This window comes from Ictalurus punctatus, chromosome 2, assembly GCF_001660625.3.
Source record: "Ictalurus punctatus breed USDA103 chromosome 2, Coco_2.0, whole genome shotgun sequence".
In the NCBI taxonomy this organism is placed as follows: Eukaryota; Metazoa; Chordata; class Actinopteri; order Siluriformes; family Ictaluridae; genus Ictalurus; species Ictalurus punctatus.
Window position 1 is genome coordinate 25,116,537 of NC_030417.2, and position 72,089 is coordinate 25,188,625.

Below are 72,089 nucleotides of genomic sequence, written 5' to 3' on the forward strand. Positions count from 1 at the left end.
TCCGAAAGTATTGGAATGGCAAAGCTAATTTTATTGTTTTTGCTATACATTATAGAAGTCTGAGATCAAAAGATAGGACACGATAGATCAGAATTTCAGCTTTCATTTCCTCATATTTACATCGGGATCTGTTGAACAACTTATAACATTGCACATGTTGTATGAACTCACTTATTTCTTCAAGTGATCAAAAATATAGGAACATGTGACTGATTGCATGTAAACATGGCATTTCTTTGCTGCCCAGGTATGTCCTAATAAACCAGTTTAATAGCTCTAAATGACTACTCTTGGTTTGAGCCCTAGGTTTTGCCTGTGAACATGGTATTGGTTGTTAAACAGTATAAACTAACAAAGACCAGAGAGCTGTCTATGGGCGAAAAGCAATCTATTCTGAAACTGAGAAAGAGGAAAACACAAATGTCTTCAATGTATAACAAAAACAACAGAACTGGCTTTTCTGTTTCAATACTTTCAGAGGGGACTGTATATTCATTTGAGTAAAGACAAGAAAATCCACAGAGGACATATATGCAATATTAGACGGTGGATGCATAGGTTCAGTCAAACTGTATTCATCATCCCGAACATGACCAGTTAGTACACCGAGTTTTCCACAGAGAATTTTGATGCCTTACATGAGTCAGAAATGTTGCAGCTTTCTCAACCTTGTGAATGGACAGCATTTTTATGAGCATACAGAACATAACTGATACATAGACAGACAGACAGACAGACAGACAGGCAGGCAGACAAATGCTTGGCTCCATTTCAGCTGTAGTGTGCTCTGGATCCTCCTTTCTAGTCAAATTTATAAATTAATATATTTAAAAAATCAGTACAGAACAATACAATGTGTAGAGGGACTAAAGTTAAAGGTGAACAGTTTCTGCATTTTATATTAGAACACACTTTCATATTAGGACATTGTTAGACACCCTTTTAAAACAAAAGACAAGAGTTTCCAATTAGTGTGAATAAAAGAAGAAGAAAAAATAAAATCAGAAGCTATGCCTACTTTTGAATTTCCTACTTTCATACTTCCTGATCATCTACAAAAACAAAAGTTGTCAAAACAACTCAAAGAAAAGAAGCACATCCCCTGGTCTACATGTGCAATGTGTCTTTTGGCATATATACAAATTTTATTTAAACAAAAATGATAAAGAAGTATTGCACGTTTTATCTCAGGAACTGGGACCGCAATACAGACTGTTATTGAATAACTTAACGGCACTGCTCCTAAATGAATCCTGCTTCCTAAGTATAAAACATGTGCGGCAATTAGGTCCAGAGAACAATATCCATTATAGTAACTTTATCCCTCAAATTATAACTATTAAACCTAAAGTGTTCGTGGAAGCTCACAGTCATTAAACCCTGTTCTTGAATCTTTCGTTCCTTTAAAAATCAAGATTTAAATAAAATAACGGCAATCGTTGCTACATTGTTCAGTGCAGAATGAAAATTGATTATTAGGCCTTGATACAAGATCATGAGGATAGATAGTTTTGCAGTGACTGAAGGAGCAGCAATAATCACCAAAACACACCACTGATATATTCAAAAATCAATAAAATTAGAAAAAGCCCCATGCATTTTTAAAAGTACCTCCTACTTGCCATTTTGTTCAAGTGCACTGGGGATTATCTGGCAAACACACATACGCAGAACATGAAAAACACCCCTCCGTTTTAGTTTCTGAAGCTGCTGTATTTTAGTACATCAAACTACAATGGCTTTCCCAAGTGGAGCTAAAAAAAAGCTAACACACTTTAAAGAGGATGTTAGCAATCAAGCAAATTTGCTGTGTGCTTTGCCAGTGCAAATTAAAATAGCCTGTGTTGGGAAAAGAGTGCATATATGTTAATGACCATAACTGACAATAAGAAGTGCTGGTACCGGTCACAACTGTCCCTGTGAGCTGTGCTCAAAACCACACAGTGGCCTCATAGCAAACACAGCAGCGAGGCAGATCTGAAAACTTCACATAGGCCAGCAGCATGAGAGGTGACAGATTTGGATACACGACCCAAAGGCGAGTGAGAAAATTTTGTATACTGAAAAACAGTGGCTCCTAAAACATGATGTCATGACCAGGAAAGACGTTTTAAACCCAAAGATGTGTGACAAAACGAATAAGGATTACAGTGGAGGAGGAGAAGGAGGAGGAAGAAGAGGATGAGGGCCTCGCATCGTTCTTCAGATGGCTGTTCAGACCATGCACGGGCAAACTATAGGCTGGGGAGAAAAAGGCATATGGCTAACATTGTATACAGACTGAGGAGGAAAATGGAAGAATGGCATCTGATCTGTAGAATGGCCAAAAAAACAAACAAAAAAAACATAACATAACATAACATAACATAGGTATGAATTAGGCATTTTGAACTACAGTCCCAGATGGGGCAGCGAGTCAGTCCACCTTGTGCTGGGTCTGGAGGCAGGAGCTAGTAGGTGAGCCTCGAGGCCTTCATGTTATAGCAGGGCCTGTCGTTCAGTGCTCCTGGGCCAGAGAACATAGACAAACTCTCTGCCTTCTCCAACACCACCTCCAGTTCCTGGAAGTCCTGAAGTCGAGCCACGTCTTTGTCCTGACTCATCAAGACAAGCATAATAATAATAATAATAATAATAATAATAATAATAATAATAATAATAATAATAATAACAATAATAATAATAACAACAACAACAACATCAAACAGCACTAATGTTTGGACTGTAAATTCCAACAATACCACATTAGAAGAGAAGATGAAAAGTGCTGAAGCCTGTATTAAACAAACTCTAAAATGTGCAGTGCTTTGCTGCATCCCAATTCCTCGACTATCCGCCCTAAATAGTATCTGAGATTAGAATGAGTGTATCCCAAATCATAGTATTTTGAAATGAGTATCCCAAAGGTACCCAGGTGGTCTACTATTTCCGGTAGATTTTCTAAGTGCGGATCCGTGGACACTTTTTCAACAAATATTGCCCACAGCTCCTTGCACACGGTGGAGGAGGAATTTTGTGACCGTTTGCTTCACCGAATTCAAGGACACATTTTAAAAGAGGTGTAAATGAAATGTGGAAATATAAATCAAGGGAAAGGTGAATTCAATTATATAGTATAAATTATATAATGAATAATGAATGAAGAATAGCTGAAACGCAATGAGGAATTTACATGACGCTCACGTAGATAATATTACTAGGACAGCCTCCTTTCATCTCAGAAATATTGTTAAGATAATTAATATAATGTCACTACATGATGCAGAAATATTAGATCATGCTTTCGTCACCTCTAGTCTAGATTATTGTAATGCCTTATTGTCTGGATGTTCCAGTAGGAACATAAACAAGCTCCAGTTAGTCTAGAAGGCAGCTGCTAGATTCCTTACTAGAACCAGAAGATATGAGCACATCACCCCGATCTTATCAACACTGCATTGACTCCCAGTGAAATCTCACATTGAATATAAAATACTATTATTAATCTATAAAGTATTCAATGGTTTCGCGCCACAGTATATAAGCGAACTTTTGATCTTTTATGATCCGCCACACCTACTTAGATCAAAAGGTGCAGGCTATTTGTTGGTACCTCAAATAACGAAGGCTACAGCAGGGGGAGGAGTTTTCTCTTACAACGCCCCACAGTTATAGAACAGCCTTCCAGTTAGTGTTCAGGACTCAGTCCAGGCTGAAAACATATTTGTTTACTCAAGCCTACCATGAATAGACTTTCTTTCACGCAAAGCACAGTCTTACCTAACAATCTCTCCCTCTCTCCTTCTGTCAAGCAACACATGATTTTATGGAGATAATAGTGATCCTGGCCCTTTCTTCTCTCCGGACCTGCCTGATCTGTTCGGATGCCCTATCTCTGGATGGAGCTCTCATCAACTTGAATTCCCACATGGACATTCTCTCTGTGGTTGCTGGGACTACGGTTGCTACTATGGCCTTGGGACTGCAATTACCACATGCAGTTTTGCACTCAGGTCTCCTTTGAACAGTGGATTAGTTCAACAAAAAGACTTTTAAAAAAAAAAAAAAAAAAAAAAAACTTTTATATAAAAACCATAATTAACTTTCCTTTACTTTTACACTATCCGCTGTTACCCAGATGAAGATGGGTTCCCTTCTGAGTCTGGCTCCTCTGAAGGTTTCTTCCTCATATCATCTTAGGGAGTTTTTACTTGCCACACTGTTCAATTGGGATTAATCCACACACTTAAAATCTGTATCCTCTGTTTATACATTTCTGTAAAGCTGCTTTGAGACAATGCCCATTGTAAAAAGCGTTATACAAATAAAATTGAATTGAATTTGTTTACAATGACAGTGTGCGTAACTAGGCAACAACGTTCTCTTCCTTTTCATGACGTGTTAGTACGTCCCAGTACTTGCATACTCTTACTACACACTCAAATGTATGTAGTCACAAAGAGTACATACTTGTAGTGCATAGTATAAGTAGGCGAATTGAGACTCAGCACTTCTCCCTTTGTTTCTTTTGTATAATCAGTTAATTCATTCACTAATCATTGCGTGAGCAGAAGTAAATGTCAAGCACTGAGATCCTGTTCAGTCAAATCGTAATCTGACAAAAGCAACGGATATATTAAAACTTGGAATTGGGATCACACAATCAACTACACATTCAGACGTGTAAACAGAAGCCGTTAATGCAAGCAACTGGGTTTTAAAAGCCTTAAATGAAGTTAAAAAGGAAAGCGCACGCACCTTTCTGAGCATAGTGTTAGGGAGCTTGCGTATTTTCTCCACATGCTCAGCACTAATGTCCAGCTCACGGCAGCAGACCCGCAGCAATGCACGGTACGTCAGCTCCTGTCTATCCAGCTCCACCTCGATGAAATCATTTTCTCGGGCATGTGGGTTCTGGATTCGCACCTTCAGAACGAGCTCTGGGAGACAGAAAGAAAGGAAGAGCAAGAAAGAGAAAGAAGAAAAAAAAAAGCGATTGTTTCAAAACACTATGCCACAACAGCTACTGAGCTACCGGATTTGCACATTTCTGTGCTACATACCCCGCACGTTTACAGGGAAGGTGCTGGTGAAGAAGAAGGGCTGGAAGGCAGGCATAGAGCCCCCAGGCTGAGAGCCGTTCAGCTGATGGGTGAGAGACTGTTGCCGGGTAATGGTGGGATTAGAGCCTGCGCTTGCTGAAGGGAGCGGGGGACAAACAGGGCTGTTCTGGGCAATGCTGTGATTGTGAGTGTACTCATTATGGTTGCTGTGATGCACCTCCTGGGAGACCTCCATGGACAGAGTCCCATTAGTCACCTGGTTTTGCACAATGCTGCTCGACTCTACCATGGAGACGTAGGACAATGCCGGTTGGCTTTGGCTGTCCGAGTAGACGCGCTGCTGCTGCTGTTGCTGCTCCTTTATGGGGGATAAAGTGGCCGGCTCGGAGACTACAGAATCCAAATGGTCACTGGTGCCATTTTGGGAAATGTGTCGTGCTATACTCAGATCGCTCTTATCCATCTTACAATACAAGAAGGGCGGGTTAGATAGGTAGTTTGCAATAATCGGCAGCTCTGTTTGCTTTCCTTCAGGCTCATCCTCCTCTTCCTCCACTACAAGAAAAAATTAACACAGATATGCAGCTCAATTAAAAACGTGAATAGATCGTCTGAATAACACAAAATAGTTGGTTAGATAATACTATGCAAGCCTCGTTTCGCACATCTGTGATTTAGCAAAGGAAAGGAATATAAAATACGATTTTGTCAAACACAAGAGCTCCCTCTGTAACAGCAATCCTGCATCACTGCAATGGAAGAACTAAATCAAGTAAAAACTTGCCCTGAGCCATGTATTTATTGGAGTGGAATGCCTGTTGCATAACACCGACACGTGTTACGTGTCAACTCCAGCTATATGTAGTAATTTGGGCAAATTACAGACACATGGTATGAGTGTCCCAAATGAATAACCAGTCAAATCCCTTAAATATTACATTACTAAACCTCCTCATGTAAAACTATTCCAGCACAAATGTAGGCATTTAGATTTGACAACATACCTCCAAGCAGTCTTCTGATCTCGGGTTTGGAGGTCAACTGAACCGCTAACTCATCTTTTGCAGTGAGAATTTCTTTGTCAGCCCCAGAGTTCAGAAGATATGCCACTACGTGTTTTTGGTTTCTCTTGCATGCCCAGTGTAAACATGTCCTGGTTAGAAAAACATACAAAAGTTTACCACAAGTTTTGGCGCACTTTAAATTCAGCATGCAGCAGATGTTTAAAGCGCACCTATTATGATTTTGAAAAGTTAAATGATCCATCCTAAAGGATTCATTATAAACTCCTCATTTCATACTCTGCTCTGATTGGTCAGATGTGCCAGTCTGTTTTGATTGGTCTACTGTGATCAGCGAGCAGCCAATGAAGGAAGTAAGTCTGGAATTACTAACGACTCGTTTCAGCTGTTCAGAACCGGTTCAATATCTCCATTTGTCATGCACTTTGATTTTTTAAACTTTGCAGACTTTTTACATTCACAAACAGCCACAGAACACAATACATGAAAGGTAACATTTGAAAAACCATAATAGGTGCACTTTAAGGTCCAGTGTTGTCAATCTAGAGATCTTGTTACTAGATTTAGTGACATTATATACCTTTTCAGTGGCTTCATTTTAAATAAAAGAGCCTAGCGACAAAGAGCGACTTTTTGAGCAGATGTTAGCGACTGTCCTGCACTCGACATGGCTCTCCAGGTTGCACAACAGCTGTTGGTTACATGAACTGAGAGAGCAAGTTGGGTCAACTCACCATCAGTGTGTAAAATCTGACTAATCATACATCTCAATTCACCTACTTATACTATGCACTAAATGTATGTACTCTTTTTCTGAACTAAAAGTACATACTTTTGAGGGTGTAGCAAAAAAGCTGAGTACTGAGACATACTAAGCCGTCATGTAACAGAAGACAACGTTGGTGCCTGGTTACACACAGTTACTGTAAACACACTCACCGGTGAATTTCAGCTTTTCTTCATTCATTATTCCTTATACGATTTATACTATATAATTTCATTTACCATTCCCTTGATTTATTTTTCCACATTTCATTTACACCTCTCTAAAATGCCTCCTTGAATTTAGAAAAGCAAACCGTCACAAAGCTCCTCCTCCTTCATGCAAGGAGTTGTGGGCAATATTGGCTGAAAAAAGTGAACACGGATCCCCACTTTGAAAATCTACCGGAAACTGTAGACAATCCGGGTATCTTCGGGATACTAATTTCAATATAATACGATTTGGGACACACTAATTCTAATCTCAGACACTGCTTAAGACGGATAGTAGGTGAATTGAGACGCAGGGTCGGTTGTGCTTGTGTGAGCTGACATTCCCAACGCCCAAGCCCTGATCGCCATTATTTGACCTACATGTGCACCACGCCTTCATTTTAAACTCTCGTTTTGCCTACATTTACAAGTAAAAAACAAAACAAAACTAGTTATTCCTTCACATCTCTTTTCCACAACTACTCACTACTTCATTCTGCCTGCACCTCTTGAAGATAACTAATTTAGTGAGAAAACTTATTGGTATTCCCACCCCTAATTTATCAGACTGCGTGATTTCATATACACTCCGGAAGGCACATAAAATTTTAAATGATCCAGACCACCCACTTTATCAATATTTCAACTCCCTTCCTTCTAGCCACAGGTATAGACTACCCATGTGCAGAAAGACAAGCTATGGTACGAGTTTTGTTCCTATGGCCTATACGAGCAATAAACACATAGGTAATCAGCCATTGTGAGGCCATCTTATGCTCTGGCATTTGTTGTATGATCCTGATGTTTTCTTTTTGTTCCCTTCTCCCCTCTATGCCTGTGATTGTTTATGATGGTTTATATGTATGGTGTTGTTTTGTTTATGTTTTTCTACCCACCCACGGTGGAAACAAATTTCCTCTTTGAGGACAAATAAAATGATCTATCTTTGCTTGTTAGAAATGAGTATACATGTAAATAAGTTTGACTAATTTGGAAATACATCAACACTTAATACTAAACACACACATGCTATTATAATCTATTCTTTTTATATTCTGATGAAACTCTAATAATGCCACGTGAATTGTCCAGAAAATCTTCCTTCTTTACATAACAAGTCAGATATGCAAATAATCACGAGGAAACTATGAATATGTAAATTAGTCGGTGACGTCATCTAGCGACTTTTTTTTTCCTGGCTTGCAGGCTTGCATTAGCTACCAATTCTGGCAGCAGTATTAAGATCTTTATCTGTAGTTATGGAAGCAAAAGAAGTGTACTATAAGTAAACACAACACGTACACCACAAACTCTACCCAATATATCACAACGTCAGTGGCAAAAAAGCACTGTTTTGTTCCATAAATTAGCCAAGTATGAAGTGGAATCCAGGTTAACTGGATAAACACAGAACCTGGTTAGTTAGCCGGTAAGCTAGCTTGCTAGTCCTAGGGTGTAGCTCGTATTGATTGTATTTCCAGCGCAACAAGCTTTAAGCTAACGGAAGGAGGTGGCAAATCTGTTTGTTGAATCGCATGAACAATATCAGCACACAAATTCCCCACATGGATGTTAACCACAGAACCTACCATCCATTGATTTCATTTTGGGAGTTGATGTTCACTCCGCTCTCGACTAGAGTCCGCACTTCGTCAAGGTCTCCAATAGCACTCGCTTCTCTCAAGCGCTCTTGCAGTTCTTTATCCAAAGACAACGTGGACATAATTCAAATTAGCACTTGACTTTCATACGTTAAAGTCCTTCTGTGCAGAAGGTGTTATTCCCAAACAGCAGCGAAACACGATGCTCGCCGTCATCCGATTACAGCGCGTTGTTGTTGTTGTTGTTTACGGCTAGCAATAATGCTAAAAAAAAAAAAAATCCCAAATGTGTTCTATGAAATGCTTCAGACAGGCTAATCTCTAGACCGCAGTAAAGCAATAACTAGATACATTTACTTGTGACAGTTGAAGATTAAAACGTACTGCTTCGCCGACTAAAGAAGTCCTCTATCGGTAGTAAGCACTTGTTTCATTATGGGGGTCACTTTTAACTGTAACAACAGAGGACAAGACATTAGGTTCCTACATGGACAACGTTGTTTCCTTTTGCTTATAAAACGTTTAAGCTGATTTTTTACATTTACAGCTGGGGCGGAATAGTAAGGAAAATGCACACGGTATTCAAACAAGCAAATATCACGCCTTACAATACTATTTATTTTTGAATAGTATCAATGACATGCAGCAACTGTGCTTGTAGAGATGTTCAAAATGCACGCGCCTAATTCACATCTGGAACAGGTGGAAATGGCATCTCAGACGTGTTGAATAATTCATGGAATAATTATTTTATTTTGAAAGGATTTTTTTTGTTTGTTTAAATTTAGCATCTTTCAGGGGTGTATGCATCAAAGTGCCTATTAAGCTCATGGTCATGGTCATTACATATTACATGAGAACACAGTCCAACCCTGGTCTTGGAATACCCCTGTAAAATGTCCTGTCCGTTTTAGTGTTTTCCCTGCTCTAACACACCCAGGTAATTAGCTAATTAGTTAGATCAGGTGTGTTGGGAGAAGAAAAAAAAAACCCTCACTAAAATATGCAGGACCTGGCCCAGGACCAGAGAAACCGTGTTTTAGAGAGGTGGGATGCTGTGTGTATGAACAAAACAAATTGTGGTGTAGCAGGTGGTTTTTACTTTCTTGTGGGTGGGAGCAGGCGGTCAGATATGAAGCTTGTAGGAGAAAAATGTAAAGTCCAATAACATGGAGTTGTATTGGGTCCTTGCGCGTTCATTCATTCAATATTAATAACTTTTTTTTTTATCACTATTTCTACAAAAACAGGAGGCTTCACAGAGGCTCTGCTTACTCTGATTATCAGCTCAAAAAAATATGTGGATATAAAAGATACACAATTTATATTAATGTAACCTATCAACAGTGATTTAAGTGTCTACAAACACCTGTTAAACTGGCAGGTTTTTGTGAAGTAAAAAAGAAAACCAAGATCGGCTCTTTACCCTACTTTAATGTGTTATAGCAACCAACAAAATTCAAGTGAAAACCAATAGAAATGTTTTGTGTGGGGGGAAAAAAATGTAGCACTCAGTCATTTTGGGTAAGAGTCTACCAACTTAGCACCTCTTGATTTGGCAATCTTATTCCACTCTTCATTCAAAAATGCTCCAGATCTATTCAGTTGTGAGGGGAACTCCTGTGTACTGCCCTCTTCAAGTCATTCTACAGGTTTTGAACACAGGATCTGACTGGGCCATTCCAAAATCATCTTCTTCTGAATCTACCCTTTGTTGACATGGATTTGCAAATTGTGTTGCTATCTTGTTGGAATGTGAAAATTCTCTTCATCTTCAGCTGTCTAACAGAGGCCTGCAGGTTTTCTGTCAAAATAGATTGGTATTTGGATCCGTCCATTGTTCCCTCTGTCTTGACTAGAGCCCCAATCCCAGCTGAAGATAAGCCACATAGCATGATGCTACCACCACCATGCTTCACTATGGGTATGGTGTTCTTTGGATGATAAGCTGTCTTTTCCATCAAGCATATGTTTCAGAACAGTGGTCATAAACCCTGTTCCTGGAGATCTACCTTCTTGAAGATTTTATCTACAACCATAATCATGCCCACCTACCATCTATTCATCGCCTTAAAAAGTTCTTGATCAAGTAAAACAGGTGTTAGATTTTGGTTGGAGATGAAACCACCCTACCCAATAAGCCCAGACATCTTGTCCTTCAATCAATTATGGAGGGACGTCCTATTCTTGGTAATGTAATGGTGGTGCCCCATTTTACCCACATGTTGTTTATGGCCTTCATGGTGTTCCATGCTACATCTAATGTTTTGGGAATTCTTTTGCACTACTCTGCTGATTGACACCTTTCGATAGTGAGATCTCATACATGCTTTGTCAGCTCTTTGCTGACTATGGCTTCAGCAGTTAGGTGAAGCCAAAATGTCAAGAATATTCAACAGAAACAGCTGGTCTTTATTTGGGATCACTTCATTAATGACAGGTGTATGATAAATACTTTTGAACGAGTTTGAACATGATTGATTTATTCTCATGGCCCATTTTAAAGGTTTTGCACACTTATGCAATCATGTTATTGGAAGTCTTTTTCTTAATTTTTTTTTAAATGAATTAATTTATTTTCTCCTAAAATGTTTCTATTTGTTTTTTACTTGAATTCTGTTAGTTAGTAAGTAAGTAAGTAAAATTTATTTGTATAGCACGTTTCACACAGCAACGCTGACCAAAGTGCTGAACAGAGTACAGAAAGTAAAATAGAAACAGAATTAGACCAAATAAAAGCAGACAATAGAAAAAAAAATCAATAAAAAATTTGTTTAAACAATTAAAAATTTGATCAAAAAGCCTGGTAGAAAAGATATGTTTTAAGCCTATTTTTAAAAGTAGTAATAGAAGGTGCAAGGCGGATGTCCAGTGGCAGTTGATCCCATAGACGGGGGGCAGCAACAGCAAAAGCTCTATCCCCCTTTGTTTTTAACCAGGAACGAGGGACATGCAAAAGAAACCTATCAGACGATCTTAGACATCTATTTGATGAATGTGGATTAAGAAGATCCACAAGATACGAAGGAGCTTGCTCTATTAAGAGTTTTAAAAACAAACATCAGAACCTTAAACTGAATCCTAAAATGGACTGGGACCCAGTGAAGCGATGCTAAAATTGGGGTGACACGATCAAACTTCTTTGCCCTGGTCAACAGCCTTTCAGCTGCATTCTGAACCATCTGAAGACGAGCCAGAGATAACGAGGAAGACCCAAGTATAATGAATTACAGTAATCTAAGCAAAAAGTAATAAAAAGCATGAATAAACTTCTCCAAATCCCGGAAAGACAAAAATGTTTTGAGTTTTGAAATAATCCGTAGTTGATAAAAACTAGTCTTAGTCTTAACGACCAAATTTATTTGCTTGGTTAAGCATAATTCTGAGTCCAGAATGAAGCCAAGGTTCCGAACCTGGGAAGAAATTGAGGGAAAGTGTTCATGGAGCTTGTTAATGAGATCATCTCTCAATCTCAGAGGGCCAAAAACAATTATTTCAGTTTTGTCTTCATTAAGTCGGACTAAATTATTTGTCAACCATTTTTTAATGTCATCCAGACAGTCCAACAATGGCTGAATGGAGTCACCAGCTTTCAAAGGAATGTACAACTGGGTATCATCAGTATATAAATGAAAAGAGACATTGTGAGCCCTAATAATATTCCCCAACGGCTGCATATATAAATTAAAAAGAAGAGGGCCCAAAATGGAGCCTTGAGGAACACCACTAATAATAGGACTAGAAGAAGAGCAGAAATTATCCAATGCTACCAAGAAAGATCTGTCCTTAAGATATGAGCTGAGCTATTGTAGGGCAGTGCCCTTGATACCAAACAGATGCTCTAAGCACCAGAGAAGTATGTAATGGTCTACAGTATCAAAGGCAGCTGTAAGATCTAGTAGCATCAACACAGTATTTTTACCAGCATCCACTGTTAGTAAAATGTCATTGGACACTTTTAATAAAGCAGACTCCATGCTATGAAAAGCAGTGAAACCAGATTGTAAAGGTTGAAATAACATAGCCGAGTTTAAAAACTGGAGCAATTGAGATTGTACTACTTTCTCTAGCAGCTTTGACAGAAACGGTAGCTTAGAGACAGGCCGATAATTATTAAGGCAACCTTCATCCAAACCCTGTTTCTTAAGCAAAGGTTGAACAATAGCATGCTTAAAACAATTTGGGAGCACCCCTGCTTCCAAAGAAGAATTTATCAACACTTGGATACTGGGGCCAATTTCAGAAAAAGGTTGCTTTCATAAGCACAGCGGGAACATCATCAAGTGGCTTGGATGATATTTTCACCTGGTTAACCAGATCACACAGTTCCTTTAGAGAAATGTGTTCAAATTGATCAAATGAAACCGTTAAAGCCAGTGAATTTGGGGACAAGTCTGATAAGTGCAAAGTGAAGGAAGAACGAATAGTAATTACTTTATCAGCAAAAAAGTTTAAAAACTTCTCTCAAAGTTCAGCCGAGGGTTCCCCATGGAATTGGCAACTCGGATTAATAATTGAATTTATCGTGGTGAATAAGATCTTTGGTCTATGACAGTGTGTAGCAATTAAGTCAGAGAAATACCTAGACCTAGCTGACTTTGCTGCACTCTGAAACTTAAACAATCTTTAAAAAATCTGGAAGGACACAGTTAACTGATCATGCTTCCATCTCCGCTCAGCTCTACGACAAGCCTGTCTGAGAGAACGAGTGTTATCATCCAGCCAGTAATAAGATTTACGATTTGGTTGCTTCAGCTTAAAAGGGGCAATGGAGTCTAAAATATTGGAGCAAAATGTATAAAATAAGGCAATCAAATCATCAGGGCCAGAAGAAGACTCTGCAGCACTCAAGATAGATGTTTCAACAGCATTAGCTAGAAAACTTTCACTAAACTGAGAGGCAGTGAGTGAATTAATACAACGAGAATAATATCCTGAAGGCCTAGTCATAATGGCAGAGCTGGCAGCAGGGACATTAAAAACAATGGGCTTGTGATCAGAGAAGGAAGCATCTTCAATATTAACATCAACAGCGGTTCCATATGACAATATAAGGTCTAGAGTATGACCAAGGATGTGTGTTGCCTAATTTATATGTTGAACAAGACCAAAGGAATCCAAGATATTACAAAATTCAGTAACCAAGGGTCAACCAGGGCAGCAGACATGCACATTAAAATCACCCAATAATAAACGCTCATACAACGGAACAATAGAGGATAAAAAAATAAATTTTTTTTAAAAATCACAAAAATCACTTAAAAAGGCATTGTCCGGGTTAGGTGGCCTACAGATCAAAGCACAGAATAGCATGGAAGAGGTCGACTCTAACACAACACACTACCTCAAACGGCGAGTAACTTCCAACAGAAACTCTCCGAATGTTCAGTGACTGTTTAAAAACCATAGCAACCCCACCGCCCTTACCAGAAGGCCTTGGAGTATTAATAAAACAACAGTTCAGTGGACAGAGTTCCTCGAAGATGGTTGAATCACCAGGACTAACCCAGGTCTCCGTCAGGAATAAAATATCCGGGTTATGTCTGGTAGAAAAGTCATTTAAAATGAAAGTTTTGTTGCACACGGACCTAGCGTTAACCAGGGCCATCTTCATAGGAGACTGAGGTAGCGAGGTCCGATCTGATGAAATGAGTTCCAGAGGTTTTTCATAGTTGTTATATCGCAATAAAAGGCGGAAAATGATTTGACATGATTTATCTTGGTTACGTTTTTTTTTTTTACATCACAAAAACCTGCAAGTGTGCATGAACACGTTTTATATCCACTGTAGCTAAATTGCTTGATCTTTTGGCTAGTTGTCACCCAGATAGGCAGGTTGTTGCATGTAACATTTTTAATGTATCTTGCTACAAACTTGAATTGAGGGTCTTCTTTCTACTCAGTTATAATTGAAAAGACCTGTTTATGGTATATATTTGAAATCCAGTGATGCAGAGACAGCTACATTACTGGATCATCACTAGGGGAAGAAAATAAATATTTGAAACATTAAGGCCTCAAAGTGGACATAATCCTCAAAAACAGGCAATATCTACTGTAAGGTATGGGTGGGATTATTAAACTTTTTCTTGTGGATTTTGATAGTATTTTGTGAATGTTGCCTGATTAATTGTTCAATCACTTAGAAAGGGAATATGTGAATAAAAATAATTCACTCCTTTATTTACCATTGTATTGAAGGTAATTCTATAATTGTTAGTGTTATATGAACAACATACCTCCTGTCTTCTCCCATCTATTCATCGCTAGGGAACCTCTTTTGCATTCAGAGAAATTTGTGCAGAGTAATATGTCTTTTGGAAGTGTTCATATTCACATACCCGAGTTCTACATACTATTGTTGGGTTTAGTACGAGTGGTGTGCAAGAGCAGAGCCCTAATCCTAATCAATATGTACAGATACAAAACACACATTCCAAGAGACCTAGTCTATTAAAACATCCATGTACCTGGGCTCATGGCTCAGATATTTTCTGATTGTGTGTTTTTATAACAAATATCTTGATCAGGGTAATCAGGTTTTCTCTCATAAAAACACTGTTCTAAATTGCTTGACAATTTGTTGAACATTTTCCTCTGGGGGGCCAGGTTTTGTATAAAATATGTTGTCAATGCCACCTGGTGGACAGTACTGTCAAGAAGCACTATGATACATATTTGGGAACATGTTTTACTTAAATCAGGATACTGACCAGCTAGTTACCCTAGAAATTCAAAGGTGAGAGTTCAAGCTCAAGTGGTGCTATTCAGTATTCAGACAGTTGTAGAGATACCAGCAGTCAATGGGAAACGTGGTAAAAACTTAATAACAATAATAATCAATAACCACACAACTGGGCACAGATAAATATTGCAATTTAACAAGGGTATTTTACTCTCTAGTTTGTATAAGAGGACAGACATCAGAAAAAAAAACTGAGCTTTTAATATAATAATATACTAACTCAGAAAAATAGTGTAGGGATTTTCAGATATTTTATTAATGTAATAGACAACATTTTATAACATTGTACAAATCCAAACCATCGAAACTATAAACCATTCCCTACAACAACAACAACAACAAAAAAAAAAAATCCACTCACCACAGTTGACCTCTTCATCTCCACTTTGCTTGACTAAATTTCACAAATATGGAGTCCTGGTCCATAATTACCCATTAGTTAAAAGTTTTAAAACTACCTTAACTTCAATAACACTTGAAAGTGCAAGACTGAAGGACTGCAGTGTTGGGGAGATTACTGGGAAAATGTGTTACTGGTTACAAGTGATTTTTTAGGAAGTGTAGTATAATCTAAGAAATGTTGGATTTATTTTGGACAGCCTTGAAGCGAACATAACTCTGTGTAATGAGGAGTACATGCCTATTACGTGTCTACATGCTTGTATTAAAACCTGCTCATTAACTTTTTTAGGTAATGTAACATTAAGTACTGAGAATGTCAAATAACACTCCTTTCATTAGAAGAAAATAAAATAAAATAAATGACAGGTTTCATCGAAAAATCACTGTGACACAACTGACTGCTTACTGACATCCCACTTTTTGGTTTGCTTTTTTAACTATAACCACAAATTCTAAAAAGTAACATGGTACATGATATACATGGTATATTAACATTGTATAATGTTCTAGATCTCACAATATCATCATAATAACGGGAGACACCAGGACATACTCATTATTTCTTAGCTGAAACTAACATTAAAGGACTCATGAACATGTACTTTTAAACCATTAAAATAACCTATAGTTTGAAAAATAATTTACTTAATATGGCTTTAATGTAAAATACATAAAATAAGTCCAGGGTCTATTAATAAATATGTAATATGCAAACCAGCTAGTTGGCTAGTTAAGTGTTAGTAAACTGTCGAAGATTTGTCACAGGTGGACACAAGTGGGACTTCAATATCAGAATCTTGAGATCTAAAGTTTATCTTATCTGTAACACTCCCTGAATTTTTATTTTGTAAATCTTTTTTTTTTTTTAAACATTTTTACAGAAAAGCGAACACAGTGTACATTTTTAAACTGAAGAATGTACACTTTGCACTTTAACAGATTTGACCTAAACAACAATCGACATAATAGGCATCAGCTTAAAATGTTACAGTCTGGTATTCAGGGGTACAAACTCTCTGATGCAACATGTCTGGTGTTTAACAACTAGCACACATTATAACCTAAGCTAACTAAATTCATTGCCTTCTGCTATCAACAGTTAGCTGAGATTACTAGATGTATTGCGCAAAAAAAAAAAAAAAAAAATAAAATAAAATAAAAGGAGTACAGTGAAATCAAAAAGGCTCACAAAGTCATTTAGACACTAGCCTGGTACAAAAAAAAAGAAAAAAAAAAAAAGTATATAACAGTTCATAGGGAGTCAAAATAAATAGCAAAGCAATATGTGACAATAAATTAACATTGCAGTAGATAGCTACTGTAGAAGCTATCTAGGGAACCCTTTCTCTGATTTTAGCTCAGTTGTAGTAAGAGCTATTATGCAGTTTATGGGCACTCAATAAATTACAGATTAACAGACATTCACTTTTTTATAAATATAACCAAAAAGTAACTAGTTTGATCATGTGTATTCGATAATATAATCCAGACTGCATGTAGTCTGTTACACAACACTCCTTGGCAGATATGGCCACCTCCACTGAGCCTGGATGTGCTTTAGAGCACCACTTGCAGATGCCAATGACTATAGTTGGCAGCCATTCTCATAGACATGTTCATTCATCCATCCATCCATCCATCCATCCATTCATTTATTGATTCATCCATTTATCTTCAGTAATAGTTTTATCCGGACTCTATCCCAGGAATACTGGACACGAGGCAGGAACGCACCCTGAATGGGTCACCAGTACATTGCAGGGCACCACATACACACCCGAGGCAATTTAGCATAGCCAATCTAGTATTTTTCCGGGTCGTGGGAGAAAATCTGAGAACCAGGAGGAAACTCACCAACAGTAACCCGAGCTTAAGTTTGAACCGAGGACCCTGGAGCTCTGAGGTGGCAATGCTATTTATGCTTGTCCTGCCTTAATCAGTGCTACAAACCTGAAACCACAGTCAGTGAAAAATTTCACATTCATGTTACACACTACACAGTTCCCCTGTGGGGGGGAGAACCCCAGTATAAACTAGATTACAACAATGATATAACCCCATCGTTTAAAAATGTGCAAGAAGTACAGATGATACAGCACCATATAAATGAAATATAAATCCCCTTCCATAAAGCATAATGGCACAAACCAATCCACCTTATGCTACAGATTCGTCAATGGTAGATATTAGCTGTGGATGGTTGTGCTCCTGTTAAGAACTATGGTTGTGAGGGCGTGTGGTCATTACGTGAAGGTTTCACGGAGGGAAGACGCTCGGCTGCTTTTGCTCTTCCAGCCAAAAACCTATCAAACTCTGCAGGAAAGACAAGGAGAGAAACAGGGCTCTATTCTGTGAAGAACCGTTTTTGTATAATTGCAGCTGTGGTAATGGAAAATGAGAATATTGCCACTACTGGTTATGGAAAAATGACACTCTTTTGACTCTTGTCTACTACACATGTACTACAGTCACTCTGTGAACCCTATTTTATTGCCAGATAACACTGCTCCGCTGACTTTTTACTGTTTTTGTATGAAATTGTAAAGCAAAATCTAAAAAGTTAATACTTTGGAGAAAATCATACCTTCGCTAGTGACACCCTCATCTATCAAGTCATCATCCTGCATTATAGAAACAAGCAGCAGTTTTACACACTCCAAATACCAAAGACATTATTACATTCTGAAAACACATACTGTATAAGGTCTAGTACAACATCAGAAAGAGAATGCTCGCTCTCAATTCCTGTTGGCAAATATGAAAGATTCTGTGATAAAAAAATAAAAAGGTCAAATGGATGGAATGGATTTCCAACGCTTACATGTCTAGATTTGTGTCGATCTGATACTATAAGAACATAATAGTACTACATAATAAAAACTCATAATAAAGATCAATTAAAAATTTCCTTAGAAATTCCACACAACACAGTTTAGGTTTTTACTATAGGATTAGATCTTTCCCAAATAACTTTAATCACAGATGCATGTACAAGCATGTCTATTAGCAAGGTTTATGGTCATTAATATGAACCCTAAAACCCACTTACTGTACAGGCAGAATAACTAATGCTGTCCTTCAGTATACTGAGAAACAATCAGTACGTTTACATGGATAACAATAATCCGATATTAACCCGATTAAGACAATACCATGATTAAGAAACTACCATGTAAACAGCAAGTTTTAATTACCTTAATCCGACTAAAGTCATACTCGAAGTAAACACAAATTGAATTAAGACATGTGGAGTATTCCTGTTTTAGTCGCATTATCGACGTGCATTACAGACATGTAAACACCTCAATCACACTATTAACATTGTGTGGGAGTTTTCAGCGCATTTTGTGAGAGGACACGTACACGCACGGCAGTACTCAACTGTTTCACGGCAAACTAGAGAGCACGGCTGCGTCCCAAACTGCGTACTTGCCTACTATATAGTAGGCAAAATACATGTATCTGAGCTACTATACAGTAGGTAAGTACGCGGTTTGGGACGCAGCCCACGGCTTCAAGAAGTCGTCCATTTGCACGTATAACAACAAATAATTAACTGCACTTGAAGCATTCGTAAATTAAAAATAAAAAACACCCAAATCTGTATACGGTACAATAACGAAGACGAACTGTATGTTGATACGTGAAATTCTGGAGGAACGTCGGATGGCGTGGCGTGGGGACGTAATGATGTGTGCTGTTAATCGATCTATGTTCTATAACATGTAAAACAGGAACATGAAAGGAATATCCTAAAAGTAACTCATGTAAACACCTTAATCACAATACTGTCTTATTCAGAATAAGTTCAATAATTAGATTATCACTGTCCATGTAAACATAATCGTTGTAATCAACCAAACAATTATTCTGCATGTGCAAGGTCAGTCCATGCAAGAGCAAGGTATAACTAAAAAAGCGGTGAGGTACTAGATTAACGGAGTATAAATTTTAGTTTAATAAACTTTTGAACAGGGTGATCGACGTAAACTGTTAATATTTTGTTTATGCACTTGTGTCCTGCCTCTCACTACTACACGTTACATATACATCTTAAAGCATACTATTCACTAATATGGAATACGATCTCTCAAAACAATCCGAGTATATATAGTGATATGTGGTATAGTGAACAGATAGAAATCTAACACTCACATCATCCACATCAAGCCACTGCTCAATATTGTCCATCACGTCACTCTGATTGACAGGAATCTATAGAAAAAGCACAAACAAATTAGCTGTTACCGCTAGATGGTGAAAAATAATGGGAGGTTTACAAAGAAAAGAGAAGAAAAAGACACCCATCATGCACAGAAGTTAAGTGCCACTACGCAAGGAATACAACACATTGTCTTGCATTGCCTTTAAAAAAACAAAAAAAAACAAAGGCAATTATGTGATCTGTTCAGCGAATGCAATAGTTATTAAAGGAGAGAACTGCCACCTGCCACCTTAGAAAAGCACTCACAGCACATCATGGAATGATCTGTACAGCTCCACTTTGCATATTAGAATGAAACAGATTCAGCCACTCCTAAAAGAAACCACACACTAAATACCCCTTTTGCAAAAAGCATGCAGGCTCAGCAATTCCAAAAGCACTCTGCATGCTAAAGACCCACCATTCCCTTTTCCACCATCCAATACAATTGTGGTGAGGAGCCGAGGAGGGCGGAGTCTGAGCTGTCATCCTTCACATAGACATACAGGTTTTTCAGTTTTTCACAGATAATACGAGACTCGGCTAGACAGTCAAATGATAGTTATACTAAAGAATGCTGCATTCCTGCAACAAATAGGTTTGAATTCAGTTGTGTTGCAAATGCAATTATGCAAAAGCACTTACACTACAAAACTTACTACTAAAGCACATACACTAAAAATCAGGATATCTCAGGTTACTAAGCATTTCATAATACATGTATTAATAAATTTAGAAATACACAAATAAGTGTTACTCACCCCTCTAGCATTTTGTACCTGACTGCTTGCTGCTGCGAGTTCGTCTAATACAGAGCTTTCCTGACTGGCCCTGACACATAAACACATACGCATACCACTTTTACAGATTGCATTTAATTATATTATTTCACATTAATGTGTCATTAATTGAATATTTTACCCATCCTGAAGGCTCCCTGAAGAGTAGTTATTTCTCTGAATAACATCCTTCTCCTTTGTGCCTGCAGAAAACCATAATTATGTGCTATTACCATGTGCAGTAAGTTATAGGTTAGATAAACAATGGCAGGGTGGTGTGATGGGGAGGGCCATTATCACCCCAATGTTGATCAATATTCTTATAACAGCATATAAGAGTGAGTTTATAAGTGTATTCTCATTATATCACAGCAATCTTTCAACATTTAACAAAAAACTTTTACAGAATGATAATAACTACATTTAAAGTTTTGAAGCTATAATATCAATAGCTATAGCTATTGATTCCCTTACTAGCCTTTCATTTTTCCACTCTCTCAAAGTTAATTACACAAAATGATTCAGACTGCCATGTCACTAAGAAACCACAAAACCCTTAGTCCTGAAGGCTTTCCTGTGTTGGAAAACAAAGTTACTGCTTTACCTGTTTGACTGTTAGGACATGCTAAGACTGGAGACTCCTTCCTTCCATGCTAAATAAATCTCCTCATGGACGGCTACACCAGATCAACACATATTACATATGGGTCATGTCAAGTTGTCCAATGCAGGTTGCTTGACAGGTTTTAAATTTCCAAAATTTTTAAGTGAGCATTGTCATTGCAAAACCACCAGTTTAATATAATATAATATAATATAATATAATATAATATAATATAATATAATAATATAATATAATTATTATTTTACTTGGTTTAACTGCGACAGGTATCTTTGTGTCATGGCACACAACAAATTTAGGTTATAAAGCTGTTTGCGGAAGCCTCCATATGTCAACTCAGGATGGTCCTAGCTCCTTGGAACAAAAACTGATCTGTAGAGCACGTTACCAGATACAGGTACACATATAAACATTGCACCTTCTTGTTCCTAAGACTTAGAACTCAAGTCCAATTGTAATGTTCAAGACTGCTCACAGTTACACATTTAGGGCCAATTTATAATGGAAAGGGTTTGAGTCTCAGTCTTAATTTTTTAGGGGGTACCTAGGTAAGCATATAGTGTGCATGCAGAACATTTTCAGGTTTGAGAGTTCTCTTATTATCATGTTTTTTTTTTTTTTTTTTTTTTTTAAATCGGGGAAAGAAAGTGCAATTATAAAAAACTTTTCGGGTTGAATATCTCTGGTGGAGGACCAAATACAATCCTGAAATTTTAACAGAAATAAGCCCTCTGGTGTTATTTCTCCTGTGATAAAAGCAGTAACTTCTGAGCTGTAGTCACTTACTGCTTTTCTCAAAAGACTAACAACACTACTAAAATATATATTATATATTATAATATATATATATATAAATAATATATATATATATATATATATATATATTAGTAGTGTAATATACACACACACACACACACACACACACACACACACACACACACACAATCTCACAAAAGTGAGTACACCCCTCACATTTTTGTAAATATTTGATTATATCTTTTCATGTGACAATACTGAAGAAATGACACTTTGCTACAATGTAAAGTAGTGAGTGTACAGCTTGTATAACAGTGTAAATTTCCTGTCCCCTCAAAATAATTCAACACAGCCATTAATGTCTAAACTGCTGGCAACAAAAGTGAGTACACCCCTAAGTGAAAATGTAAAATTGGGCCCAAAGTGTCAATATTTTGTGTGGCCACCATTATTTTCCAGCACTGCCTTAACCCTCTTGGGGTTGGAGTTCACCAGAGCTTCACAGGTTGCCACTGGAGTCCTCTTCCACTCCTACATTATGACATCACGGAGATGGTGGATGTTGGAGACCTTGTGCTCCTCCACCATCTGTTTGAGGATGCTCCACAGATGCTCAATAGGGTTTAGACCATCACCTTCACCCTCAGCTTCTTTAGCAAGGCAGTGGTCATCTTGGAGGTGTGTTTGGGGTTATCATGCTGGAATACTGGCCTGCGGCCAAGTCGCCGAAGGGAGGGGATCATGCTCTGCTTCATTATGTCACAGTACATGTTGGCATTCATGGTTCCCTCAATGAACTGTAGCTCCCCAGTGCCGGCAACACTCATGCAACCCCAGACCATGACACTCCCACCAGCATGCTTGACTGTAGGCAAGACACACTTGTCTTTGTACTCCTCACCTGGTTGCCGCCAAACACGCTTGACACCATCTGAACCAAATAAGATTATCTTGGTCTCATAATCCATGTCCTTAGTCTACTTGGCTTCAGCAAACTGTATGCCAGCTTTCTTGTGCATCATCTTTAGAAGAGGCTTCCTTCTGGGACGACAGCCATGCAGACCAATTTGATACAGTGTGCGGCATATGGTCTGAGCACTGACAGGCTGACCCCCCACCACTTCAACCTCTGCAGCAATGCTGGCAGCACTCATACGGCTATGCATTGAGGGAACCATGAATCCCAACATGTACTGTGACATACTGAAGCAGAGCATGATCAGTATGCAGTACTCCAGCATGATAACGACCCCAAACACACCTCCAAGATGACCACTGCCTTGCTAAAGAAGCTGAGGGTGAAGGTGATTGCCTGGCCAAGCATGTCTCCAGACCTAAGCCCTATCGAGCATCTGTGGGGCATCCTCAAACAGATGGTGGAGGAGCACAAGGTCTCTAACATCCACCAGCTCCGTGATGTCATCATGGAGGAGTGGAAGAGGACTCCAGTGGCAACCTGTGAAGCTCTGGTGAACTCCATGCCCAAGAGGGTTAAGGCAGCGCTGGAAAATAATGGTGGCCACACAAAATATTGACACTTTGGGCCCAATTTGGACATTTTCACTTAGGGGTGTACTCACTTTTGTTGCCAGTGGTTTAGACATTAATGGCTGTGTGTTGAGTTATTTTGAGGGGACAGCAAATTTACACTGTTATACAAGCTGTACACTCCACTTTATGTTGTAGCAAAGTGTCATTTCTTCAGTGTTGTCACATGAAAAGATATAATCAAATATTTACAAAAATGTGAGGGGTGTACTCACTTTTATGAGATACTGTGTGTATGTGTATATATATTTTTTTTAATGCTCACGCAAAAAACTTTGCAATTATTGGACAACTTGAGATGGAATGTCCCACATTTATTTATTTATTTTATTAGTTTGTGTGGAGCATCTGCCTTGAATGTCTACAGTATGTGAAGGTTGTTACTAGTGATAATGTATTAGAATGAGTGTTTTTATATAAACCTGTGCTTCAGCTTGTAGCTGGCACTGCTGTCAGAACTGTGCTCTTACAGAAAATAAATCAACACCTTCCACACACCCAGTATTCAATAACACTGGTATTAGTAAGTTGAGCACTTTAGCATTAATTATGAAGAGAAAAATATTAGTACTTACTCAGGCGAGCCATGTGACTTGACAGACTGCTGACTGTTTGACTGACTGGAATTTCCAGTTGTGATTGACTTTGTGGTTTACAGGGAGCTTCAAGGTCAATAAGATTGGCACCCTGAATTAAATCAAGAATGAGATATTTTTTATATATATATATATATATATATATATATATATATATATATATATATATATATATATATACACACAACACTAAAATGGAAACTGAAATGAATTTAAAAATGATATTGAATTGAAAGTGCTTACAGACTGCACAGAATTCTGCCTGTTGAGACGTTTCTCAAAACTGGAAATGTGACATTTTGTGGATAAGATCACAATAAATGCTTGATTAGAATCTTCTGCAAACACCCCTGCTTGAAATCTCTTTTCTCGTGTATGGTTTTCATTTTGCATTAAATATGTTTTATTACTTTCTGACATATCTATAACCTTACAATTATAGTTTAATAACAAGGTTCTCCGAGCTGTGCCTAACCTGTGATATTGTGTGAAGGTTGTGTTCATGTCGTCATTAGCAACCAGCAGCTGCTCTACCAGCTTCTCATCAGTTACTCTGGGAATGAGATGAACTATTTGATCCTGCATCTCCTTACACATGGAGTACAACCCCTACTGACAGGGACAGAAAAAAAACCCAAAGTGACACGGTCTGTTTATATCTACATTCCTGAATATGGAGAGATAGGAAATGTCAAGATTTTTGCCAAAGCTAATATAATCCCCTCTGAACGTACTGGAAAGCTGAAATTCGATCATCTCATATTCATCTTTTGCTCTCAAACCCAAATACCTTCAATGTATAGCAAAAACAGGAGAATTGGCCTTGCTGTTCCAATAGTTTCACAGGGGACTATATGTTAAAGCATAACAGCTTTATTGTTTTGGATTATTAGATGGATGTTGCAGAGTGTATTTACATTCTCTGACCTTCAGGAGCTCTGTATGTGACTGTTGACTGCGTGCAGGATCGATCGGACTCATTATTTTTGACATCACCTTTAGGTTACCGTGAACTGTTTCCAGGTTAGACGTCAACTTTTTCACCTGCAATAGAAACCAATATCATAAAAACTGTTCATCACCGAGAGCTCATCTCAGATCTCTATAAAGAGAATATAAACCACATCTGCCTCGCTGTGTAAGAGTTTCATACACCGAGTTACTAGTTTAAACCTACCCTGCAGCTACATCATTTACCAGGTACCACTACCATATGAGTGCACACTGTAGTTTTAGAATTACCGACAGTACACCATGTTTCACCCTGGACAGTTTTATCCATGTGTTTACAGCAATTACTGATTGTACACCATGTGTTGCCCTGCCCAGCTTTATCAGCCACCCTATACCCATCCATCAGTGGAAATGGACCACTTGGGAACATCAGTGACTAGATAGTATTTGGATAGGTAGTATTTTTTTAAATCCAAAACTCATTTAGTGAACACAGTAGTGAGAATTCTTGCTCATGATTTCTACCACCAACACAACTTTGTCTTCTAGAGCACATTTTGTTTCAAAACTGATTATACTCAAGTTCCAAACCAATTGCATAGAGGATTAATTGTCTATATCAGGGGTGTCCAATCTTATCCGCAAAGGGCCGGTGTGGATACAGGTTTTCATTCCAACCAAGCAGAAGCCACACCTGATTCCACCTGTTTAATCAGTTGATCTTGGCTTTCAATAGACTTAGGTGTGGCTTCTGCTTGGTTGGAATGAAAACCTGCACCCACACCGGCCCTTTCCAGATAAGATTAGACACCCCTGATCTATATGATCAAAAGCACGTAGACACCTAACCACTGCATCCATATGTGGTACTTTTAACAAAAAACTATTTTCTACAATGTCTTTGTATGCCATAGCGTTACAATTTCCCCTTCACAAACCTGTTCCAGCATGACAATGCCCCATGCACAAAGTGAAGCCCATAAAGACATGGTTTGCCAAGGTTGATGTGGAAGAACTTGACTTGCTAAACCCCAACCTCAACCCCATTGAACACTTTTGAGTTGAACTGGAATGCCAATCACGCACCAGGCCTTCTCACCTAACATAAGTGCCCAACCTCACTAATGGTCTTGTGGCTGAATGAGCAAATATTTCTACAGCTACACTGTAAAATCTAGTGGAAAGCCTTCCCAGTAAAGTGGAGGTTATTATAAAAGCAAAAGGGGGACCAACTCTGTGTTAATACCCATGGCTATGAAATGGGCACAAATAGGTGTGATGGTCAGGTGTCCACATACTTTTGGCCATATAGTTTGCCTAGAGGTAAGTGACAAATAGTATAGTATATTTGTAACTAACTAAATGTTATAGCCTGTATAGCGACAAAAATATGATATTTTTGGGTCAGAGGGGTGTGCTGTGTGCATAAAAACATCATCCATGGAATTGCTATAGCACCTGTATGGGAGGCATGAAGCTGTAAGGCAACAGGAAAAACACATTTGCATGGGCCAACGAAGCATTTCACTGTCCTCATGCAGTCACACACTGATTTAGAGTACATTCAAAGATGGAGAGACATTTCTTTCCACATTATTACTTAACCTTATGTTAGAGGTGAAATGTTTGTGATCAAGTTTAGTTTTCTTTTATACGGTAGTATAACAGGATATAGTTTTTTTCTGTTATAGTATTTTAGTCGTAGTGCCCCCCCCCCCCCCCCCCCGTACAATATATAGAACAGTGGGGGGGGGGGGGGGGGCCACGACGACAAAAACAAAAAAAATATTGCACTTACTGGTGAATAATGCTCGTATGAAAAAAACCCAACAAAAACTGTAGTCAACCCTGGTTTCAAACAATGCTAATGAGCAATTAATCACTTGCCTGCTTTTAAAACCAAACAAACAAATACAAATAGAAATAAATCCAGCACAGAACTTTAGCACATGTTGCCAGATGGCTTGCCTCATTTAACTGTATGCGTGTTTGATACCTCATCAGGTGATAGAGTGATGGGACCCTCTGTGTTTTGAAAGGGGAATGTCTGCTGTTGGGTTTGAGCTTGCTGTGTGGGTGAGAGAGGATCCTCATGTCCAGTTGCAGGAAAAAAACGCTAGTGAGAAAAAGAAAGAAAAAAAAGCAGTGGTTTTATGGAGCAGGGAAACATGCACCACAAATGAAATGGTACACATGATTCATGTTGCTTGTCTTTGATATATACAGACAGATGACAAACACCAGGAAAAACTATGTGGCGCTGTTAAGGTTCACATTCACACATACAATGATTTTATCACTGCAAGTTGCCAGTTGCTGTACTATGAAGTCACCAGTAACATTTACCAGTGGGTGGCACAACTAGCATTCCACTTTTGACAACGAACTAGTTTTCTTGCCACAAAAAATGAAACATTCTGGAGGGAGAGCGTGTGTATATAAAATTCACCAGTGTATATATGCATCATATCTTATGAGATGAAGGAGAAGAAGTGTGTGCTCTTTGACATTGCGGCCATCTATCTGCGGCGAAAGCTTATGTGCCAGACTGTCTAGGTCAACGAAACAATTCGGACTCGCAGGCAGCATGGTGGATCACGGATCAGTGCACCTTCACTTCCATTGGTAACTGCTGCACCAAGTCGCTCCAAATTTGCATAAAGTAAAACTTTTCTCAGCTTTGTCATGCTGCTGGACACACCCACATCTAGTCACCAATGGTCGCTGAGGCTCAAGTCACCGGAAGTCATCAGCTCTCACTGAAAATTAATGGCCTCCTGTCACTTTATGTGTGAACATACCTTTATGCTGTGGGAGACATTTAGCTGGTATGGTTTGGGTCCGCTTGTCCGCTTAGAGAGAAAAGTGACTCAAAATGAATATAAAGTTATTATGACTGACACCTTTATACGACGACGAAACATTTCTCTCCTAACAGGAGTGGTCTCTTCCAGAATGACCCTTCCCCCATCCACAGAGAATGAGGGCTCACTGAAGGGTTTGAGGAGTATGAAAATTATGCAAATTATATGCTAAGGGTTATGGCCTTCACAGTCAGCAAATCTCAAACCAATTTAACACCTATGGGAGATTTAGAGCTGGCATGTTAGACAGCACTCAGCACCAACATAATCATAATAATAATTAAAAATAATTGAGTATTCATCCCTCTAGTACAGTTCCAGAGACTTGAAGAAGCTATTCCAAAGTGCATGAAGTGTGTTTTGGTGTCTTGTGGAGGCCCAGCAGCTTACTAAGACGGATGGATAAACTATCCATTTTCTACACTGCTTATCCTACACAGAGTCACAGGGTGCCCAGAGCCTATCCCAGGGGATTCGGGGCACAAGGTGAGGTACACCCTGGACCGGAGGGCACAGTCATGCACACACTCACACATCCATTTATACACTACAGACAATTTGGAAATGCCATTCAACCTACAACGCATGTATATGTATTGGGAGAGGAAACTGGAGTACCTGGAGGGAACCCCTAAAGCTTGGGGAGAACATGCAAACTCCACGCACACAGGTCGGAGGCGGGAACTGAACCCCCAACCCTGGAGGTGTGACGCAAACATGCTAACACTAAGCCACCGTGCCAGTGTTCTGATTTTAGTTCAGTGCATAGTTAGTTAGCATGAACTGCCCGTCAAAAGTTTTATAACACACTGTATAAATTTTTGGGGGGTGTTAAATTTCAAGGAAATGGCTTAAGCACTTTAGAATGAGAAAACTAAGTAAGAAATAGGTCCAAGTGAACTGAGAAATGTTTGTGAATTTATTTTATTGGGGGGAAAAAAAAAATCTAGATATAGCTAGAAAATACCAATCTGGATCTCTCTAACGTTATCGCACAACATATATTTGCCTTACAGGCTTTAATAAAGCATTAATTGTAAGCACTAATCCCATTAGAGTCTGAGAGTGAACAATGAATAAGGCCTTACATACAAAGATTTAGGCAAATGATAGAATACAGGCTTAGTTTATTCCTTATTTAATTGTCAATAGCAGATAGTGTTATAAAACCTTTATAAAAAAAAAAAAAATAAAATAAAAAAAAAAAAAAAAAAAACCATCTTACTGCCAGTGTATGTACCTTGTTGGGGGTGTGTATTGGGCTACACAACTCAGCCACTGGAAACATAACTCCTTTCCTCCTGAGATCTTCATACACACAAACTACACCAGTTAAATCTGGAGAACTACGGAATGCATCAGCCCAGGCCTGGAGAGAGAGAAAGAGAAAGTGATGGGGTGGTTGGGCACACCCGGTGCTTTGTCTGGCACAACACTCACTACAAACCTTTCTTTATATAAGCAATATCGCACAAGTAAGAATGCTGCTGTACTGAATATCAACATGGATGTGGTTCCAATTGGTCATAGGTAAATCACAAACATGCTTATATTCAGGACAATTCATCAAGTGTGATATTGCTTTTATACAATAGGTCCATAAACAAGAAGTTGATTTTGAGCGACTGACATTTCAGACATAATATGAACAAACATTTTGTCTATTTTTGCTCAATCAGCAATTTTTTTTTCCAAAGAAGCCAAAGCTGGAAAGAGTGTTGCATGTTCCCATGCAGCACACAGACTGACTGGCAGCCCATAGTAAGTGCAGTAATGGTTTTGATGTAGCCTACTATTGCTAGAAATGGAATTTTATGCATCGAACAAACAAGCAGACTGATATAAGCAGAGTAAACTGTGCCATTGCTGTTATACTTTATATTAGCATTTCTGGAACACTGCTTGTACAATCAAAGTGTACCATAACTAACAGTTAAAGTTAGTTACTTTAACTGTTAGTTAATTCTATAATAATAATAATAATAATAATAATAATAATAATAATAATCTGCTACCATTCAAACCAGTGTCTCACAGTACTGATTCTTACCTGTATAATAGTCAGTATTCTGTCATGAACAACCAAAGGAGGATCATTTCTAGGTAAAATAGTTCGGACCAAAACCCCTTCAACAAACTCCCTGGCAGACACTAGGACATGGAACCTGTAGCCACAGTTTTTCACACAGGCCTCCAGAACCTGAGATATCATCAAGAGGGAAAATGTAATTGTATCAGTGTAACTAAAGATATTTTCAGAATATATAGTATGTATCATGGTATTAAGTAAAACAAATCTTTTTTGCTTTTTTTTTTTTTAAACAGTGAACCAATTGGTAGAAAAAAAATAGCTAGTTGTTATAGTGAGCAACAGTGCAGTTGTTCAGTACTAGAGTGTTTTATATTTTATAATAGTACCATAATTTCTGACAATATCGATATTCTTTTAGTAACCAGCTCTTTATAAATTAGTGAAATATAATGCTGTACATTTATGTGACCATTAAATTGCTGAAGCCGGACTTAAATATGTATGCACAGTGGAGTTCAAAAGTTTGCACCCCCACAGTTGCTGTGAAAAAGAAAAAATATACCTTTGTTTTAAAATGCATCTACTAAAATCATTCTAAGAGGAAAAACTGTAAAGACAGTAGTCTAAAAAAGTTTTAACTTTTTGTAAAAAGGCCAATTTTTTTTTTTTTGCTATGGATTAATCTTTAGGCATCATTTGAAGAAAGTAGTGTAGGACAGTTGGCAGAGTTACAAACACATATATAATGTTACTCATGTCACAAGGTGCATGTACTATATAAACTTTCCAAACAAAACTTTTTATATCTTGTTCTCTTTCACTATGTGGACAAAAGGGATACAAAGTGAGCTACTCACTGTTAATGCCAGCATGACCTCTTTAAAATTCTTATTCCCCACAATCCTCTTTTTTATTGCTCTGACTGCATCTTTAGGGCTAAAAACAGAACAGTGATGTAAAAGTAATGTAATATATGGCAAAAAGAAGCAAATACTAAAATTTAAAACAGTGTTGTAAAATTACTATGATCTATACCAGTGCAAACAAATAATAAAATCTGGAATTGACAGGACACACACCCGTCTTCTGTCTCACAGATGATGTCGCAGATCTCCATATTGAGTCCCCAGTCTTCTGATTGCAAACTTGTAGCATATTCTAATACACAAATGCACACCATGATGCAGAAATGATCCAAATTTACAAATTCATACATGATAAAGAAAAATCAAATAAGATCATATCATCAAGAGGGAGGGTAACATGTAAACTAATTACCAGGTTAAATTTCAGTAAGTGGCCTTGGGCATTTAAGTTGCACTTGGCCTACACTGAAAGTTAAAGCTCATTTTGTAAAGGTGTCTTTTCCCCTTGGCTCATTTATTATGCCAACGTAAGATCTCGCTGCTGCTGCTACTTAATTATCCAAGGTGTGGCTGCAACCTTGAAAAATCATTGAACTGTTTGTTGGCAAAATATTAACCCATAACTTCTGAATCACAAATGATTTAGTCCAACAACAGTTATGAAACTACTGCACTGCAAAATGCATGTTCCAGAGGATGAATTTGAGTGTTTGCTTAATGAAATTGATGAGAGGGTGTAGTTCAGAAGGATTCTATGATACACAGTGCTTCGTCAGTACTTTGGTCACAGGCTGTCATTTACTGCCCTTTTGATTACACTCTTGTTTCATATTGGTTCAGGGATCTGGGTAGGGCAACCAATTCCCAAACAAAAAGCTCAACTTTTGCTATTCAGGTTGCTCATACTGAACTAGGATTTCAGTTTGTGCCAAGTCCCTGTTGTGTTCCTTAAATTCATTCTTTGTTCATTAGGTTTGGCACACTCAGTGCTACCGTCAGCTGCCTGGGCACACTGGTTTATTCAGGCAAATTAATAGATCGACTGAAAGGGAGGGGTTGGTGCTGGAATGTAGGAGAGGGGTGTGTAAAACTTGATTAGATTGTTGTAATTCTTGGACTTTTTCATATATGGTGCAGAATTTAGCCCCTTTGAATAACAACTTTGTGTCATAACAACCACTGTCTTACTTTTATTATTATTATTATTATTATTATTATTATTATTATTATTATTATTATTATAACTAATCGTTGAGTGTACAGGGTAACAAATGAGCGATTTAAAACAACCTTTTGTGTCTTTAATCAGACATTTTATAGGCAAAATTAAGACAAACGCACCCTAATAATATATTTTGCAGTAGGCTAAATACATAAACACACAAATCCAACCCTGATTTGACAGCTATAGCGAAGCATATTCATAACGAACCAATCAGAAACAGACGTGCAGGATTTAAACCCGCCTCCTAAGAGTGATTGGACTAATGCGGTGTCAGTCTGGGCTTAATCCATGCATTTGCTGTCAAGTTTTATCAATTCGTAATACGGTTCGTTTTAGCTAAAACGAACCTGTAAACCTGTCCTCATTCCAACTAGAGATAAGATATATTTATAATATTCCGAAAACGCAATAAGCTTAAGCTTAAAGAAAAGGTCTGTGTTACGTGCTAATGGGCTAATATTAAATGCATCGGACTCGCTAACCGGCGCGTCCAGTGTTTTTTTTTTTAAGTGTTTCACTCACCTATTCGCTGGCCTACGGGTGTACAAAAAGGGTTTCCTGTTAAAAACTCCATCTTATCTGTCAATTCAGTATTTCTGAAGGATACCTGACGACACCGAAAAAAAACAAACAAACAAACACTCCTCTTTCTGAAGGAGGTTTACCCGGCGAACTGGAAACTCAGACAAGTTACGTCATCTTTTAAAGGAGACGCTCCATCAAATGCAGTCACACTTATTTCCTTTGTTTATTATACCCAGTGGAAATTCTTTCAGAATGTGTTAATCACGATTATTATTATTATTATTATTATTATTATTATTATTATTATTATTATGTTTTTTTGTTTTTTTTTAAGCCTGGCTTCTATTCTACCCTACAATATATGTACCCTCAATAAAGCTAGATAAGTTCATTTGAAGATTCCACACAAAATTCAGGCACATCAGAGGTAATATCAAAGTTAGTACAACGCAATTTTAGTCAACTCTTCACCATGATACTTGTAGTACATATACTGTTTTATATATAATATTTCATATTCCACATTTCACATTTTCCTACCACTCCTGCCACCTAACTGCTCACAACAGTACAACAGGGAATAGAATTATGAGCCAGTAACATGCCATTCAACCAATTAATGTGAATGCAGCCAGTTGCATTTTGGTGATATCCTGTGAGAGATAACATACATTTACATTTACATCACCTTTATTCATTTAGCAGACACTTTTATCCAAAGCAACTTACTAGTCAGGAGATACATGTAAAGCGATACATCAAGCAGAGAACAATACAAGTAGTGTAGATTTTTTAATTGATTTGAGTTGGGACAAGTTAGGGGTTAGTTAAGTGTTCACTGAAGTGGGTCTTTAGCCGTTTTTTGAAGATAGTGACCGATTCTGCTGTCCTGATTAGTGTTGGAAGTTCATTCCACTATTGAAGGACAGTCAGTTTGAAGGTTCTACCAGGCGCCGGTCGTTAACCGATCGCAGGTTGCGGGAGGTAACATAAACCTCAAGGAGAATGTTGAGGTATGGGGTGCTCTTCCAGACAAGGTCTTGTACGTTAGCATCAAGGTCTTGAATTTGATGCAGGCGGCTACAAGAAGCCAGTGTAGGGAGAAGAAGAAGGGTGTGACATGGGTCATTTTGTGCTGGTTGTAAACAAGGCAAGGTGTTTGATGGAGCAGGCTGGGAGGCCCGGGAATACTGCATTGCAGTAGTCCAGTTTTGATATACAAGAGCTTGGACTAATAGCTGTGTGGCATGATCAGTGAGATACGATCTGATTCTCTTGATGTTACAGATCCATACAGATGTTACATACAGATTGCTAAGATGTGTGTTTTAGGCAGCTATAATGACAATAAGACTGAATGCATCACTTATATAATTCATTATTAGCACACACTACATTTAAATAGCATCTTTCTCATATCCAGGTTTGCTTTTATAATTAGAAAAATAAAACACACAGGGAGCTGAAGATTAGCCATGATGTAGTGCTGTGACAAACAGAACAGAACAGAACAGATTGAGCAGGAGTGGAACAGTTTATTTTGGGGGAAGCAATAAGTTCAAAGGATCATCTTAAATTTCACAACTATTGCATCGTCCGTTTGAATTCATTAAAACATTATTAATGTCAATATTATTGATGAAAAAATAATGTTCAAAGCATTTAGAGACTTACCAGCTACTTCAATAGGAACATCTTTACACATGCTCTTTCACACAATTACCCAATCAGTCAATCATGTGGCAGCAGTGCAACTGCTGTTTTCCTGGGACTTTCACAAACTATAGTGTCTAGAGTTTACACAGAATGGTGCAGAAACAAACAAAAATAACATCCATTGAGTGGCCATTTTGAGAGCAGAAATGCTTCGTTAATGAGAGAGGTCAGTGGAGAATGGCTAGACTGGTTTGAGCTGACAAGAAGGCTATGGTAACTCAAATCTTTACTAGTATTATGCAGAAAAGAATCCCTGTACACACATCACATTGAACCTTGAGGTAGATGGGCTAAAACAGCAGAAGACCACATCAGGTTGTGCTAAAAGTCAGTGAAGAACAGAAATTGGAGATTACAGTGGGCACAGGCTAAGCAAAACTGGGCAGTTGAATATTAGAAAAAGACCAACCAATGTTCAGTTTCAGTAAGCCTGTGTCAACTGTAGCCTCAGGCTTATATAGTAGACTGTTACGTGTAAAATTCTGAGAGAGGAGCAATATTGAGATACTCAAACCAACAAACATGCCATGGCCAAAGTCAGCAAGACAACAGGTTTTTGCCATTCTATTGTTTGATGTGAACATGACATGTTTGACTTATATCTGCATGATTTTCTGCATTGTGCTGCTGCCGCATTATTAGATAATTGCATGAATGAGCAAAGTTGTTCCTATAAAAATGTAAAATTTGGTAGAATTTATAGTATCATTAGCCAAGCCTCCACAGGCAATCAATCAACAAATCACAAGACATCTTGTCCTTGCACTGAATGTGTTTGCTTAGATGGCGTGACCTGTAGCAGTATGATGCGTTAAGCAAGCTGCACTCACTGGAACGAGTGCCACTCAGCTGCTGACTTTTTTCCTTATTACAGTAATTATCTGCCTCAGCCTTACATCAGAAGTCATTTATGTGTGACATGTTGCTATAGGGAACATACTCAAAAGCATGATACATGTCAGGAAATCCACCATGCATTTCCTTGTGTCTCTATGGACACTTTCTTGATTGGCTGCACAAATCCCTCAGCAACCACACATATAATCTCTCGTAATTTTGCCTCTATTTTGCAAAATACCTGCACAACATGTAACAAATTCATACACACTTTATGTGAGACTCATTTGAAACACTTTAGTTGCCCCCCCTAACTAACGTCCAGGATATACATAGTGTGTAATTCTAGGTTTATGAGGTCTGATTACGGGTAAAAACTATAAGCTCTAAAGCTGAAAGTAAGCTGCAATGTTAACAGACATGACGTTATTACACTTCACAATGTTGAGACATTAACCCTCAGTAGAAAAGCTTTAGAACATGCATTCTTCAGGAGTATTTGCATAATGGTGTTGCCACCTCATTGCTCCAGGGTCCTGGGTTTGATTCTGAGCTTGGGTTACTCTCTTTGTGGATTGTTCCAGCTCCGTGAGGGTTACCTCTGGATTCCTCCTACATCCCAAAAATAGGTGGTAGATGGTTTGGCTATGCTAAATTTGCCTTAGGTGTGAAAGTGGATGTTCATGGTGCCTATTGTGATACTAACCAGATTAAAGCGGCTACTGAAAATGAATGAACGAATGAATGGATAGTTATGGGTTCTACTTTCCTAAAGGGGCTCTCCAATGGGGAAACACTCTTTTGCAGATTTCTATATAGAACCTTTAATGGTTTATCGAAAGGCGAAAACCACAAAACTCTCAAGCATTCTCGATTGAATTTTTAATTATTTTTTAAAATTTCTTTTCATTTTCTTCTTTCTTGTACACACAAAGAAATAACAGAACTTGAGTGAAAAAAATATTATAGTATAGTAAAATATATTATAGATTGAGTTTTTCCATTTTCTTAGATGAGATTCTGCACAGTGTACAACTTTGACCTTCAAATAACTGTTGGTATAATTATGTTTAATTATTGAAACATAATTATACCAACAGTTACCTTTTTAAGACGTTGCAGGCTTTCCTTCATGCATCTCAATGAACCTCCCCAGTCTGGGTATGAGTCATCCTGCTGCGCAGTGCAGTGGCTCAGAGCAGAATGCTGAAAGGTGCAAGAAACAGCAAGTTTGCCCATTCATCCAAAGCAATTCAGTCATGAGGACATGGTCTAAAAGTTGCTGCATACTTTATCTTCTCTTCGGGAATAGGTTATATGCCGTTCATTCCCAGTGACACAATGTAACTACTAGGGATTTACCAGGTGGAGTCTCATCAAAAGAAAAATGTGATACTGATCACAAATTGTCAATTTTCTCCCTTATGTTTTAGTTTGATTCTACTGTGTTGAATTATTTATTGTATTAATTATTCTACTAATTATTACAAATTAGCACATTACTACTAATTATATCGTAATGCCTGGATTTTTTTATTCTGATCGGCCATGTGGATTAATTTGCTATTTCTATAATTTTAATAATCTTATAGAACACTGGTTTTAAGTGTTAACAGACAATAGCCCTAAATGGATGGAGAATGATGCAAAACGGGTTGAGATGAAATGATTGGTGTTTATTATTAGGGCGTCTTTCTATGTTCAATAAGGAGGATCAGTGTAAATTTACCCCTTCGTGTTAGTTAACACTTTAATTAACAAACATGTACTAGTATGTACCCAAGGTGGTCATTATTACCAAACGAATTCATAAGTTATTGACTTCGTAGATAAGGTTAGCTCTTCATTAGTTTGTGATTAGTGCATGCTTTAACTCATCATTTAAGTAAGTAAGTATTAATTCAGGCATTAGTGAATGATTATTTATGTACTGTTATTATAAAGTGTTACCGTTATTCCCCTAGAACAGCACAACCTGTCAAGTTTTATCCATTCCATCTTCTATACCGCTTATCCGACAGGTTCGCAAGGACTCTGGAGCCTATACCAAGGAGCATGGGGCACAAGGCGGAGTACACCCTGGATGGGGTGCCAATCCATCTCAGCACACAATCACATACACATTCACACACCCATTCATACACTATGGACACTCTGGACATGCCAATCAGCCTACCATGCATGTCTTTGAACTGGGGGATCAAACCAGAGTACCCGAAGGAAACCCCCGCAGCACAGGAAGAACTGTCATGTTTTATTCCTAATTTATTGCCTTAATTATTTTTTTGGTCATTATACAGATTAATTCAAAAAGTTCCCTATAACTTATGACACAATACAAAACTACAGGACACTAAAATGTGCGTTCAGTTTCTTTACTGAAAAATTTCATTTAGTGACACTTACATGACCACCAAAAACATCAAACTTTACAAACTGCTGAGGTAAAGACAGGGAAGAAATCTTCTTTGATACAAACCAAACGCTAGTTGCTGTCTTCACATTCAGTAGTTAACACAGTTAGAGATGAAAAAGAGCACAATACACTTAAAAGAAGCCATGAAAATAGGTGGAACTTCACAGCCGCTGACAAAACAGAGGTTTAATATATTTAATTCAGCATGTTTTTTTTTGTTTTGTTTTTTATGTCTATATAGAATATGTTATTCACAATATGGATTGTGCAGCCTATTAAAATCAATTATAAACAACAGCATGTGTGATACCTGACCTCCAGTTTTTAGCATAGCGATGCTTCAGATCAGAAAAATATTGAAGCATTGTAGTACATAATAGCACACAATTATGTTCAAATCTGTTTTAACTTCCGTTCTTGATTCTGCTTATATCCCCTCAGCGTATAGTCCATGCATCCATTTCTTTTGATTCTACTTGGTTAGTTTGTACTGTAATCTCTTTCTTGTTACTCATTCTCTTCTCTCTTCTCTTCTCCTCTCTCTTCTCTTCTCCTCTCCTCCCCTCCCCTCCCCTCCCCTCTCCTCTCCTCTCTCTCTCTCTCTCTCAAGGACATGACAGTGGTTGAAGCGGAGTTAAAACAGAGCTGTATTCAGAGTCAGAACATTGCAAACACACCAAGCTTGCACTGCCAAACATAATATAGCGAAGTTAAAAGCTGATGCAACTCAAAGCCACCTTCTTTTCCCCCCATTTTCACAAGGACAGACAACAAGGGAAAATACTGTTAATTGAAACTATTGATTACCGAAGGGTTTAAATTGACCTTTGTACACTTCTTACCAACAGAAAGACAGACAGACACTGCTGCATAATTACAATAAATTCACTTGAATCACATTGCATAATGTTTATCTCATTGTTGATTTTAAAAAGAATTTCCACAATTTGTACATCAATAATGAGACTAATCCTCAATACCTAATAAAATATACTGTTGTGTAAAAAGCATCTTGCCTACAGATCAATTCTTCTGCTTCTGCACTTTTGTTGGACTTTTCACCATCTTTTTTGTTTTATCTCACTTCTTTTCTCATTTTTGTTGTCACTCTCATCATCTCTTTTCTACATGACAGAACAGGTAAAACCGCAGCATTCTTTAAGAAGGGTAAGGCCAGCCTTGGTCACTTTTGGAGATGAGACCTGGGCCCTAGAGGTCATTCTTCTCTTCTGAGTGGAAACTGATTGAGAGAGAGAATGAAAGAGAGAGAGAGAGAGAGAGAGAGAGAGAGAGAGAGAGAGAGAGAGAGACAGAGACAGAGAATATTATACACTCAGTATAAGTATAAGCATAGTGAATAAGGATCTTCACTATGTTTGGGATTAAAAAAAAAAAAAAAAACCTTTAGAAAGCTATTCACCTTTAAAAGAAACCTTTAGTAGTCATATATTTACATTCTAGGTTCTATCATTTTATAATTGTGTGACCAAAATAGCATAAATATGCAACGTTGTGGTTATACTGTTAAATGGTAAGATTGTAAGAAGTCTACAAAATACCAAATCTCATTAGTTTTAATACTGTAGATTAACCTGTGAATGTACATTTACAATTCTATTGGCATTTTCTGAATCACATGCATGCCTTGATTCCTCAGATAGGCTTAAACTGAAATGACTAAAATGGCAAAGCACTGTCTACACCACATGTCAGAGAAATGCATAGAAAATATATTTATCAACAGATAAATATGTAAATTTGTCTCAACCTTTTCTGATCACCACAGTAGAGTGTCACCCAGAAACAAAATGTGCCACTGGAAAGGTTTAGCTTCAAAGTCTCTTTATACTAATAGTACATGGATAATCATGCACCAATACCTGAATTAATACTTACTTAACTATAAACAAATGATGAGTTAAGGCATGTACTAATCACAAACTAATGACGAGCTAATATCATGAATAATGTGAATAACAACCACCTTAAGTACGTTAGTACTTGTTTGTTAGTTAATGCATTAATTAACATGTAGGGGTAAACTAAATCAAACATGCTCTGTGATCTTCAGTTTGATCTTCAATTTGTTTCTATAAATTGCCATATGCAGCTGTGTACACTGCTTTTAAACATTAAAAGAAAATAGCGTCTGTTAAATGAATAAATGTTACTCTATTAATTTCACCTTTGTGGGCGAAGGAGCAGTGACCCGGGCCCTAGCCATTATTAATGCTAATAAACAAGGTAACAAATTAAAGGAAGGAAGCATCACTGCAAAGCAATACAAAGTTATTCTGACTGATCATTTTTGTCCTATGATGAAACATTTCTATTCTGATGGGAGTGCTCTCTTCCAAGATGATAATATCTCCATCAGCAGGGCACAAGGGATCATTAAATGGTTTGATCATGATGAAAGTGATGTAAATCATATGCTTTGGGTCTCACTGTCACCAGATTTCAACCTAATTGAACACTATGGGAGATATTGGACCAAAGTGTTAGATAGTGCTCTCTACCACGATCATCAAAACACCATCTGAGGAAATATCTCTTGAATAATGGTGTTCTCTCCAGTACTGTTTCAAAAATTTTTAGAATCTACACCAGGGTGTGCTGCCTTTTTGTTACCCATCTGTACAAATAGTTTTATTCAATATATTTTCAGTGGCTTGCTTTGAAAAATTACACTTAATACTTGAATATATGGAATATATGGAAAATGTGGCATTTTTATGATATTAATTATTAAATAAGGCTCAAGGGGTTTCAGAGGAGGCTGTTGTTTCCTATATGCTGCTTAAGCAACTTAGCAAAAATAGAGTTAAATAATAATAATAATAATAATAATAATAGAGCAAGCTGGAGTTAAAGCATTAAAAAGGCATGTGTTCAGTTCTGCATTGTGAACACAAAGCATTTTTATTATACTCATATACGTACTTTTCTTGGTAGTGCTTGCAGGAAATTTTGCCCGTAAGAACTCAGCCATCTCTTTGTCCTCTTCTTGCTCCCTGAGCGGAGGCAGAATTATGTGCGTGAATAAAGCAAGCTGTCTTGATAACAAATGCACAAATGTGCACAAATTGCAAGAGGGCAGAAGAAGGAGGTAAACAAATACAAATCATTTTGAAGCTGAAGACACAATTATCTCCTGCATGTATTCACATATGTAAATTATACTCAAGTCCAAAGCAATCATTTGTGCTTCCCTTCCAGCTGACAGGAGAGGTTTAAATGATTGAAAGAATCAGCTCCTCTCTCTTTTCCTCTGTGCCACCCAGCTCTTTACTAGCTGACAGCCATGTCACTCAGTGGCTTTTATTGACAGAAGAAAAGAGTTTAATTTGTGGGTTTCGTATCCTTCTGGTTTTCAGCATAACAGCGTCCTTTGACAGTTAGTACTGTAAAACTAAGTGGCTGTGCTAAATAACTCACTGTAACATATCAAGTGGATGTATATAGGGCCCAAGATCACAAGTCACACTTCAGTTGCCTGTCAGTTGGGCATAAACCACTGCTTTTGGGTGTGGTTTGGATTAAACGTTACAAGGCAGGCTCCTGAGTGGTGCAACAGAGAAGCACTCACCCTTTCACCATGATAACATTCGCCATATGATACGAGTGTTAACCGTAATTCCATAATTTCATAATGGTTCCACCAAGTTAATGATGGGTAGTTTAATTTTGTAGTAAAAAAAAAAAAAGGTTGTTTTCCCAGTCCAACTGTCAGCTGTCACAGGTCGAGGATTTAGACTCTTTGTTTTTTGTAACCCAGAGTGCTTCCCTTCAGCAAAATTCCAGCATCAGTTGCTCATTACACCAGGTCTCGCAGCATGGAAAACTCAAATTTCATTCAAATGTTTGTGAAAGAAAACATGTCTACATTACAAGTCATAGCTAAAACCTCTCCTTTGATATTTGTGTCATGTCGTGGAGGTTGTGGACAGATGCAATCGCAGTTAAGAGCTTTACTGAAGAGCATATAATCCAGAGGGCAAGGAATAAACAACAACAACAAAGACAGGCAGCTGTCAGGCGATCAGGTAAACAGGCTAGAGTAGGTAACGCAGAAATCAAGGTCAAGGACAAAGACAAAAACAGAATCATAACCAGAAAAACAACACAATAGCAAGGCTTGGAAAATGACAGAGACTATGGCAACTGAGCATATTACTTCGCAAAGCCATAGTGCCTGAACAGTACCTTATATAGTGTGGTGTGATTGTGATTAGGAACAGGTGTGTCAGATTAGTCCTCAGGATAACACAGAGACATTAGTCTCTGTGTTACACTGGGAGTTGTAGTCGTCGGCCGTGTTTGTAGTTTGCGGTGCATTCTGGGAAATAGCATCGCTAGTTTGCCGTGACATGACAATTTGGGTATAACGTCATTTAAACTATAATATAATTTGTTGCTGCAAATTATGATAATTTGTTCCTGCATTTTAATAAATTATAATGAGAAAACTGAGGATAATACTATTCATTAGAAGAGATGGAGGAAAACATTTGTAACATAACTACGGCTGTAGGACTCGAGTCTGGTCTCAAGATGTTTTCTGTATTGACTTGGACTTGCTTCAGACTTATTGGCATTTGTACTTGGACTTGTCTTGGTCTTGAGGATTGTTCTTGCTAAATATAGTTGGTTTGAAAAAAAACAAAAACAAAAAACCTTTGTGTTGTCTTTTCTTTTTTCATGCACAAAGTTTGACAAGAAGTAATGCCTTATGCCTTAGTAATGTTTGACAAGAAGTAATGCCTTCATCTAGAAAACATGCTTAATCACTGGTGCAATACACAAAAGAAGCCAATTAGTCGAAGAAAAAGCTGATGTTTTTAGGTCTTGCTTTCATTTGGACTTGATCTTGACTTGGCCTCGACCCCATTAAAACCCAGTCTTGGCTAGTCTAGGCAGATGGAAACATTATCAAGTGCCGGTAGAAGTTTAATTTATGGGTGATATGCTCGTCCCCAGATGCATCAAGGCTTTGAATAAGTGGCACTGTGAATTTCCAGTTGTGACAAAACAGAAATTTAATTTTGGCCTGCATAAGAGGAGATTTGCTGAACCGACACAGGCAATTTTAACCCACCCTGGGCTGTTGCTCTTTTCTTCTGGAGGCTCACTTTCAGTCAGTCTGCTGCATTTTATTCTCTTTTTATGAAAATGTTTCTGTGACATTTCAGAAATGATCAAACTCTTTGTACCAGAAATCACCTCATACTGGTTTACTTTTTCTTTTCTTAACAGAAAATAGCCTAAATATACTGCACATTCACAACATTTTTGGCAGACACCTTTATCCAGAGCGACTTACATTTATCTCACATTTATTACACATCTGAGCAATTGAGGGTTAAGGGCCTGCTCAAGGGCCCAATTGTGGTAGCTTGTCAGTGTTGGGGCTTGAACTCCTGACTTTCTGACCAGTAACCCAGAGCCTTTAACCACTGAGCCACCACTGCCCATATACAGTACACAGAAACTATAAATGACAGTGTCAGATGCTGCTCTTGTTAGCTATGTTGGCTAGATAGTACAACACAGAACCCTACATGGTTTATGGGTTGGACTTGTGTGCAAAAATATGTTATAAGCAAAATCCTTATCAGAAAATGCCCATGGCTCTTAAAGTGAGATCTGGGGCCTCCCAGAGGTTTTGAACCATAGTCATGATTTTCTAAATGTTTTGGAATGATGGAAATCACAACCCACTATAATCACAGTGATTATACATATTTATTATCGACCTCTCATAATAATAGGTTTAATCCAAACCTTAGTAATTCAAAAACATGCACTTCGGCCCATCATTGTAAATGTCTCTAGAAATGGTGTATTTTTCATCAAAACAAGACTTTTTCTGAACATGCAAATTATGCACAACTGAGTTATATTAACTCAACTGAGCTTTAATCAGTTGCTTGCATATTTGCTTTATGCAATCTATTTTACTAATTAAGGCAATGAATATTCTCACATTTAACACTAGTAATCTGATAATTAAGCAATATCACACGAGCAAGAATGTGGTTATACTAAATGTTATTCTATTATTCTGCTGGTACGGTGAGTGCCGTAGGGTGAGTACTGTAGGTAATCATAGTCGAGCCAATATTCAGTATAACAGCACGATTCTGAGCAAGAAATAAATATCAAGTAACTGCCATTTCAGAGACAGTGTGGCCAAATGTTTTGTTTATTTTTGTTTTGTTTATTATCTAGCTGATATCGAGTTGTACATCTGTTTCCAGTGGAAATTGGCTTCCCTCCTTCCTTTTCTTCCTCACCTGATGAGTTTTCATTATTTATGTCAAAAGCTATATTCCTGAAAAATGTACGGTTTGTCATGTCCGCTGATGATGTCGCCAACATACTGCAGCAACAGTTTCAAACTAGGAAGTGGGATTTTATGTAGTGAACACAGAGAGGTGGACTGTTTATGAATGTCCACAAACATTGAAATGCCCCAGTACGGTCATACTAAATATAAGCACTCTTAAAATGTTGGTTGACAAATCAAATTAGTGGATTGTATAATATTATGGGTGTTTTTTCACAGACCAAAAAACAGTCAGGCATCCCATTAGCCAGTTGCTCATCATGCAATGAAATATTGTTCGATTGCTTGATTGAAGACCTACTGACAGAAAGTGACAGTTTTATCCCAGCAAATATCTCTATTTCTTTCATTCTGTGTCTCCCTGTCCACTTTTCCTTGCCTCACATACCTCTCCTTCACCTTTTTCATCTATAAAACAATGTTACAGTGCATCCGGAAAGTATTCACAGCGCTTCACAATTCTACAAACAATACCCCATAATGACAACATGAAAGAAGTTTGTTTGAAATCTTTGCAAATTTATTAAAAATAAAAAACAAAAAAAAGCACATGTACATAAGTATTCACAGCCTTTGCCATGACACTCAATATTGAGCTCAGGTGCATCCTGTTTCCACTGATCATCCTTGAGATGTTTCTACAACTGGATTGAGTTGGATTGAGTTGATTGGACATGATTTGGAAAGGCACACACTTGTCTATATAAGGTCCCACAGTTAACAATGCATGTCAGAGCACAAACCAAGCCATGAAGTCCAAGGAATTGTCTGTAGACCTCCGAGACAGGATTGTATCGAGGCACAGATCTGGGGAAGGGCACAGAAACATTCCTGCAGCATTGAAGGTCCCAATGTGCACAGTGACCATCATTGTCTGTAATTGGAAGAAGTCTGGAACCACCAGGACTCTTCCAAGAGCTGGCCGCCCGGCCAAACTGAGCGATCGGGGAGAAGGGCCTTAGTCAGGGAGGTAACCAAAAACCCGATGGTCACTCTGACAGAGCTCCAGCATGTCTCTGTGGAGAGAGGAGAACCTTCCAGAAGAACAATCATCTCTGCAGCACTCCACCAACCAGGCCTGTATGGTAGAGTGGCCAGACGGAAGCCACAGCTCGCCTGGAGTTTGCCAAAAGGTACCTGAAGAACTCTCAGACCATGAGAAACAAAATTCTTTAGTCTGATGAAACAAAGATTGAACTCTGTGGCCTGAATGGCAAGCATCATGTCTGGTGGAAACCAGGCACCACTCATTACCTGGCCAATACCATCCCTACAGTGAAGCATGGTGGTGGCAGCATCATGCTGTGTTTTTTTTTTCCTGAGTGGCAGGAACTGGGAGACTAGTCAGGATCGAGGGAAAGATGATGTACAGAGACATCCTTGATGAAAACCTGCTCCAGACCACTCTGGACCTCAGACTGGGGCGAAGGTTCATCTTCCAACAGGGCAACAACCCTAAGCACACAGCCAAGATAACAAAGGAATGGCTACAGGACAACTCTGTGAATGTCCTTGAGTGGCCCAGCCAGAGCCCAGACTTGAACCTGACTGAACATCTCTGGAGAGATCTGAAAATGGCTGTGCGCCGATGCTCTCCATCCATCCTGATGGAGCTTGAAAGGTCCTGCAAAGAAGAATGGGAGAAACTACCCAAAAATAGGTGTGCCAAGCTTGCAGCATCATAATCAAAAAGACTTGAGACTGTAATTGGTGCCAAAGGTGCATCAACAAAGTATTGAGCAAAGGCTGTGAATACGTATGTAAATGTGTTTTTTTGTTTTTGTATTTTTAATAAATTTGCAAAGATTTCAAACAAATGTCTTTCACATTGTCGTTATGGGGTATTGTTTGTAGAATTTTGAGGAAAATAATGAATTTAATCCATTTTGCAATAAGGCTGTAACATAACAAAATGTGGAAAAAATTGAAGCGCTGTGAATACTTTTTGGATGCACTGTACTTCTCCTGACCCAGGGCCACAGTATGACATTCAGCACTTGAAGTGAAGACATGAGAAAGGAATGTGTATGTGAGTGGGATCTAAATGTAGACAGGTACGTCTTATTACGACTGATTGGACAGCAACTGGCTTGCACTGGCACAGAGTGCATAAATGTCACAGACCATGCCTCAGGCACATCTCCCCATTCAACTTTTAACCTGAAAGTCAGGCATACATGCTATCTAAAGGTGTAGACAACTATATTGGCCTCAACTGCTTGTTTGTGCTGACACAAACAAGCTCAGTTATAAAAGCACCAACCTCAGTCTCTCAAACTCCACATCATCCACCAGAAAGTCCCGAGTCTCTACCAGCTTATGGATCTGCTGCAAAAGCTCCTCCTCACGCTGCCGGTCTTCACTGGACTTGTCTTTATCTAGGAAACCATAAATCAGTTAATGAATAAGGTTTGATTGTATAGTATTTTGGAGGAGTTTTGCAGTTACAAAGCTATTTGCTTTTTAAATTCATAGCATCAACTATTTGGATTTTCATTGTTTTTAACATTACTCAAATTGGAGCTTGTTTATAGTGATTCATGGAATGGTTTAAGTAAACATTACCACACAGAAATATGCATAAGTATTATTGCATCTATAGGTTATGGAATTCAGTTGTTCTGATTTTCTCTGCAAATCATACCACATACACAGATTATTAAGCAAATATCAGGCTTACAATCACATTTACAGTCGGCCACTTTTTTTTTTGTAAATAAAAATCTTTTTTTATTTCTTATGAATATACATCGTCTACAAAACAAATAAACTGACTGTAATTCATTACCAAAATACTGTACTGTGCAAACGTCTTAGGCACCCTATTTTTTTGTAGCACAAACTTTGTTATAGATTTTTATTTTATGACTTCTACATTATCCAGTCAGTAGAAAAAACAGTTTAGATTCCCAAACATTAGTTTTCTATCACAAAATTAAATGTTACAGAAAAATGTTTATATGTCAGTAAAGATATTATGTTATGTAAGAGACCACTTTTCAGACAAAGATATAATGAAGGCTGCTGGGATTTGCTGCAAAATTAAGAAGCAAGTGCGACAGTCAAAGTCTCCAGAAGAACTGTGGCTGGTTCTGCAAGATGCTCAATAACACTTACAGCTCATTTCTTTATAAAACTACACACATTGTACCCGAGTCTACTAAAACATTTTTTTAAAGCAAATGGTTGTCACACCATATATCAGCTTTGTTTCATTTATTACTATTTACTGCTGTTTAAAATACATTTTTTATGCAGAAACATTTAATTTCATTATTTTTTGAAGACATCTTTGCTCTACAGCATTTCTTTGCATGTGCCTGAGACTATTGCACAGTACTGAAATAGTAATGAAAAACTTAAAATTACATAAAGAACATTTTTAGCATTATGCATTATGGAAATTGACTTAATTGGGATTATATCTCAAATTCTTGGCTTGCTATGGAAGCCTTACATTCTATTAGCATATTTTGTCTGTAGCTGAGTTTATTGCTCTATTTTCTTCCTAGTAGAATAACAGAAAATATATAGGAAGGCAAAATTAAGGGCTATAAATAAAACATTTCACACGTCTGGAACAGTTGGAAACTTGCCAGGAATTCGACCAATGAGCAAACTGCTATGACTGTCATGTTTTTTCAACTGTTAGACACCACTTACATAACAACAAGTGGTTTGAAAGGATTTGCATGAAGAAGCTTCTGGAGAGAAACCTGCAAAATGCAGTGTCTCAATTTTATTCATTCTATTGATTCAGTTTGATTCTAAACATCACTGGAATTACAATTGGAATTGCGTGTTGCAGTCAAATGAGAAAAATATTTGACCATAAGCACCATAGATACATTTTAAAAAAGAGGACGCACCTGATGCCCACTGTATTCACTGATGCTCCGGGGATATTTTAAGTCAATTGGTCTAGGGCTCTTGATAAGATTGATGACATTGTAAATGAATTTTAAAAACAGGACATTTTAGCCCAAAACCTGATTGCCTCTGCTTAAGACTTGGCCAAAGTGGAATCTTTCAACAAGATACAAGAAGATATCAATCCCATATGCTCATACAAATAAACAGTGAAATGCTTGCAGGACAGCAAAATAAATGTTTTGCGATGAGCAGCTCAGTCTCCAGGTTTGAACTCCACTGAAAACCTGAGGTGTGATGCAAAGAGGAATGTTCACATGCACAAACATAAGATTATACATAGTAGTTTAAGATATCCTGCATGGAGAAAGGATCAAGATCTTCTAGAACTGTATTTACCTGGTTAGACATTGCAGAAGGAGATTTAAAATGATTACTTAAAACTTCTTTTATTATCTATGTGCTAACCTGTTATGTAATTTACCTTGCAACAATAATGAGAAATAGATTTAGAAAGTAATCAGAACGAGATAAAAACACAATTACTCAAAGACCCACATTAATCAAATATTCCAGAGATTACTATTTCATTGTAGTAAAACAAATGAACCCATCTCAATGAGTTGAAACACTTGTCTAATTGCAGCAGTGAAAAACACAGCAGCTACCTAACTTGTACATTAATTTATTCATGTTGGTTTTGTGGGCCTACCTGGGATCGATACCAATTTCTGCAGCTCTTTTTTAAGCCTTGTGATCTCTTTACATAGCTGAATATCATCCATCCTGAAGAAAGATGATACAAAGGAAAAGGAGACAGATTAAGAGACATTGTTAGAAAACCTACAGAATTAAAACGAGGAAAATCTGTCAGTTTGTCGAGCAAACCTTGTCATTATCATCAAAAAGGCATAAAAGCAATTATTAATTCAAAGCAACCAAAAAAATCTACACATTACATACACACTACAAATTAATTTTCCTTCATACAGATTCCCTTTGTTTATCAATCCCTATAATAGCACACATATTTCATTAATATATATTCTTTATTCTTTGATCATCAGTAACCGCTTTAACCTGGTCAGGGTTCCAGTGGACACAGAGCCGATCCCAGGAACACTGGGCGTGAGGTGGGAATACAGCCTGGATGGGATGCCAGTGCATCAAAGAGTACTGCACTCACATTCACACACTCATTCACACATATTTAGAGTAGCCAATCCACCTACTGGTATGTGTTTTGGAGGTGGGAGGAAACCGGAGATCCTGTCGACACAGAGAGAACATGCAAAACTCTACACAAACAGTAACCCAAGCTCAATGTTGAACCCAGCTATACTGAAGCTGTAACTCAGCAGCATTACCTGCTGCCCCACTCTGCGAGCCCATATATTAGCCCTCCAAAAATGCCTTACATTTTTCGTATCTTATCTTCCATTATGTGCATTGTTGTCTATAACTCTTGTTCATTCTATCAAAACAAACAAGAAAACAGTGGGAAATGTTCCATTTCAATAGCTTTGGTGTGACAGGTATTATTATTCTATGAGCTGATCTGATCAGAGGCTCATGGTTTATTTCGTAAAATTGCTCTAACCTTCTGTGGCCTCATTTTAATGATGACTCAGTGCAAGTCTGAGCATCTTCCCACTCTCATATCAGCTCTCATATTTGGCCTGTCATTTGAGTTCAGGGGTCAGGGATGAGATTCAAAGCACACACACACACACACACACACACACACACACACACACACACACACACAAAACAATGTGTAATTGTATAATTGCTAGAGTTCCTTAGCAACATCCCACACAAGTGTAAGCATCAACAAAACAGTGCATTCCTTTCCAAAATACATAAATACGACCCTCCAGACACCAACTTTCACTTTTATACTAATGTCAAATTTCACAAAAGTGTTGCTGTAATCTGTGGTAAGAAAATGGGCTATTGTTAAGGATATGATTTCAGATAATTATCACTATTTAGGTTTTATCTGTTATTTATTTATTTTATTGGACCAAAGTTTTGGAAATTCCATTTATATATATATATATATATATATATATATATATATATATATATATATATATATATATATATATATATATATATAAATAAAATGTTATGTGTAAAAATGTATGATTTTGCATCATATCTCATGAAAGGGGCAAGACATCACAATCGCACTACAGAAAAAAAGCTACTATAAAGAAGAAGACAAGGTATTGAAAGGAAGACCTCCTGGGAGGTTCGCTGGCGAGCAGAGAACTCCTTGGACTCCTTGGCAAACTATAAACAAGATAGGGTCTTAAACCAAAGACAAATTTTGCTTTAAAGAGGAAGGGAACATATCACTAATGAGGGCTAAATCACAAACAGGTGAGAATGATCAGTTGTAACCATGGGAACGTTTCAGTATTCAGGGGAGAGTGACTTCTGGAAGCAAAACATAGCATTATCAATTTTTGATTGTGATAGTTGTTTTTTCAACAAGGACATGTGTAGTGCTGTCTTCAAATATAACCAATTAAGGAATGTTAGATGGCATCTGTCCTTATGCTGCCTTTTGAATGTGACAGACCTTGGGTGCACATTGCATCAAAAAATGCCATCAAAAATGTGTTGCCTGCTAGAGTGGCAATTCCCGAATGAAACCGGTGGTGTCCATGGTAACAGTATCATGTTTGTTGAACAATATAACCTGATAATATCACACTTGGAATCAAGCACATCTGGAGTAAATATATATTCATAATGTACAGACAAGTGTTGAAACAGATGGAGGCAACATCTTTATCACTCCAGTGGTTAATTAAGTGTGACATATGGTTTCATACATGTTTACATTCCTTGATGACAGTGTTTTTAATCCTACTCCAGAGGTGGAAAATATTTTTGGCATATTTATGCTTTTTTATTATGGAAATGGAATACTTGTACACTTAATTAATTACATTTGCAAGAAAATCAGTTACTTTACTACTTTAGAACATTAGAGCTCCTTACTCTTCGTGTGTGTGCTTACCACATACCACAAATAGACAAATAGCTCAAATGGAATTACAGGTTTTCAGCTGTATAATTTGTACAATGTGTCCACCACCTAATTCTTGCCAGTGCTCCTTTCTCTGCACTGGCTCTTTTCCGGAATGATAAAAACTAGGCCTGAATAATCCATGCATTCATGTGTCTTGCAACTGGTAGAATACTGCTTAAATTCTACATTAAAGCACATCATAGATTACTCTGTTTTAGGTTGGTTATTAGGCACTTTCACTTGAATCTAATCTTGTACTCCAAAAACAGAAAAAATGAGTTATGTAATTCAATGAATATAAAATATGATGTAAATTTAACGTGATGTGATGTGCCATGGCTGAGAGGTTGTGTACTGCTGTTCAGCTGTAGACAGGCTTGACTAACAGTGTTACTTTGCTAGATAACTGCGCTGCTAAATGTACTAAAGTGGCTCTGCACCCTGTCTTAACAGATAATGCTCTTCTATCCTACACCCTCCCCCTCCCCCCGTGCTTCGTGCTTCTAGGAACACCTGTCATTTATTTTCAAAAGTCAGACATGACTCATCTCTGTGAATGTGTACACACTATGAGGTACAGAAGGAGACTAGTGGATTTTTCCACCTTCAGCAGTATGTCATCACAAAAGAGCCATCTGAGTCAGGTCAGAGATGCTGAAACTGAAATACAATGTTGACTATATTGAATAAAATGCATGAACTAGGGTCAGTATCAAATCAGCCTGTGAGTATTCATTACATTTGTTTATGAAAAGGAGTGAAAATGAGCTCACATGTATCTCAGCTCAGACTCTCTCCGCACCAGCACATCTCGTATCCTCTCGATTTTGAACAGCTCACCCTCAATGTCATCCACAGTGATGGTGGAGTCTGCCATGGACACAACGTCGTCTTCATCTGAGGGAGGAACTGGGGAATAAGTAAGTCCATGGAGCCAAAAGACCTTCACAATACATAAAAACTATAGAATAATGATATTGTTTTATATTTAATTTCTTTATAAACTAATTCATATTTCTTAGGAGTAGCAAACTCGAATAATGCAATAAACCATGACCAGGCATAGGTTACAGTGATTTTATCATGAGTGAAGGTGTTCTTGCTAATTATTTTCATAAAATGTCAAGAAAAGCAATATGATGAAATCCAATCCAATGTTCAATAAATAATTTCATTTATGATCAATAATATTTCCTGTAAACAATTTTTCCACCACTCAATATAGTCTGTTAATAGTAAGCATTGGTTGCTAAGCAATAAAACATCCACAAACTATGGCATATGGCAATATGTAATGGTTTTAATGATTTAAACAGAATTATTGTGATGTGGTCACATGCATATATTAAGGATTATACAACAGCTACGATTGCTGCTCAGACTTTAGAACTGAATCTATCCACTTTATTATACAATTAAGTATCAGAGCCTGAAAAGGTAAGCTCAATTCAGTCTATTTATGAGCTTTACTGAACAGATGAAGTGATTTCAATCAATTTCCTGAAAACTCTGTAAATTATGAATACATATAAATGAGATTTCTGAATGAAAGTTAAGCTGACGGATAAAAACAATGTCTAATATTGCATTCTTTCATTTTAACAGTACATAGGTATACATAGGTATACTCTGGTGGCATGTATGTATACATGCATGGCCCCTTTCACACATGCACTTCTACATGGGAATTTTACAGCAATTAAAGAGAATTAGTATCCATAAGCCAGTGTTGATTAACAATTTTCTGGAACAAGATCTCATACACTGTGCTGTACTGTGTATGTGATTAATAAAGACTCATTATCATTATCATTCCATCCATCCATTTTCCAAACCGCTTATCCCAGGGGTCCCTAAACTTTTCCAAGGCAAGGCCCCTCAAATGGCATTAACATTTGACGAGGCCCCCCTTTTGCAAGATGTCTTTAAAACACATTAAAAATACAGACTTCTGAATATATCCCCTTTTTTTTTATTAATAATTACATCTTACATCTTTACATTACATTGGAATTGATTGTGTGTGTGTGTGTATGTGTGTGTGTGTGTGTGTGTGGTTGTCTGAGAGTGAGAATGTATTTTTCACACCAAATTGTTGAGGCCCTGCGGGCACTTCCTGGCGGCCCCCACTTTGAAAACCACTGGCTTATCCTACACAGGGTCATGGGGGAGCCTGGAGCCTATCCCAGGGAACTCGGGGCACAAGGCAGGGGACACCCTGGATGGAGAGCCAACACATCGCAAGGCACAATCAGTCAATAAACCCCATTTTGCAGTTCTGTTCTAGTTCTGTATGCTCTATGGATCAGTCTATTGGTGTAGACCAGGGACATTCCACCAATAGACTGACATTTCTCCTTAATCCATCTCCAAGGAAACAAGAAGGAAATTAGCACTGGTTCTGCCATATGCTCCTACTCCATAATTGAATGCAAGGGGTGAAGAAGGAATAGATATCAAGCGCTAGACTCTTCACCATGACACTGTACCATGTGGTTGGAGTGTATATGTGTTGTGTGCAGGTGTATTAATGTAGGATTCAAGCTATTAATGAGAAGTTAATAATGGCATACAGAACAATCTATCAGTGACAGAAAGCAACAGGACACATCATAACTGTATTAAAAAGAAAGTGTTGCCATGTTGTACAAAGTTCCCTAAAAACCTGTGCTGGGAAATGTGAGACAAAAGAAAAAGGCTCCTGAATATAAAGAAGACGAGGAAAAAGCAAATAATAAGACTCTTTGCCTTTTGCCTCTTCTCCGCTGGAGTCCGTCAAGTCCTCCTACAGTTGCTGCAATGTATTTCTCATTAACACTTTTTTTTAATCTATAGCAATATCACTGGGAAAAATGTATGAAAAGAAAAACAATACTGCAAACACAATTAGTATTACAAAAGGGTGAGGAGAAGCAACCACTGTCCAATTCATATTCCATGACTGGTCAGTGTATTTACTGCATGTGTGCGTGTCTAATATTTTATGCCCTCATTACTCTTGAGGCTGATTTCTTTCCGTCATTCTGCTTATCAGAGTAAAACATTCTCCATGCTGCTCACTGAACTCTCAACATTTCGGTTCACGTCATCACTTCTGTCTATTACAGTATCCCTCTCTATTAAAGAGGAGCATGGTTTGTTGAGTAAAAATAGTCCATGTTCCTAATTTGCAAGTGTTTTATTAGAGTTAATAAACACCCTTAGAAATAGCAGCATGATGAAATGTGTGAATAACACATACTGCAATTAAAAAAAAAGAAAAAAAAGTCTCTGCTTAGTTTTTATGCATATACAAACAGTGCCTTACATCTGGTCTTACACTAAGAAGCTGTTCCCTTGGTTACAGTATGCCCTTTTCTTGACATTCACTCCACAGTCTGGGGTGAAATACCATAATCTCTTAATTAATTTGATTTCATAAGAACCGTATGTGGTAAACAAGCACAAAAGGCGGAAAACTTTCTGACTATGAACATGAATGAGATGTGCATCGCCTGAACACCGAAAAGGCTGAAGTCACACGTGTAAACACACATAACTGAGCTGCAGTGTCGATGCAGCCTGAGTCATAGTACCTGAGAGACACATGCACAGTGGGCTGTTTGTCACAGCAGCATTCACTTCAAACACACACACACACACGGGGAGAGAGAGAGAGAGAGAGAGAGAGAGAGAGAGAGAGAGAGAGAGAGAGAGAGAGAGAGAGAGAGAGAGAGAGAGAGAGAGAGAGAAACACAAGACCTCTGCACTGCAAAAAAAAAAAAAAGACATGTCAAGTGGAAATACCTTGAATATAGTCAAATGTATCTAGTATTTATTTCTTATTAGTAGATTACAACAAACCAAATATAAGATTAATAAACTTATTTCAAGCCATATTTACTCACTTCAAGCTTGAAATAGTCCTGTTCTATTGGCAGATAATAGTGCTCATTTTAAGCATTAATTTCTAGAAAGAAGCAAAACAATCTGCTTGAAATGAGCAATAATATCCAGAAGTAGGTTTAATGTTCTTATATTTGCTTTATTGTAATCTTGGAGTAAGAAACACTAGATATATTTGACTTTATTCAAGATGTTTTCACTTGCTAAGATGACAGTTTTTTGCAGTATGTGGACTTAAGAGTGTATATATATATATATATATATATATATATATATATATATATATATATATATATATATGTGTGTGTGTGTGTGTGTGTGTGTGTGTGTGTGTGTATATATATGTATATAATAGGAAGAGGAGAGTAATGCAAACAATGTGAACAAGGATAACCAACGATGCCAAACCATTTCCATTACACTGGTCCCTCATGTTTTCCTTTTCCATAACTTACATTAGCAATAATAAAGGATTGTGGCACAAGATGTGATGTAGAGAATATAAGAAAGACGTGTGTTTGAAGGATGAACTGATGCAGTTGTCATGCAGTTTTTCCTGCTACATTAGCATAAAGAGTAAATATCCCACCTTAAAATGTATCCTGATCTTAAGGCTGTATAGATGTGTAGGAAATGTATAGATGTTTTCTTCTTGTCATATATTAGGTATTTGGTAATGGTTATTAAGCTCTGTTTATTTCCTGTTTATTTTCTAATATTTTTTGATTCCGGAGCTGACATATGTTTGCCTCATTTTCTTTTACCTTTCCTCTTAGAACAGAATCGCCCTTTTGCTCACCGCCTCCAGTTTTCAGAGATAATTTACAGTTAAAGCTTATACCTCCTGTTGAGCGGAGCCTTATCAAAGCGAACAAACTGCTTCAGGCTTGCGTGCTGTCTCGTTAACTGGCCACAACATGACATGAGGAATAACATCTGAGACCAGCCTGTTCACGTCAAATTTCATCATTCATTATTCACTATGCGGTTTATTTGTGTGTGTGTTTGCGCTTTTAATTGCACTTGTGTTTATACGTGTTTATTATTAGCTTGGGTTACCAGCCCTTCCCTTCCATGAGTGGAGCCTAAAGCCAGCCCCTCTAAACACCTGCCTAAGCTGGAACACCTTAATACTACTGCAAGGTGGAGAACTTTATGCATCAAAAGGAACAATGATTGACAGACAAGTAGAGACATCTTCTTGTTCTGCTCAGATGGATGAGGGTGGTCCATGCCATGTGGCGGTTTTGTTGCCAATTTAAAGAGCCTATGGAGCCACAAACACTGAAGTTTTTCCTCTGAGCTGATATTTTGTTTATTTATTTATTTTTTAAATCTGTGCTCATTTAAATTCACTGCCCCACATTGACATTGCTTGTGACTATTTGATTTCCCTTGGAATTCTGACAAATGGTCTGCACATATATTGCACTTTTTTAAGCTTAGCAGTTCCAAAGCCCTTTACACTCGTTCTCATTCACCCATTCACACACACACACACTCACTCACCAATGGTAGCAGAGCTGCTATGTAAGGTGCTAGCTTACCATTGGGAGCAACTTGGGGTTCAGTGTCATGCCCAAAGACTCTTCGGCATGTGCAGTCTCATGGGAATCGAACCAGCAGGCCTACGATTAGCAGACAACCCACTCTACCACCTGAGTCACAGCCGCCCAACCATGCAATCATTTCAAATGAAGTCAGGAAAGCTCTGACTGCTCGCCTCAGACCTGACCCTAACCCAATTTGAGACCAAATCGTTCATTATCATATGAATTCTTGAGTATCTGCACACGAGGTCATGTTAAAAAAACCAAACATATTCATAGGCTTATGCTATGTTCTTTAAATCATTGCATTTTCTTAGTGCTGTTGGGTCATGACTCACTGTGTACTGACCAATATAAATGTGTTCTTTTACGTGTACAGTAATGATGCCAGAACAATGTTTGTGTCGATTTTTGGCCAACATTCCCTGCAATGGTGAATTAGAGCTTAGGGCAGATTTACACTACAATAAATTGACTTACATACAGCTGTAATTGCCTGGTTTAATGGTATTAAATTTAAATTTATTTCTTTATTGTCTTCATTTATATTTGAAAAAAGGAATGACTGGTACTGAAGTCTAAGGTGTGATGAGACATTCTGACATTCTGTGTACTGTAATATAATTGTTAAGCTAATTAACCTATACTTATATTAATTAAATGAACTACTTTTAATAAACACAACATTCATATTATTGCTTCCAACAATCACACAGAGGATGAACTTATTACATATCTTCTGTTCAAATGAGTAACATCCAGACCAAGGTTAATAAGTTATATGAAATTCCTTGATTATAAAGGACTGGATAAGTAACTATCATGACCAAATGGTGACAACAGTTACCTTTTAATGCTTAACCATTACTGATTAGTTTATTTTTTTTATAAAATCAGACAGTGTGAAGTGGTTATATTTTGTGTCGTAGTGGCTCTTATGACCACTTTAGACCAGTGCCATGGCCATGTTCCTCAATTGTAAGTCGCTTTGGATAAAAGCATCTGCTAAATTAATAAATGTAAATAAATGTAAATGTTTGGATGTGACACATCTGTTTTGAATCGGACACAGGCAGGATAACATGACTTTGTTCTTTCAGCTTTAAACATTGCGTTTTCATCTCTGGCTTCTCTTTAAACAAGCCATGCTATCAGTTTGCAAATCAGGCCAGAGAGAGAGTAAATAAAATGAAAATCTATAAAATGTTCCCCTTCCTGGCCTCTGTCTCTAGCCCAGTAACTAGTCTCTTTGGCAGTGGCACCAAATCTTTTTTTTTTTTTAGGGGAAAATAGTTAATAGATGCTGAAAAAGTCCCTAGAAGAAAACAAAATAATTTGTATAATTCACTAAGTCTTTGATCCTGATCATTTGATTATTTTCTGATCATAGACTATAATTTAGTTTTCAGTTATTGTTTTAAAATAGAATTGAGGTGTTCTTTTTAATCAGCATAGAAAATAATGGATTATGAGTTGCTTCTTATAGAAAGAAGTCTTATTTGGTAATGGCACCACATGCTATTTACATATTTACAAAATAAAGTCAGACACAATTATGCATTTTCTTCTTCTTGTGGTAAGCTTTTGATTTTCATGCCTGGGAAGAGACACGAGCTTTGATTACAGTGTGTTTCTACTGTGGCTCTAATTGTATAATAATAATAATAAAATAATAATAATAATAATAATAATAATAATAATAATAATAATAATAAACACAAACAAAATGACTGAAATTCCTAAACTATACAGAATAGAAATTGTCATGAAACTATGATGTTGATCTAGCACAATTCTTCCATAGTACATCCTGTTGCCATTTCTTCCCCACGTAAGTGACGCACCCGCACTCGGCCGGCCACATGATGTAAAAGAAAACGTGATTCATCAGACAAAGCCACCTTCTTCCATTACACCATGGTCCAGTTCTGATGCTCACGTGCCCATTGTAGGTGCTTTCGGCCATGGACAGGGGTCAGCATGGGCACTCGGACTGGTCTGCAGTCCCATACGCAACAAGCTGCGAAGCACTGTGTGTTCTGACATGTTTCTGTAATAGTCAGAATGAATTTTTCAGCAATGTCTGCTGCAGGAGCTCTTCTGTGGGATTGGACCAGATGAGCTAGCCTTTTCTCCCCATGCGCATCATTGAGCCTTGGGCACCCATGACCCTGTCGCTGTTTCACCGGTTGTCCTTCCCTGGACCATTTTTGGTAGGTACAAACCACTGTATACCAGGAACGCTCTGACCTAGTCATCTAGCCATCACAATGTAGCCCTTTTCAAAGTCGCTCAGATCCTTACGCTTGCCCATTTTTCCTGCCTCCAACACATCAACTTTGCAAACTGACTGTTGACTTGCTGCCTAATATATCCTACACCATGGCAGGTGCCATTGTAACGAGATAATCAATTATTTTTACTACGGGGCAGTGGTGGCTTGACGGTTAAGGCTTTGGGTTACTGATCAGCAGGTTGGGGGTTCAAGCCCCAGCACTAATAGGCTGCCACTGTTGGGCCCTTGAGCTAAACCTTAACCCTCCCTGCTCCAGGAGCGCTGTATCATCTCTGACCCCAGCTTCCTGACATGCCGGGGTATGTGAAGAAAATAATTTTACTGTGCTGTATATGTGAGTAATAAAGACTCATTATCAATATTTACGTCACCTCTCAGTGATTTTAATATTATGGCCGATCGGTGTGTGTGTGTGTGTTTGTAAGGCTAATAATCCAGTTTACTGACGTATGCACACAGTTTAGACTATAATAACAAGGACAAATCGTCCACTATACTTTTTACACAGTGTACACCCTATTTTGCATTCAGACTGAAGGCAGTCAAGACTGACAGTTGCCTCAACATTAGGTTGCAACTTACCACAGCTCGTTGCACAGTCTGTACTGGGACGTCATCAGTTATCTTCCTCACACACATGCCATGATACACAGTTTCAGATGCTCACCTGTTCTGTGCGCGTCCTCTCCCGGGTCCACTCTCGACACAGAGCCGTACAGCTTCCCACATCTGCGCTCTTTCTGCATTCTGCCAGAGCGCTTCCGCTTAAAAGCACGACTTTCTAAAAAATAGCCTTAATGAATTAAATTGTCACTCTGTGATACGTGCATCACACTCGCTTGCATGCATGTAAGTGGCCGCGTGCACGCGCGCGCGTGTGTGTATGTGTGTGTGTTAGAGAGAGAGTGAGAGAGAGGCGTGTGTAAAATACAACTACTGAATGGACTCAAAATACTGAAAAACGCCACCTTGTGACCAAATGGTGACTACTGGCTGCAAATTATACAACTGAGTGTTAGAGTGCAAATGTGTGCATCCTTGACAGTTTAAATACGAGTTTTACAGAGTGTTTCTGTGATGATATTAATAGTTATTAATAGTTACCCACTGTGGTACCACATGGGCCTAAATAGTGCACCTTCTAAAACAGTCCTTGTCGATGTGTCACGCTTGCTTCGAGTACAATCATTAAGCATCAAGACCCTGATGCTCATATTGAACATCCTCTGAGCACAGTACTGGTTGACTTTATAGTATATAATTGTGGAAGAATTATGATTTATAATCCTACAATCTGCTGTCACCCAGAAGAAGACGGGTTCCAGTTTGACTCGGGATCACATCAGGGAGTTTTTCCCTTGCCATTGTTACATCTGGTTTGCTCACAAGTATGGAGAGTTGCATGCCTGTTTGGACTTTTTATTAAATAATACTTAAACAGCTGTCTTAATGGATTTAAGTCATCCAATCATCCATCCATCTTCTATACCGCTTATCCTACAGGGTCGCAGGGAACCTGGGGCCTATCCCAGGGAGCATCAAGGCAGGGGACACCCTGGACAGGGTACCAATCCATCGCAGGGCACAATCACATACACACATTCACACACCCATTCATACACTTTGGACATGCCAATCAGCTTACCATGCATGACTTTGGACTGGGGTAGAAAACCAGAGTACCCAGAGGAAACCCGTGCAGGGAATCGAATGGAGGTGTGAGGTGAACATGCTAACCACTAAGCCACCGTGTGCCTTGGATTTAAGTCATTAGACACTTTAATGAGGCTAAATTCAACTAAATTAAAGAGAAATGGTTAAACAAACTTTTGAGCTTGACAACCTGTTGTAATAGGTTTTCCAACATAAAAAAAACCATGTCATTTTGTTCTTCTGTTGTTGTTTTCTTTTAAACTGAAATTCCCTTTTCTTTTACCCGGGAACCAAGGAAGATGCAAACATTTGCAATCAACTGCAAATGTCTATGGGCCATTCTAAAGCCTAACTGGCATTAGGTAAAACTGTATCAGATCAATTTCTGAAACATCTCCGCATTGTACAGTGTTTCTGAATTCCATCAGGTGCGTTAGAGTACTACAAACATTTAACACACATGAAACTTGGCAATGTGAACCTGTGCAATGCTACTTTATACTTCTCTACACACTCTCTTATCAAATACAGTTTCTCTAAGTCTGACTACATTTACATGGACAAATTCCGTTTAAGGTCTATATTTGGCTTGCAGCCATGTTCCGAATACAATATTTATATGCGTGCAGGCATCAGAATATGCCTGTATACATGGTTGTTTTAAGTATGCCGATCTACACATTCGCTTTTTCTTTCCCGCTGTTGTTTCCCGGGAGATTCAAGATGCTGCCATTGCTACCCACAGTACTTTACAGACTGAGTATGCACATATATCTCCTTTCATTGGATTTTCTAAATAATTCCAGGGGTGGGAATCTGAGTTTGGGGAATCAGAATATTGTCTTAATCCTAATTGGGCAATCAGACTGTGGTGATTACATGACTCAATACTAATTAGAATATTGTCAAATTCTGATTAATATTTGAACATTTCACCTATCGATGTGAACATAGTCACGGTCTCCTCCAACTGTGTAGTTGGTTCTACACTCTTTGGGGGGGAAGGTTCAATCTAGGAGCCATAAGGGTTATTGGGCTTGTTCCACTCAGGGAATCCTGGGAAATATTTACAATATCTCACAAAAGTGAGTACACCCCTCACATTTTTGTAAATATTTGATTATATCTTATCATGTGACAACACTGAAAAAATGACACTTTGCTACAATGTAAAGTAGTGAGTGTACAGCTTGTGTAACAGTGTAAATTTGGACATATTCACTTATGGGTGTACTCACTTTTGTTGCCAGCAAAAGTGTGTTGAGTTAAAAAGTGTGTGTTGAGTTATTTTGAGGGGACAGCAAATTTACACTGTTACACAAGCTGTACACTCACTACTTTACATTGTAGCAAACTGTCCATTTCTTCAGTGTTGTCACATGAAAAGATATAATCAAATATTTACAAAAATGTGAGGGGTGTACTCACTTTTGTGAGATACTGTAGGTCAAACCTTACAGCAGTGTTGCCTAAGCAGGGAGTGTTTCAATTATAATCTTATGGTCTAAGAGTGTATCTACAGAAGGCAGAGCCTACCAGATCACAGTCTGACTGACATCTCAATTCGACTATCTAATGGTTATTTAGCAACTGTTCCATGTTGGTCTTCTTGCAGAGACTAATAACAATTTTATTTTTATAGCCCTTTTTTCAACACCGATATCAGTGCCTCAGTCGTAAATGAGCAAGTCAAAGGCCAAGGAAAATCGAAATTAAGCTACAGAAAAAGCAGGTTAAAAATAACCCAGATTCAACAGTGGCAGTCCATCTTCCTCTGACTAGTGCTGTGAATCATGAGTTTAATGCAAGCAACCAGAGCCCCAAGTCAACTTCCTGCTGTTAACCAGAAATGATGGAGTAAACACACACACACACCTAAGAGCATTTGGCCTTAAGATGTTGAAAGCTTCATTTGCGCTTCGGTAAAACAGACCCTCTACCACCTGTACCTTTCTTCTGTGTGTCAAGCGTGATAAATGTTGCGACGTGAAAGAAATGAAGCATTTCATTGCACATAATGGTGTGGAAATAATTGATTACACTGTGTCCAAATGTAAAATAAATACATTCTTTATCCTCTTTCTGGGGTTCTGCCAGTCATTTGTCCTCATGTCCACTGAGAACAAAGCAATTAGCTGAGCACAGAAAGCAAAGGGACATTGAATTTCTTTTTCCAAAAACTGACCTATTGTTTGAAGGAATTGCAGAGGTCACAGCATAGTATGGAGATTGTCAGCAACAACAGTCTGTGAAAAGTCTCATTAAAATTACAATTCTATCATAAGTCTGCAGTTGGGTGCTAAATTGATTTCTTGAATTTCTGTCCAAGCTTTAATTGAAATCCCATATTTGCTTCCCTCTCTCTAAAGGAACTGGATGAACAATGTCTTGTTATAATGTTTATTCGCCATATTAGCATGGTCTCTATCGATTACATATTTTTTTTTATACAACCAGTAGTACAAGCATACCATCACTGCTCAAAGTGGTTTTAGTTTTAGTGGTTAAGATTCATTACCTTGAAATTAAATGTAATAAAGCCCATTGAAAGTAAGTTAGTGAACTAGACTGGCAACTTAATACTTGAGCGAGCATAGGGTGTGTAAATATGGTTCATGGATGTTTGCCATGCCCCAGTACCCTGAGAGCAAATATTATTATAGTGTTCTTGCCTGCTGATAGCTCCATTATCTTTAACTAAAGTGGTAGTGCCAATCTGCTCCAACACTGATGCCAAGGATCAACAGGAAAAACCCTGGCCTGTTCTGATATGACGCCATGATATGCAGTGTTATTGATTCAGCACTTCCTGTGTGCAGACCTCCTAATCTGTGCATGAACATTATTGGTGAATAACATGCAATACAAAAGATAAGATGAATAAAATATAATTGGAAATGAGGGATATAATGTATTCAAATGGCCTTAAATAGATGCACTGCTCATTGATAAGACTAATGTCGATGAGTTTGGTCATATTAAGATATATGAATTGAACTGAATTGATGTTTATAATTTGGTTTTGCTGTGCTTATTTTATGTCCATTTCTTAGTATATGGTAAGAAAGAAGAAACAATAATCAGCCCCTCCAGGATTTTGCGATCACAGAAATGAACGCAAAATCATGTATATTATGCAATATTTCAAGGAGATTGCCATTTTTGAAGGAGCTTGCAATTACCACAGATTTGGGCCAAGACATGTCACATGGCTTCATCACAACACGCATTCAGCTAAAGCTATCTTTGATTCACATGCGTCGATCATGATTACAGCTAAAAGGTCTCATTTATCAACAAACATCACTTCGAAAGACCTTGCAAAACAATTTTGTGCAGATGCAATTTCACTAATTAGTAGTTTTCCACATAAAAAGCAAAAAAAGAAAACTCTGCAAATTGCATCTCAAATTTAGAAAAAAAAAATCAAGAAAAATCAAGCATTTTTGGCCGCAGCAATCACAAATGAAAACTCCACGAAATCCTATACAGACTGAATAAGCATTTTCAAAACATTGGAAGTAAGCAACAAAAAATTTTCATTTGACTTTGTACTTCTATGTGTCATTTTTCATAACCAACTTGAAGGAGTATAGAAGATCAATCTCGTGTGAAACAGAAGTAGTGCCTAGAATTCAGAAAGTAGCTGTGTAGAAATAGTTAAAATTATAGAAGACAGTGAATGTCACACAATCCTTCTGAAAAAGCTGTCTAAATGCAATTGTGTGAAGGTTAAATGTCTCTGCAGCTACATTTTGGAAAACATTGTTAAAAACAAAAAAACAACAACAAAAAATTGTGTGCCAGTAACACAGTGTGTCCCAAATGTCTCCTTACACAGGGGAAATTAACACTTTTTAGCAAATGGTCCCCCAAAATTGTTCATAGTTAGTGATTTTATATATATATATATATATATATATATATATATATATATATATATATATATATACACACATACACACATTTTTTCAGATAGCATTTAAGAATGCCTTTCACAAAAGAAGAACATTAGAGCTGTAACAACTAAACAATAAAGTCGATAATAATCGATTATGAAAATCGTTGTCAACTAATCTCAATCGATTATTTGGTCTGCGCGCGGTACATTTACTCATTATGTTACTTCTGGTCCGAAAACACGCCTTGGAGAGTGAATACTAAAGTTGTGTCCAAAATGTCCAAATACTATACACACTGTGTACTCTACCGTCTAGTGCAGTGTTTCCGCGGACCCCTAGTGGTCAGTGGTGTAATTGCAACGGGACCGTAGGAAAGTTATAAAACTGTTTAAATAATATTGTATTTTTTTTGTTAAATGTATCAAAATATATTCAAATGAGATGTTTTAAAATTAATCAATTTTATTGTGTTATTCGCATGCATTCACAAATATCACGTTAGCTGAGCTGACATTGATGGATTTATTTTAAATTTATTTACAAATGAAATGATAATTTGCAAAAACCTATGAGTGATAGACAAGTTTAAGTGTCACATTGATGTATAAAATAAACAAAAGATAACTCAGAGAGTCAAATTAAATCTCACACCAACAATAAAATGAAATTGAACCTGGTATTTGAACCAACCTGTGGGGAATGACAGGTTCTACCAATCAACCAGGGATTGCTAGGACTGTAGAATTCCGTACTTTTTGTGCACCCATATAAAGTAATGCATAAATACTAATATATATATATATATATATATATATATATATATATATATATACACATACACACAGTGAGGGAAAAAAGTATTTGATCCCCTGCTGATTTTGTACGTTTGCCCACTGACAAAGAAATGATCAGTCTATAATTTTAATGGTAGTTGTATTTGAACAGTGAGAGACAGAATAACAACAAAAAAATCCAGAAAAATGCATGTCAAAAATTTTATAAATTAATTTGCATTTTAATGAGAAAATGAAATCCTGCAGCACGCGCAAGGTCCGCTGCTCAAGAAAGCACATATACATGCCCGCTGAAGTTCGCCAATGAACATCTGAATGATTCAGAGGACAACTGGGTGAAAGTGTTGAGGTCAGATGAGACCAAAATGGAGCTCTTTGGCATCAACTCAACTCGCCGTGTTTGGAGGAGGAGGAATGCTGCCTATGACCCCTGGAACACCATCCCCACCGTCAAACATGGAGGTGGAAACATTATGCTTTGGGGTTTTTTTTCTGCTAAGGGGACAGGACAACTTCACCGCATCAAAGGGACGATGGACGGGGCCATCTACCGTCAAATCTTGGGTGAGAACCTCCTTCCCTCAGACAGGGCATTGAAAATGGGTCGTGGATGGGTATTCCAGCATGACAATGACCCAAAACACACGGCCAAGGCAACAAAGGAGTGGCTCAAGAAGAAGCACATTAAGGTCCTGGAGTGGCCTAGCCAGTCTCCAGACCTTAATCCCATAGAAAATCTGTGGAGGGAGCTGAAGGTTCAAGTTGCCAAACGTCAGCCTCGAAACCTTAATGATTTGGAGAAGATCTGCAAAGAGGAGTGGGACAAAATCCCTCCCGAGATGTGTGCAAACCTGGTGGCCAACTACAAGAAACGTCTGACCTCTGTGATTGCCAACAAGGGTTTTTAAACCAAGTACTAAGTCATGTTTTGCAGAGGGGTCAAATACTTATTTCCCTCATTAAAATGCAAATCAATTTATAACATTTTTGACGTGCGTTTTTCTGGATTTTTTTGTTGTTATTCTGTCTCTCACTGTTCAAATAAATCTACCATTAAAATTATAGACTGATCATTTCTTTGTCAGTGGGCAAACGTACAAAATCAGCAGGGGATCAAATACTTTTTTCCCTCACTGTATATATATATATATATATATATATATATATATATATATATATATATATATATATATATATATATATATATAAAAAGCACAGAATTAAACTACAGTGCTAAATGAATAATATATATTCTGATGTGTGTCTGTGTATTGGGTTCTTTTCAGTCTTATATAATTGGAAAAACATCTGTGTAAAGTTTAAGTCTGAAGTTTATATTTGTAACACTCAGTTTGCAGATTTTATTTTAAATAAATTAAAAAGTGGTACTGAAAGTCCCCCCATCCGATTAAACAATCAAAATAATTGGCCAACTAATCTATTATGAAAATAATCGTTAGTTGCAGCCCTTAAGAACGTATTGAAATGAATTTCATAGCCTGGTTGGGAAGCGGTCACAAGGTTGCGATGGACTTTAACAGGAAACATGGCAAGCATATGTGCACAAAGTAAGGTCCATGAAGACATGATTTGCCAAGGTTAGTGTGGAAGAACTCGAGTGACCTGCACAGAGCCCTGACCTCACTTTTGGGATGAACCAGAAGGCCAACTATGTGCCAAACCTCCTCGCCCGACATCAGCGCCAGACCTCATTAATGCTCTTGTAGCTGAATGGGTACAAATGCTCAGAGCAACATTGGCGGTTATTATAACAGCAACAGGAAATTGGGATGTTCAAAAAGCACATATGGGTGTGATGGTCAGGTGTCAATTTTGACAATTTTTATCTATTATAGAATATGTCCGAATTTTAAACATTTATAGCCACGTTTAATGTTGTGGACTGTTGTGCATGCCTTAACACTTAGATTAGAACAGTTAAAAACAGCCATTCTCTCACCAGCCTCTCTTTTTTTCTCTTTCAAGAAACTGGGCCAGAAAACGTCACCATATGAACAATTACCTAAGCTTACACACACCTCAGTGTGTACATTGTTACGATAGAAATGATAACATTAAAATGAGTGAATTAATAAAAAAAAACTTGCCAGCAGGACTACTGTCCGAGCTATAGATAATCAAAATTTAATGAACACCTTCGGATGAATCAAAAGCAAAAATTTAACAGTGCTGTGGCATAATTGTATATCTCGTCTGATGCTCTGTGGTGGTGATATATATAATTAGTTTAAGAAAGCCATAAAAACAAACTGTATTTCATTGCTTTTTAAATGTAATATGGTTCCAGGCATTTCTGAGCTTTAAAGAGGCAATAAACAAGAAACAGTTATATAAGCTTTACTTTTCTTTATAAGATTAGCATACTTAACAATATGTAATTTAGGACAATCATATTGGCTTTATGGCAGCTGAAACAAATTGCAGCTCATGCAGCATCCAGCTGTGACAGGCTGAGCAATAGAAGCAAAGCAACTGTGATTTAATGACCTTCTGTAATGTTCTTAAAGCCATTAAGGCCAATCTGGAACAAAGTATAACATTTCAACATACTGACTTTTAAACCCTCCACATTGCAATGTCTTTGACTTTAACAGTCACTCAGCTGGTTTTCTGGCATCATATCTTTGTGGAAGAATGTTTATCATCCTGATTAATCCAGCCTCCTCCAATTATTGTTCCCCTTGTCCTCCTCCATGGCTTTCTCCAACCAGTCATTGTCCTGCTCAGACTCCGACTCGCTCATTTCACTGGCGTCAGCCGCCAGCAGGCGTGAGTAATTTATCCTGCGTTGGCGAGGGATTCTCCACTGCAGCACGGCTAAAGAAATGCACCACACTCCGAGCATTGCTGCTGTACCCTGGAAGAGGATCTTAATCCCAAACTTCTGTACCACAAACCCACCTGCTACACTGCCTAGTCCAGCACCAAGATCTTGATAAAGGGCTTCAAACACTCGCTTCACTGCCAGCTCTGTCCCTGGAGAGGCTATGTCCACAGATTGAGCCTCTAATGACCACCAGAGGGCACCAATGCTGATTCCAGACAGAACCTGAGAAGGAAGTACTGTCCATGGAGTCCACATGAAAGAATAGGAAAGGCACTGCAGAGACAGACCCATGATACCAAGAGGTAGTAACCGGCCATGGGATTTCAGAAGACGAGTTAAACATTCATTCAATGGGGCAAAGGCAGCCTGGCACAGAGGCACAACAGCCAAAGTAATACCCATTTGAAGCTCTGTAGCATTGTGATCTTGCATCTGCCACAGAAGGAAATCAGATACAGCAGAGCCTGCCATGCCAGCAAGGACAGCAGTGACGGCACAGAGCAGTGCCTGCGAGTCTCCTCGTACTAGGTGCAGTGCCTTCAAGCCAGCCCCAGGAACATGTTCACGTTTGTGCCGGTAAAGTGGTAACAAAGCAGCAAGAGGCATTGCTAGAACCATGAGCAGAGAGTAGGTGTAAAAATGCAACACTGTTCCAATTAAACAGTAAAGGAGGCTTACTAGAATACCAGAGCATCCCATACCACCAGCAGTCCCTAACAATCTCCATGGTTTAACAGCCCTGTGACGTTCGGTGGCATCCACAAAATCAAGGTACTCATGGAGCCCATCATCAGCTGTCCATGTCAATGGAGCAGCCAGAATCTCCCATAGGATTATGATGATCATGACCAAGAAAAACATTTGATGTTGTGTGTCCATGACTTTCAAGCTCCCAAGGAATTCATATTGCATCTTGTTGATCTCCTGCTGCTTTTGTTCACGCTTGGTTAAAGATCTGCTCCTGTTATCTGGTGAAGGCATCTGAAAAGTTTTTATTTCCAAAGATTCTTTCCAGTCACTTTGATTGTTTGCTGTATTCACAGTGGTACTCTGGTTGTTATGTAATTCTGAGATTCTGACTGGCGTTGTAGGTATGTATTCAGTGTTATTGTACTCTTCAGTAGGCGTCATCTTGTGTTCTGTTGAGAACAAAACAGGTGTAGAGAATTTTTGTAGCGTTGTCTTGGGTTTCAGAGTAGTTGAGCTAAGCTCATGTACTGCATTCAGCTGACTAATATTACAACTTCGGCTCTCTGTGCTCTTTCCTGTGGGTGGGAAGAGCAGAAGCACTAATGCAACTGCTGCTGAGCAAATGAGAGACCCTGTTATGACCATGCGCCGTTTATTATGACGCCTGGCCAGGATGCAGGAGAGAGGTGTCCACACCAGTGCAACTACGTGTTTAACAGCCATGATGGTGCCTGTCATGACAGCAGTGAGGCCAAGGTGCCGAAAGTAAATGGTGAGGAAGGGCAAAAGGCAGCCTCTGGCACAGGAATAGAGGAAATGGAAGAAAGCTGCAAAGCCTACTGCTCCTCTGACATCCCATTGCTTGTTCCTTTTCATGGCTGCTCCCTCTGTTACAGCAAACAGTCATAAGACCTCTGTGAATGAATGAATAAACAAGTATGTTAATAGTAGGGTAAGTAACTAACTTTTTTTTTTTTTTACTAAGTCACAGCTTAGTAAATACATCCGTCTTCAATTATTTGCTAACTTTTAGGAGTACTGTGCACGTGTTTAACATTCCATGCCATTGCTTTGTTTCAACACAAAGACCTGTTGTGTAGTGTATATATATATATATATATATATATATATATATATAATAAACTACTGCTAAAATATGATTGTTTTGTTTTTGCTTCGTTATATGGCTAGCTTTACCCAAGCCCAAGCAACCTTTAATTTAACCAGTTTGTCTCAGATTTCCCTGTGAACAAAAGTGTCGGGGTTTTTTTTGTACACAACTAGTCAAATCTTTGAGCACACAAAGATGTGTGTGCCCTTGACATTTTTGATTTATGGCTGATTTAAAGAATTAAGACTGAATGGGTTTTTATCCTGAGACAAACGTAAAGTTAATGCCCATGTATAAGTTGTTTTTCCGAATAAAACTGCATTTTTAATACGTTTTTACTAAAAACAAGTAGTTCTTCTAGTTCATTTAGCGCTTATGAGAAGCATTGAGGAACTCTGCCTATTTGGGAAAAGCCTCCTGGGTGAAGCTCCTACACAAAGCTGGTTAAGAAAATGCAAAGAGCTTCTGAACACTTAAGAATTTAACACTTCCCTTAGGCGTTGTGTAACTACAGTGTGTTATTACCCTAAAATAATAAAGAAAATTATGAAAACCCTTAAATGAGCAGGGGCATCCAGACTTTTGATTGGTAATGTATAGTGGGGGAAATAAGAATTGAACACGTATTGAAATAAGTATTGAACATTTCTTTCAGTAAATATATTTCTAATGAGGCTATTCACATGAAATTTTCACCAGTCATCAATATTTACTCAAGAAATCTGGAAATATAAAGATTTCACAACATTAAAGTCCATAAATGAAGTCATATGACAGGAAAAAAGTATTGAACATGCTAAGAAAAAGTAGTTCTCCAAGGCAAGGTGAGGCAAGGCAAGGAACCAGCTGAAATCTGTAAGTATCCCTCCTATCTGTGCAAATTAATATCAGCTGGGTTAGTAAATTCATGGTCTACAAAAAGGCTTTTCGTTACCAAGGTGTCACACAAGAAACATCTCATGATTGGTAAAAGCAAAGAGCACTCCCAAGACCTTCACAACCTTATTGTTGCAAAACATATTGATGGAATCGGATACAGATGTATTTCAAAACTTCTGAATCCTCCAGTAAGCGCCATTGGGGCCATTATCCCCAAGTAAAAGCAACATCACTCCATCATCAACCAGCCACGCACTGGAGCTCCTCGCAAGATTTCTGACCAGGGAGTCAGAATAATAGTCAGAAGAGTAGCAAGGACCACTCGGAAAGAGCTCCAGACACACTTGAAGGCAGCAAGTACCATCGTCACAAAGAAAGCAATAGGCAATGCACTCCCACTGCTCACGGCAATGGAACCTCTCAATTGGTTTCAGAGAAAAAAAAAAATCAAGGTGTTAGAATGGCACAGTCGATCCCCTGACTTGAATCCAATTGAACAAGATTTAAAGACAAAATATTTAGAAGAATGGGCCAAAATCCCACCTGAATACTGCAGCCTATTAATTTCTTAATACAGGAAGCATCTTGAAGCCGTCATTACAAACAAAGCCTTAAACACATTTATGTTAGCGTGTTCAATACTTTTTTCCTGTGTCATTCCACTTTATTACACATAACTTTATTTATGGACTTTAATGGTGTGAATTCTTTATATTTCTGGATTTCTTGAGTTAATACTGATGTCTGGTGAAAATTTCATGCGGATAGCCTCATTGGAAACATATTTACCGAACTAAATGTTAACGCATCCAACACTTATTTCCCCCACTGTATGCATTCTTGTCTGCCTACAGCATCAAAAGAAACTGGCAAAGAAGTCTGTAACTGAGTAATCTTGAAATAATTAAACTACAACTACTTTTATAAATGCCAAACTAATTATATAATATGGTGGAATTTGCTGTGTTCTGTTTGAGTATGGGTTTATATGGTTCAGCACTTTAAGCACATTCCACTGTATCGAGATGTAAAGAAATGTTCATTTTGAGATCTTTGCATAGGCTTTATGGAACCTGGGCTAATACATCCAGAGAGGAGGATTGTGTTTACACCATCTGGAAGGAAAGTGCGTGAGTTTACGGAACTTGTTACAGGAACTGTATTTACATACCGGTTCAGGTAGGTCATACTGTGGGCTACAACTGTTTAAAATGGCAAACGAACATTATTTACAACCATGTGGCCATGTTTCCTTATTGAATAAATTAGACTGCCTGACCAGGAAGTGGCCAAAGCGAAAATATGGAAAATATCCACTCTATCCAATGTCTTATAAAGACGGAACTTTAGCAATCTAGACTATTTTAAAAAGTAGGAAAGACCCGGATTTGTGTCGCGCGCTGTTACCTGTACACCTGTTCCAGTGTGTTTGTACACGTCATGCTGCGAAAAAAAAGAAAAGAAGAAGAAGTCATTATTTACCTTTACC

General features: G+C 38.0%; 4 protein-coding genes across 9 annotated transcripts in view; all 4 read right to left on the bottom strand.

The window, feature by feature from the left end:
• Positions 1 to 551: 551 nt before the first annotated feature.
• Positions 552 to 9,107, bottom strand: ankrd40 (ankyrin repeat domain 40). 2 transcript variants are annotated; one of them, XM_047150232.1, is made up of 6 exons: positions 8,629 to 9,107; positions 6,047 to 6,195; positions 5,043 to 5,597; positions 4,738 to 4,919; positions 2,426 to 2,594; positions 552 to 2,241 (listed from the first exon to the last, which is right to left on the bottom strand). In XM_047150232.1, exons 1-5 carry the CDS (start codon positions 8,760 to 8,762, stop codon positions 2,451 to 2,453), a joined length of 1,164 nt encoding a protein of 387 aa, XP_047006188.1. In that variant the 5' UTR covers positions 8,763 to 9,107; the 3' UTR covers positions 552 to 2,241; positions 2,426 to 2,450. The 2 variants fall into 2 exon arrangements, with proteins under 2 accessions (XP_047006188.1, XP_017315778.1); XM_017460289.2 differs by having other exon boundaries at positions 552 to 2,594; positions 8,629 to 9,106.
• Positions 9,108 to 15,619: 6,512 nt separating this feature from the next.
• On the bottom strand, positions 15,620 to 32,917 carry tom1 (target of myb1 membrane trafficking protein). Of its 2 annotated transcripts, XM_017460254.3 has the most exons (16): positions 32,756 to 32,917; positions 31,222 to 31,300; positions 31,000 to 31,078; positions 30,161 to 30,310; positions 29,351 to 29,479; positions 27,243 to 27,362; positions 25,220 to 25,336; positions 24,768 to 24,901; positions 24,536 to 24,575; positions 24,272 to 24,383; positions 20,913 to 20,973; positions 20,753 to 20,822; positions 20,413 to 20,481; positions 19,943 to 20,002; positions 18,372 to 18,408; positions 15,620 to 18,100 (listed from the first exon to the last, which is right to left on the bottom strand). In XM_017460254.3, the coding sequence occupies exons 1-16, from the start codon at positions 32,805 to 32,807 to the stop codon at positions 18,006 to 18,008; spliced, it is 1,404 nt and encodes a 467-aa protein (XP_017315743.1). In that variant the 5' UTR covers positions 32,808 to 32,917; the 3' UTR covers positions 15,620 to 18,005. The 2 variants fall into 2 exon arrangements, with proteins under 2 accessions (XP_017315743.1, XP_053530305.1); XM_053674330.1 differs by lacking the exon at positions 20,413 to 20,481.
• Positions 32,918 to 37,679: 4,762 nt separating this feature from the next.
• zgc:171844 (DUF3585 domain-containing protein) lies at positions 37,680 to 59,607 on the bottom strand. Of its 3 annotated transcripts, none has more exons than XM_017460208.3 (6): positions 59,391 to 59,607; positions 51,766 to 51,889; positions 48,659 to 48,732; positions 46,340 to 46,454; positions 40,671 to 40,741; positions 37,680 to 38,967 (listed from the first exon to the last, which is right to left on the bottom strand). In XM_017460208.3, the coding sequence occupies exons 1-6, from the start codon at positions 59,467 to 59,469 to the stop codon at positions 38,852 to 38,854; spliced, it is 579 nt and encodes a 192-aa protein (XP_017315697.1). In that variant the 5' UTR covers positions 59,470 to 59,607; the 3' UTR covers positions 37,680 to 38,851. The 3 variants fall into 3 exon arrangements, with proteins under 3 accessions (XP_017315697.1, XP_017315686.1, XP_017315705.1); XM_017460197.3 differs by having other exon boundaries at positions 51,766 to 51,901; XM_017460216.3 differs by lacking the exon at positions 40,671 to 40,741 and having other exon boundaries at positions 38,813 to 38,967; positions 51,766 to 51,901.
• A 7,589-nt stretch (positions 59,608 to 67,196) lies between these two features.
• Positions 67,197 to 72,089, bottom strand: part of mfsd6l (major facilitator superfamily domain containing 6-like) — a 5,319-nt gene continuing 426 nt past the window's right edge. Inside the window, exons 2-3 of one of the 2 annotated variants that reach the window (XM_017462219.3) lie at positions 72,008 to 72,043; positions 67,197 to 69,524 (exon numbers count right to left, since the gene is read on the bottom strand). In XM_017462219.3, the coding sequence (XP_017317708.1) occupies positions 67,744 to 69,486 (1,743 nt within the window). In that variant the 5' untranslated portion in view covers positions 69,487 to 69,524; positions 72,008 to 72,043 and the 3' untranslated portion in view covers positions 67,197 to 67,743. Of the gene's footprint in view, positions 69,525 to 72,007; positions 72,044 to 72,082 lie in introns of both variants that reach the window. The other variant, XM_017462202.3, reaches the window with a different exon arrangement.

Coding starts and splice junctions, on each gene's coding strand:
- ankrd40 (XM_047150232.1), bottom strand. CDS start 8,762: ATGTCCACGTTGTCTTTGGATAAAGAACTGCAAGAGCGCTTGAGAGAA. Junction 6,196..8,628: donor CAAAATGAAATCAATGGATG/GTAGGTTCTGTG, acceptor TTTTCTAACCAG/GACATGTTTACACTGGGCAT. Junction 2,595..4,737: donor CTAACACTATGCTCAGAAAG/GTGCGTGCGCTT, acceptor TTGATGAGTCAG/GACAAAGACGTGGCTCGACT.
- tom1 (XM_017460254.3), bottom strand. CDS start 32,807: ATGGAGTTTTTAACAGGAAACCCTTTTTGTACACCCGTAGGCCAGCGA. Junction 25,337..27,242: donor TCACTCTATCACCTGATGAG/GTATCAAACACG, acceptor TTTCTATTGCAG/GTGAAAAAGTTGACGTCTAA. Junction 20,482..20,752: donor AGGTACAAAATGCTAGAGGG/GTGAGTAACACT, acceptor GTCTATGTGAAG/GATGACAGCTCAGACTCCGC.
- zgc:171844 (XM_017460197.3), bottom strand. CDS start 59,469: ATGCAGAAAGAGCGCAGATGTGGGAAGCTGTACGGCTCTGTGTCGAGA. Junction 51,902..59,390: donor AGAGGACGCGCACAGAACAG/GTGAGCATCTGA, acceptor CTTATTCCCCAG/TTCCTCCCTCAGATGAAGAC. Junction 48,733..51,765: donor GAGTCTGAGCTGAGATACAT/GTGAGCTCATTT, acceptor ATCTTTCTTCAG/GATGGATGATATTCAGCTAT.